The sequence below is a fragment of the Talpa occidentalis genome, unplaced genomic scaffold (genome assembly GCF_014898055.3).
Source record: "Talpa occidentalis isolate TD23 unplaced genomic scaffold, MPIMG_talOcc4v2.1 talOcc4.11, whole genome shotgun sequence".
In the NCBI taxonomy this organism is placed as follows: domain Eukaryota; kingdom Metazoa; phylum Chordata; class Mammalia; order Eulipotyphla; family Talpidae; genus Talpa; species Talpa occidentalis.
In genome coordinates this window covers 86,121,659-86,193,747 of record NW_023601104.1, presented here as the reverse complement: position 1 = coordinate 86,193,747, position 72,089 = coordinate 86,121,659, and positions in this window count along the sequence as shown.

Sequence of the window (72,089 nt, the reverse complement as noted above, 5' to 3'; positions counted from 1 at the left end):
GCGTCTGTTAAATCTCAAATTTCTTCAGTTTTAAAATAATCTTCAGGTCAAATGTGGGGTTTCAGTGACTCCATAATAGGAAGACAAAGCTTCCTTTTGTGGTTGCTTATTGCTTGTTGATATTTATTGAATTCTTTTTAGACAGTGTGTTTGGTTTTGAAGGTTAGTCTCTCGAGGATCAACTGAACTTCCAATGAATTGGGTTAATGGCTCCTCACTAGAGTTAGAGTGGACAAAGAGGAGTTCAACTGAGAGGAATTGGAGTCCCTTAAATAAGACAGAAGTGCAGCCTCAAGTGAAGAAGGCAATGATGAGGAAAATCATTGTGGAAGTGAAAATAGCTGAGGCATCCTGAGAATAGTGATGTCTGTTATTGACATCTATTATTTAGATTTAGATTGTTTACCAGACTGTGTTTGTGAAGAAGTGACATAATTTCCCCACTCTTACCTTTCCCAGTTGGTCTAAGTCTTTTGGATTATTTTTTGTATGTTACAGGACAACCCCAGGTAGAAATGGGGTCTAATATCCATACAATATTGACTTGGTAGGCTACTCAGAATGCACATTGTGAGATATTGAGAAAGAAAAGAGATATTTTCACTAAGACTCAGAATTTGTTGATATGAAAAGTTAATAAGCCTCTTAGGAGATGATTGCAAATTCTGTATTGGAAACTATGGCAGATTAAAAGATTTATAGAAAGACTTACTTGCATAGATTATTTTGAAAACACTGGATTAAAAAAAATAAAGCTTGTAGTCTTTAATGCATAGCAGAGTTTGAAGAAAAATAATAGAATTCTTCCCAAGTTTGAAAGTACATATGAATCCTTAGAGGTAAGGAGGCTTGGGAGCAAAAGTTGGTCTTGGGGTTCTGTTATCTATTATCTGTTAACAACCAATGGTTTAGATTTTATTCAGACCAAGACATGATAGTAGGTCATATCTGAATGTCATGTACAAAGCTCAGAACCTCAAGGGATAATGATCCCATTGAGTGAATTAGGGAAAACTTACCCCCAAAAGTGTGACTGATGGGACATTTATCTATATTGACTTAGACTGTGGCTATAGAAGAAAATCAAGAGGTCCTCCATGATGGTTGTGTACTATTGCCCACAATTGCACAGGTTTATTTCAGATTTCCTAAGAGCTAGGATCATCTGAAACTTGAGGCTGACAATGTAAAACTAATTAGACTCTCAATGTCCTGGAAAATGTATTGACAAACTCATACTAGAGGAATGCAGTGAAAAATTCTCCCTCAAATTTTTTGCACTATTTTATGACTTTACAACCCTAAAGATATGAGAAAATATGATTCAAAGATCAACAGAAACAAACTGTAAAGTCATATTACAAGAGCTAAAGATACTCTATGACCAAATACAGATTATAAACTTTATTCAATTAAATTTTAAATGAGAGGATAACATTGACTATTATGTTTTAAAAAGAGTGAACTACAACTTAAAAAATGAAGAAGTTAATAGTTGGCATTAGAATTAGTGGATGGTAGAAATAGTAGATTAGACACAAACAAAGGGAAGATTAGTGAACTGAAAGATGGAACTGAGAAATTGCATGCACTATAGCAAAGAGTTAGAAACCTTAAGAGATTTGAGAGACATGAAAATTGTTGTGGGAAGATCCAGTGTGAATCCAATCAGTACACAGGAGATCACAGAGGAAATAAGAAGAAGCACAAGTTAAAAATTTGATTGGGGTTTGCTTGAATATATGTTTGCTGTTTTCCAGAAATGGTGAAAGGTTCTAATTGTTTGATTCTAGAATAGCATTGAGTCCCAAGTATAATAAATAAAAAAGCTCCACATGTAGACAAATGGGGAATTTGGAGAACACTAAAGATAAAATGAGGTTATTGTAGAGCTCCAGAAGAGGTGGACTATGGGGTTACAATGGAGGTGAAAAGATATGAGTAGGTTTCAGGCATTGTTTCTGTGCCTTAATTGGTGCAATTTATTGTTGGGATAAGCTTAGGGATAAGGAGAAATGGGAGTCAGGCATGACTGCTGAGCTGTAATGGGTGGAGAAGTATGTAGTAAAGGAAAGATGTATTTTGCCCTTTTCTTTCCAAATTCTTGGCACCTGACACCCTCTCTGGAAATACAGGAGTGAGAAAAAAGTAGCTGGCCTTTCACATTGTTCCTCAAATCCAGCTGACCCACATCTGCCATCGAGTTCCAATGTCAGTCTGTTCATGTGAAAAGGACAGGAAACTCAGCTTCAGAGAGCTGTGTGGGGAGCTGTGTGGGTTTTTGTCAGGAAGCTCAGTCAATGTGACTTGGAGAGAGCCTGATGCCAATGCCTTGAGTGAAAAGGTGACATTTCTGCCCAGACTCTTTTCTTAGCAGGTAATTTTAGCAGAGTCCCACTTGGATTTTCCTGCCACTTTATCCTCCAGCACAATCTTAATCTTGCATTGTTTGAGCCAGTCAGTCACTGTCACTTCTCCTTGTTTCAACAAGATGTATTTTATCAGGGCTTTTTGGTTTTTCTCAAAATCTTTTCAAGGGCAGTGTTGCTATTATGACATGGCTGAAGGAAGTAAATGCTTGGGTATGAGGCCACAGCTTGTCTTTAGCTTTCTAAATGGGAAATACAGTTGTCTGAACATTTACATTGTTCCTTGCATGACACAATGAATAAAAAATGAGTCAGTCAATTTGAAAATTCCTATAAATAATGTTTTCTGCTTTCTAGTGATCATACCTTTCTAGCTGCTTCTTCATTCCTGAGTTAATTTTTGTGTCTGTCGAAGGATATGGAAATTGTTTTCTGTAATCTCTCCCAGGCCTAGTGCCTATTCCCCTCTGAAATTACTTTGCGTATCCTCAAATTTAGTCCCTTGACTTTGTACCTAATTTTTGAAATACATTTTTATTTTATAATTAAGTTATATTTATAGAAAAGTTGTAAAGACAGTATAGAGATAGTCTCTTTAATACATTACTCTTTCAAGGATCTGTTCTTGAAATAACTGCTCATGAAGAAATAGTAGGCAGAACACATATCATAAGAGATGGGGATAAGGAACCTCTAATTGACCAAGTACAGCTTGAGGTTCACAGGTGTTCATATTTTCTCAGTGGCCTCCTCTAATAGTTAGGTATTTTGTAGACTCTTCCTGAATTTGATTTTTTTCTCTTTGATATCAGATTAGGATAATAGGTCACTGGGAGGTGGTTCACAAAGATCAAGTGTCATTTTTATGTGTCATATCAAGGGCATATCTACCAAAGTGACATCACTGTTGATGTTGACCTTCATCACCTGATGAAGCAGTAGTTTGGTTTATTCCTCTGTTCAGTTACTACTTTTTCCCATTCTGTTTTCTCTTTTTTTTTTTTTTTTTTTTTTTTTTTTGGTGTAAGTCATTAGGTATATCCCCACTCACGGAAGCTCTACATCCTGCAAGGGAGAGGGTAAACTTATGCTCCCTTCCCCCCGTATGCCAGCATAACATACAAATGTTCTTGAGCTGAAGGTATTTGAGATTCAACAAATGCAAAAAGAAGACTTCCTATAGCTTCCCTTATAACTAAATGAAAGAAGAAACTTCTGAGACTTGAGGATTGCCATAAATTCCCTGCCTGGGGAAATTTTATGGCTATAAAGAAGAGAGGAAACTGGTGCAGAGATGGAACTACAGAATCAAGTCACCTTTAGTTTCCCCCATATATTTATCTTAATAAAGTTTGCCATCCTTGGGATACTCTCTTCCTTAATCTTGTCATTTTTTTTTTTGAAGTCATTATTCGTTACTAGGATGCTATTTAAGCACAGATCCTAATCACCCTTTTGAATTATTCAACACTGAATACCCCAGTATGTACACTTTCCGTACCTGTTAGTGAAAAGTATTCCTTTTATTAATCTGTCTTTTTTTTCAGTCTAATTTTTGCTTGGTGCCAATCAAATACAAGAGAATAGAGGGGAAAATGTTTTTCTCCCCCTGCAGTTTCTGCATACATTGTTTGGAATTCTTCTATAAGGAAGTTTTGCTTCTTTTACATTTATATTCATTTTTTAAATCCTACCAGCTGGACCTGATTTTCTTCTCTCTGTCCAGCCTTTCTTGTTAGCCTGGATATTTTTTCAGCTTACAGCTTGAGTCTCAAGACTGCTTTGGAAATTTCTTTTGTGAAGTCCTTATTTTCTCCAGATCTTACTTTGCTTGTTTTGGAGAAGGGGTGGAAAAAAGGAAAGGGAAGTATCATTGGGTTAAAAATTTGTGGAGAGAATATGGCTGTACTTTAGATAAGCAAAGTGATAGAAAGGAGAGCAGATGCAGGAAATTGTAGCAGGAGGTGACTGTAAGAATATACAATTCCAGAGAACTTGCAGAAAACATAAAGAAAGCACTGGAATAAACGTGATTCTGGGAGGATTTGAATGGATATCCCCATGTCAGAAATTCCCATTACATTTAAAGATGAGGATATAGGATCTTTGAGACCTTAGAGCCCAACCCATCAAGTACCCAAAGATGAAGAATCTGTGGACCTGAAAGCTTTTGTAGACTGCCTAAAGTCAAAGTTGTTCCCAGCAGAGCTAGAATTAGAAGTGTGGCTTTCTGATTCCCCATCTAATTCTTATTCCAGGATGCTGCAGCTGTTTCCTTGTAAGCTGATTTTGATAACTAATAGAGTGAGGTTTTCCATTCCCTTGGGAAGTTTGAGGCCATAGCTAGAAATAGCCTCAATGGGATAGAAACAACTCAGAGATGCCAAATTCCCTTTTTGGTGATTTAAATGTTAATATCTTGGTACTTCTCCAGGCAAATGTGAGATTAGAAAGCAGCTAAGGAACTGTGCCTATTCTAGAAACCCCAGTCCCTGTTGTTGGTTAAGTGACTCTTTACGGTCCTTAAGGACAGGATTAGAGATGTATGAGAGATTCCTCATGGAGCCCAAGTATCCTTTCATCTTATGTCCATGGTAGAATTTCTTCCCTTCTCACTAGACTAGTAGACACATTCAGTAAGTTACCACACTAGATGTGCTTATGTTAAAAATGCAAACCTTTCTGTGGGCACACTTAGTTGCCTTCACTCAGACGTAGTTCAGACAGGTGTTCAGTAAACTTGTGTCTGTGTGTTTCACTGCAAGAGCTTCCTGATCCATTTCTCAGAAATCTTAGCTGCCATTGTTGTTTTATCACCCAGCTACTTAAAGCCAAGGCTCCAAATGGAAACCAAAGTAAGCAGTTAAATGTTTGGTGATTACATTTAATTTCCAACAAACATCTAGGAATTCAGACTATTTGGACTGTTTGGTTTGAAACTTTCAGTTTTCATCTGGTTTGGTATAATGCATGCTAATAATGTCTTATTTACTTGGAAGCATTTGCCAAGTCCTGGTCTAGCTTCAAAATGTAATTGAAAGGAAGCCACCAATCAATCAAATGTGGAAATAACCTTGGATTTAGCTCATAACTTTTGTAAAATAACATTTGGAAATTAATGAAAAACATGAAGAAAGTGAAAATTGCCCATTTTTCTATTATCAAATATAATCACTGTTTTTACATTTTAGTGATATTTTCTTCTTGTCATTATTTTTTCTATACCTGGTCTTGTTAAAACATCATTCTTAAAAATGCATTCTTTGTTAATTTTCCATATTTGTTTTGTTATACAGTAAATCAGCATTTCCTAATAAGTAAAATACTTAAAATACCATTTTAATTACTGTTTTAATTATATAATTGCATCATAATCTACTTAATTGATTTTCAGCTACTCTTTATTATTTATATGGTTCTAATACCTTGCCATATAAATATTTAGCTTTTTACTTTAAAGTTTTCCTGAATTTGGAATTTTTGTATTTGGGTAACTACCCAGAATTGGAATTGGCTATGTCTTTTTGAAAGATTTTGATTGACCAGGTCTTCCAGATTTTTTCTCTGCACCCAAAATCAATACCTTAATTATGACAGTGATTCTCAAATCTTTGCCATATGGAATTCAAAAAATTACATATGTATTTCATCTTTTTAACTACTTTTATGTGCCCCAAGTTAAAATTATAATTTATTTGTTATCAAAAGCATATTTGATTAAGTATTTCTTTATCCTCTGTGTTCTCTAAAATGGCCATGACCATCAAGGTTTGGATGGATTAGCTTGAATTGCATATATTCTTTTTGCTAGTAGGTTGGAAGGAGATCCAAATAGGTTGGAAAATGGAGGTGGGATTTGAATTCTTTAGTTAACTTAGTACAGTTAGCTCTTTTGTGAGGGCAGGGAAAAGTGGTGGCTCTGAAATTTCTCTATAGAAAATGATTAAACCAAAAGGACATTTTATATTTAATTAAAAATTCAGAGACAGTGCAATTTCAAGATTATACAATGGATCAATGCAAAATTATCTCCTAGAACCTAGGAATTTGTCACCTAGGATCTAGGCTCTTTCTAATTTACTATACTACACCCAGTGTACTGGCTTTGCCTTTTCTGCTTGTCTACTCTTCATCACAAGATGTAATCATATCCTGTCAAGAGGAGTCCAAGTGGACTCCAAGTTTCCAAAGACATCCACAGTTACGAAGAAAGAATTTTTATCAAATGAGTGTCATAGGGAAATATATTTTCTGGAAGTCCCTAATGACTTGCTCTCAGATGCAAATGGATAGTGTTAAGTCTTATATATAGCTGAGCCAATTACTGGCATGGTGGGCTTAGATCAATCAGATTTCAATCCCAGAGACAATAGAATTTTTTATTTTCTGAGTACTTTGCTACCCATTATCTGGGCAAAAGCAGGGATCTTTCAGCAAAGATGAAAGGGTGGATTTGTAAGGCATATATAAACAACATCTGTTATATCAAGCATTCTGGCTTAAGGGGGAGACTGAGTGATTTTTTTAGTTTGTTACTGTATAAAAGAAAATTCTTTCTTAAAATTTGAACAACTTCTTTCTTGGAGTAACTTACATGTGTAGAAAGGAAAAAGGTGATTAAAATTAGGCAAAGCTAAAGATCTTTCAAAACTACCCCAAAGCTCCTCCACAGAAAGAAAGGAAATAAGCCCAACATTTAAATGTAGTTAAAATGATGCAGGAGATTAGATTTTGAAACAAAATAAAGACCTTTCACGTAATTTCTATGAATAATGTTTGGGATTACACAATTATCATAAGGACTATCTTATGAAGTATGATAGGTCAGATAGCTATAAAAGTTCAAGGTTTGGTGGCCAGTAAACAAGAAACATGAATGACAAAAATCAATTAAATTTCTATTAGATTGTTTGAAATATGGGAACTTGTTTATGGAACTAAGAATTTGGGATCCCATGATGTAAATCATGGAGACCATAGTTTTCCAGTTCTCTTGCTTGTTTCATGTCCCACTAAATTCACTAGGAAGACTTTGGCTCTCACATGACAGCTAAAGAAACGGTTTTTACTAAAGAGATACTTCTCTTTGTTTTATGGAGATTAGATATCATCTCCTCTGGCAAGCTTGACTTGATTTTTGAGGTGGTGATTGGTTTTCTTTTGATGGGACCCCTTAGCTCCCTGTGCTCACATCTGAGGTAGCAGTTATAGCCTGTGGTCTGAATAAAGGAACATGGTAGCTACTGTATGAATAATGGAGGTTGAATTAACAAGTGAATAAAATTAAATAAAGGGAAGAATGAATCAAATAAACAACCACTTGAAAAAAAGAAGTTCCCTTTGTTCTTTTTTGAAGTCAGAATGATCAAAGTAGATTTTAAAAAATAAAAGTATGAAAAATTTTCTTGAGCTTTGTTCTTTCATCTCTTGTAATCCAATTTAAAGAAATCCTTTATTTCTAATGCAGTAGAACTTCACCCAGCCTTGAAATTAACTAAGTATTCAAAAAATAAAAGGGACAGATTGTATTATCAGATCTGTGCCCTGAAACCAACCAACTCTTCAGTACATTTATAAAGACCTAAATATGTTTGCAAAAAGACTGTTTACTCAATCTGTATGCTAATAATGATGGAAGTCTGGAATTTGACCTTTCTTGTTTAAACACATTTTATTGGAATGTGTTTGGCTTTTTAATCTCTATAATGAATGAGATGATTTTTGACTCTGAATTGCTAAGGAAGAAAAGCTCCTAAAACCTCAAATCAGATTGCATTTGAGATAGTGGTAATGTTTTTATTAATAGTATTAATATGTAATTTATATCTTCATAGTATGCCATCTATGCATCAGATGTTTACAAAAGTTATGAATACAGCCAGTATTGCATGTTTGATTTTTGGTAAGTTTTGCATAAAATTTGTATTGTTAAGATCACATAGGTATTGTTATAATCACATAGAGAACCTTTTAATATAGGACATTTGTGTTGGCAAGAGCAGTTGTCTTGGAAAGAGGTCATAATAACCAGGATTGGATCCTGGTTCTATTTGTGATCATTCTTTTTCTCAAGAAACTAAAGGTAATGCTATAGATCTTACCTACCTCATTAGCAGTTTTGTGATGAAATGAGGTGATTTTTTTCAAAAGGCTTTGAAGTCTTTAAAAGTTGCAAAATTGCCTAGAATTGTAACTATAGATTAGTCCAAAGTAAACCAGTTGAAATGGGAAGACATCTATTCATTATCAAGAAAAAAAAGCAACCTACCTCGTCAGTGGAATCATGTTTTTTGTATAGGGACAGTGTTTATATTTTTGATAAGGAAAAACCACTAATAGAATATGGCGTGTTTGCCATCCTGTCTTGTCTTAGCTGCTATTTCCATTGCGACTGGATCAGGGAAGATGTGAAGTTGAATCTAGGAAGGAAGGCTCCAAAGTTTGCTATACATATAAGAAATAGTGAGGAAAATAAAACCTAGAGATATAAAAGAGAATGTGTAAGAATGGGGGAAAATATCTATTTCTTTTAAATAGTGTACATAATCTCTTTGAAGAGTGTGTATCTGGGGAAGGGAAGAGGAAGTCAAAGAAGGTAGAAATAAGAGCACGCTAGTGTTTGATCCTCAGGATGAAGTAGAGCTATTTAATCTCCAGATTACCCTCACACTGTGTGGATCCTTTGTGTTGTGGTTGAACTCTAAGAAGCAGTTCTGTTGTGCTTGTTAATTTCAGCACAGTGTGAATCCCCACTCCCTTCCTTACTTAAAGGGAATAGTTAGTTCAATTGATGCACATTTCACTGAATCCACAAATCAATAAACCACTTGGAAGGAAATAAAGTGTGAATCTTCCTGCATGGTCTCCTGATAGGAGAGACAAAGAATGGCAATAAGATCTGAAATCCCCAACTGGGAGTTAAGCCTGCTTTCACTTGTCAGGCTTAGCAAATGACGTCAATTGGCAATGGCTTATGAATGTTATCACTCTAACCCTCTTTCTGTGGGCCTCTCGCTCTTCCAGCTGGGTGTCTAAGGGCTGGCTTACAGTTTCATGTCATATCTTGAGAATCAGTGGAGCATGGTTTTTTACTTACAGTGGAACTGGGCAAAGGGACAGGAGCTGGTGGAACCCATCCAAATGCAGTCTCTGAAATATGAAGTAGTCTGCTGGGTAAGGTGAAAGATATGGAGTATGGCAATCTTTGGGTAAAGTCCAAACCACGGACAAAAAGCAGTCTGCATTTAGTCACAGGGCACAGAACTGGGCTGGGGTTAAGAGGCAGGGTTCCAGGAATGGGAGCCAAGGCAGTAGTAGTCCATTTTATCAGCCAGAGCCCTTGACTGAAAGCAGCAGAAACTTATGCTGGCTATCTAAAGCAAAAACAGGATTTATTATAAGGTGATTGGGGATTTGCAAAATTGATTGGAAGTTGGAGGACCTGGCTTAGAAAAAAAATAGGAACATCCACCAACTAGTCAGTTCCCAGTGTCTTAAAGACCTAAATGTGAAGGGTAAAACTATAAAACTCTTTAGAAGATAGGATAGAGAAATATCTTCATGAATTGAAAGTTGTGAGGGATTTTCTTTCAAGACACAAAAAATAATATCCATAAAGGAAAATATCACTTTTCTACTCCATTAGAATTAAGACACCATCCAAAGACACCTTAAAATGAGTGAAAAGATAAACTATGTAGCAGGCAATAATATATGTGACACTCAACTACTGAACTTGTAGATCCAAAATATATTAAGAGCTCTTATGAATATGAAACATGAGTAAGAAACAATAGTAATTTGTACACAGATCTGGAATGGGCATTTCACAAAAGAGGAAATTAAAAGGGCTAATAAGTATATGAAAAGGCACTCTGTCTCACTAGAAATAAGGAAAATGTAAAACAAAACCACATGATGTATCATTGCACGCACAACACATTGGCAGGCACTAAAAATAAGAATTTCAATATTTTTAAAAAATCAGACAGTACCAATATAGGTGAGGATGTGGAACAAGTGGATTTTCATCCACTGCAGGAGTATAAATTGGTGCAAACTTTATGAAAAACTCTTTACCATTATCTCCTCAAAACTGAGTGCCAGCACTCCTAATTATCCAGCAATTTAACTTCTAGATGTTCATTTGTAATAGAGTGGACCTTTTAAATAAATCCACAGTAACAAAAATGAATATACTATTATCAACACATGACAAACTAAATAAATCTCATTGATTAGATTAAATTCCAAAATCGGCAAAGAGGCAAACTAAACAATTATTTAGTAATGAATCTCTAGGTAGTAAATTAAAAAAAAAAAGAGTTATCAAAAAAAAGACAGGACAATAGTTATCTCTAGGAAAGTGGGAGAGGATTATGTTTGGGGATGGGTTCTTGGGTTGGGCTTGGGATAAGGGGGTGTTTGCATCATGCAAATGAGGACAAGTTCCGAGGCATGCCATATACCATCCCTGCTGGAGTGGGGTTCATAAGGGGACACTCACACAGGCAGTATCAGCGACTCAACATGTGGGTCCCTGGGTAGCATATAGATTTTATGTTCTAACAGGCTTTGGAAACGGATTGCACCCATTGGGCTGTGGGGCCCTTTTAACTGCAATGACAGAAGCTTGGCTCCAGCCCTACCCCACCTGCTTGGACTTTGTGTTGGAGGTAGCACCAGGCCTTCCAGCCCAAGGCTGGTGTCTAAGCCAGGTAGTTGTCGCTCTGTGACATAGCTGGTAAGTGATAGGACTGCCAAATCAACATTCCCCTTCTCCTGGGACAGTCCAAAGGCTGTGATCCAAGTCTTACAGTTGACCAAGATTGATTGCTTTAACACCAGACCCGTAGCCCTTTTCTGTGGAGCATTGCAGGAAACCAAATTTTTTCTCCGAGGCCAACTTACAGGAGAGTTAGTCTTGGTCAAATTTAACTCCTACATCTGGTTTTAATTTCCCTACCTGCTGGTGAAGTTGCATAGTTGTTTCTATTATAATTATTTGCCAAATTTTACACATACTTTATATACTTTCCTTATGGATGTCATCTTTCACAATAAAAGAGAAAGAAAAAATATATTGGAGTCAGGAGAACTCTAAGAGGCTACAGGGCAGACACTACAGACAAGTTTCCAACACAAGCACAGCCTGCAGCGCACCCTCGCATCACTCACTCTTGACTCAGGGTCCCCGAGGTGAGTTACCTTGAGCCAGTGATAGCTTCCAAATGACTCCCAGGGAGGCTATCCCAGGGGTCCTGGAACAGAAAGACTCAGACCAAAGTAAGCTACTCAAATGACATGATTTATTAAACCAAATTAAAATACACAGTGAGAAGCAAAGGAGAGAGGAAGGGTACATTAACCCATTTAGGTGCATGTGGAATGGAAGGGGCACTCAGTCTGAAGCTTAGGCTGTGCAATGCTCTATGTCTGGCCTTTCTGTGCCACATCAGTCTTCTCTACAGAGGTACAATTACAAGGAACAAAACTGAGGTTTGAGCAAATGAGGTTACAGATAGTTGTGCCTTGTACAATGCCCCGCCTTTGCTCTATTGGACATATGTAGGGACAACTAGCCAGCAGCTGGAACCTGCCAATTAACTTGAAGAACAGCCTTGGGTTTTATTTGTTTTTCTTGGGCAGAGGACCTGTGAAGCCAGAATGGGTGTCACCAATGAGTATGGAATGAAAGTCTTATAAATTAAGTGCTAATAAATATGCCATTACTGTATTCTAAATATCTAGTGCCTCCTGTGTATTTCATTTTATATGTGTTCCTCTCTGTTTTGATGCACGGTGATAGACTTGCTATAATACCTTCTTATCTTAGCACATGATAGAAGTTATGTTCACATCCAACCATTTGCTTGCTATCTGCTTACCTATACTGAAAACACCTTAAAAAGTTCTATGTTTTATAAACTACACATACTTATACTGTAGAGTTGAATATTTTCCGAAGGAAATGCATGTAGTATATCTGTTTGACTGAGACTAAGTCATGTACCCATGTCACTGGTTATGCTTTGGGTTATGAGGTAGAAGGTGGACAGTGCTCCCCACCAAGAATACTCACAAGAAAGAGTTTTCCCATAGAGGAGATCTGGATACAAGTAGAAAGGTGGAAACTGAATAGTAGCTGACCCTAATGAATAAAGGTGCGCCATATATTGCATAGCATATCCGATCATATCGCATATCATATATGTGATATGATATTTACAAGGGAGTGAGACTTGGAAATAAGCTCAGCTGTTGGAAATGAAACATCCTATCTGTGTTGGCTGAACTATAAAAATGGTTGAGTCTGAACCCAGACATAATAGACTGGAATATTTAAGAATCTCTTTCTTTAGGTCTGAAGAGCTGCATGGCTGGTACTCTGAAGGTTGGGCTGAGATGCTAAGTAGTGAGTAAATATCTCCAAGTATGGAAGTAGAAAGATGTAGAACGTATGATGATGAGCTTGAGAACATCCCTCAGATTTTCCAGAGTCCTGGTCTCCCTCCCCAAGCTTCCCTCTCCCCTCCTCTCTCCTCTCTCCTCCTTCCTCCTCTCTCCCTTCACCTGTCCCCCATATTGAGGTGCACACACCCAGGCACACATACACACACATATCCTTTCAAAAGGAAGCCATATAGCAGTATTTCTTGAAAGTAGGGTATTTGGTGGCTAGTAACCACCTTTAGATGATGTCTGAGGCTGTGGTCAATTTAAATAGTCTACAGGGTCTCTTTTGTCCTTCAGCAAGCTAATTTCTCAGCATTATTTTCTAAGCGCCATCTTGGAAAGCTGCTTGGGTTCCTACACCACACTTGAGAGTCACCCAAGATTTGCAAAATCTTTGAGGAAGTTGTTCATAGCCCTTTACTAATCTGGTTAAGCTACCTCCCTTCATTTATCCCACTCAGGGCACAGAGCAGTGATTTGGAGAGTGTCCTTTCCTCTCACTCCCCTCCAAAATTTTACTTTGTAAGCAGTTTCTGAACTCTGATATGTAGGCCTTGGCAACCATCTGACTTCCAGCTTCTCATTTTCCTTCCACAGAGAACAATGAACAGCTCTTTAGAAGGTAACGTGATGTCAATTATATAGACTTTTAAAATGAACATGCATAAATATTTTATTTTACTTTTCCACCCAATTTTATGTGCCAATTGTTTATACAACTGTATAATTTTGGGAATACAACTTTATGCCTTGATCTGTACACAGGGTTCACTCACCATCCACCAAAGCACTAGTGTCAATACCCAATCACTGCCTCTCCCCTTTGTTTGTTAATGGGCAGAAGGAGGGGCACCCAGACCCCCCAAACCTGAATGCTCTAAATAGGTTCTGCCATCTGTTGCGTAAAGACAAAGCATACTCTAGTGCGTAAGATCTTCAGTTAGAAAAGAACTTTCTTAGAAAGTCCAATAGAGAGAAGAGAAAAAGGATAATAGTTTACAGTAAATCACCCAAACTTACCCATTCCCTGATGGGTAAATGCCCAGCAAAACAGGATAGGCCCAAAGCCAGAACAATTAGGCCCAAAAGCTTGCCACAAGTCTAAAGCAGGGAACCATAGCAAAGGGACAGAAGGCACAAAACAAGACTGGAAGGAAAGGAGCAAAATCAAAGTACACGTCAAGATAAAAGCTGCTATTATAAGCCTCTCCCACCATGTCTTTGTCAAGTGTCTCCTTCCATGTCCCCACATCCCTGGTCCAAGGCAATGAAGCAAGGGTGGCTTCTTTACATGTCTCTGTGCTCCCGGTGCATCCTCCAAGTCTTCTCCCTCGTTCCTCTTTCAAGAATTTGTAACTTCACCTTGCTCTTCAGCTCACCCTTCCTTGAGTGGGGATGGAACCTGGAACCTCCCCTTTATGGGATTACACTGTTTCAATTTCTGCTCTCTTCTTCCTGCCCCTCTAGTAGTCATTATATATTTCACTGACTAAGAATTATTTTTGTTTTTTCCAGCTTGTTTACTTTATTATTTATATTTCAAAAAGGTGAAGCCATCCAGTAACTATCTTTCACTTTCTGACTTATTTCACCCAGCATAATTGCCTGGAGAGTCATCCATTTTGTCCCAAAAGACAGTATTTCATTTTTTTCTGTTAGTTGAGTAATATTCCATTGAGTATATATTCTACAATTTCTTTATTCATTCATCTGATGATGGGCATTTAGGATGGTTCTGTGACTTGGCTATCATGAATAATGATGTTATGAATATAGGAATACATAAATACTAGTGTTTTAATATTCTTTAAGTATTGCTGGATCACTTAGTAGGTCCAGTTTCATTTTTTTTTTTTTTGAGGAATCTCCCTACCAGTTTGCACAGGGACTGCAACAAGTTACATTCTCACCAACAGTGGGTGAGGGTTCCCTTTCCTCCAGGTCCACACCAACTTTTATTGTTTCCAGTATTTTTGCTATAGGTCATTTTCACAGGAGTGAGAAGATATCTCATGGTTTCGAGTTGTATTTCCCATATAGTAAGTGGTATTGAGTATTTTTTCATATGCCTGTAGGTCATCTGAATGTCTTTTATTTTTAAAGATTTATTTATGCATACAAGAACTGGGGTGCAGACCAGAGGTGTGGGGGGTGAGAAGACTCACCAGAGACAGAGTGGGGAGCAGAACAGGCAGACTGACTGAAATATGCTGCTGAGGGGAGCAGTGGGTGAGACAGGAGAGGTCTGCTGTGCCATGTGGGTTAGCTCCCTGGCCGGGGATTGAACTTGCAGTGGCTGGAGATAGCTTCATAGTGCTGAGACTTAACCCCTTGTGCCAGCAGGGAGGCCCCTGAATGTTTTCTTTGGAGAACTATCTATTTAGGTATTTTGCCTGTTTTTTGATTGGGATCTTTGCTTTTTCGTTGTTGAGTTACATGAGTTCTTTTTATATTTTGGAAATTAACCCCTTGTTGGATGTTGCTAATGCAAATATCTTCTCCTAGTCTGTAGGTTGTCTTTTTGTTTTTGTGGTGGCTTAATTTGCTGTACAAAAGCTTTGTAGTTTTATATAGTCCTATTTGTTCATTTTTATTTTTGTTTCCCTTGCTATTAGAGTTGCATCCCCAAATATCTCTCTGTGGTTGATGTCTAGAAATATATCATCTATGTTTTCTTTTAAGCATTTTATGGTTTTACGCTTTATCCAAGTCTTTAATCTGTTTTGAATTAATTTTTATATATGGAGTTATGCAGTGATCCAGTTTCATATTTTGCATGTGGCTGTCCTGTTTTACTTACATACAAGGTAAAGGGGGATCAGAATATGTGACTTAAAAATTTGCCACTTTGACATAGGGATTATTTTGAGCTGAAGACAACTGAGAATCAACAGAAACAGAAAGAGTTCTCTGTACCCCTTTAAGTAGAGCATACATGTCCTTTAGTGAAGGTTCCTTCTCCCCTCTACCCCAAGAAAAAATCACTGTTATACCCATCACTGGAGACTAAGAATCAACATTCGAGCAAATTTGCGCAACAGACCTTATTGGAGGGAGTCTTCATCTTCCATTAGTTATCTTGATGCTTCCTAGTAACTGCCCCTTGACTTATCCCCCCTTGAAGCCCAAATCTTTCTTTTGTTAAAAGGGTATATTTGTCCCTTAGTTTAACTGCTTCTTTGAATTTCACTTCTTTTCTTGAGCTTCAGTGCACTTAACTATTAATGAAAATCATGTGCCTTTTCTCCTGCTAATCTGTCTTTTGTGAGTTTCCACCTCAGTTTTCCAGGTACTGAACCTCAGTTTTCCAAGACAGTGGAGGGAAAAATAGAAAAACAAAACAAAACAAAACCACAGTCCAAGCAGATATTTTAACTGGTTCGGTTTATCTCATAAGCAAACGAATGTTGAAATGAATTGTCAGTGGGAGCAAAATCTACTTTTCCCCCTGGGGGTTAGGAGATTAGAGGAATCAGTTAAATTGACCAGACTGGACAGAATTTTCACATCTCTCAGTTACCTACAATGCAGTAGGCTTACAAAATGTTCAAAAACCAATAAAAGACGAGACTGATAACCTTGTATGTAGCCAATATGTAGTTTCCCAGTGAAACACATTTTTTTCTATAGTGTGCAAAGTAGCTAATACTTTTTGCAATTTCTCAACTATATTTTCTTGATTCAAGTCTTATTTTAAGAGACTCATGGTACAATAGGGTTTTATTCCTAGAGACTTAATATTCTCAAAGTTAATGTGCTGAATTTTTGAGGATTTTTGGAAGGACACTTCAAGAAGCCCTTAGGGTTGCTTGAGATTGGATTTTAGGTGCTTAGTTTTAGAGAACTGGGAAATCAATTATTATGCCAGCTTTCCTGGATATCAAGAATGGCCGCAGTGGCACACAATCTCTGCCAGGTAATGAAGCAGTCAACATTTTCCCCATTCACAAATCTTTCATCTGAACTGTCTAATTTGACATTCCCCATAAAGAATTCATGGTATTTGATATTTGTGCCTGCGGTCTTTAGAATTAAGACGTATTTATATTATGTATTTTGGCAATGCTAATCTTTTTGTGTTATCCCTAAGGTGTTGTTACTGCTTATGCTGTTTCTAAGGGAAATAAATATAGTCAATCCTCATTATACATAGAGTCCACATCTGCAAACTCATGTGCTAGTTAGAAATTATTTGTAACAGCCAAATCAATACTTGGGATACTTTCCTAGTAATGCACCAACATGCATGGGCAGGGTAGCGAAAGTTTTGAATAATCTGGCACACGTGATCCCAGCTGAGGTCAACCAAGGTGACACGCTACTTTCTTGTTTCAGCTCTCACACTGTAAACAACTGGTTTATTTTTTGCCATTTTTTTTAGGACTTTTTTACTTTTTGGTGATTTCTCTGTTTAAAATGACTCTCAAATATAAAGTTGAAGTGCCGTCTAGTTTTTCTGATTTCAGGAAGACTGTGATGTGCCTTGTGGAGAAAATGTGAATGCTGGGTAAGCTTTGTTGAAGTGTGAAATACTGCACTGTTGGCTGAGTTCAAGATTAGGGAATTGACAATATACATTAAATAATGTGTCTTTACATGAAACAAATACACATGAAACAAGGTTATTAGGTGACATAAATGCTTGTAGGATCCTAATCCTAGATTTCCCCTGGGAACAATAATTTAATATTTGCTAATTCAGTGTTTGTGGTGACTTTATAGGACATGAGTTGTGTAAATGACAAGAACTGACTATATCTATATCAGGGAACTTGACAGGTATCGAGTGTTCCTGGTGACCACTTGATCCAATTCTTAGTTTTCCTTCTACATGTGAATTTACATGATTTTATTTCTTTGAAGAGATTTAACTGTGTTCTCAAAGGTTGATTGAGGTAGGAAAGCAGTGTTCTTTGGGAAAGCTTTTTCTCCTCTTTTTGGAAGGAGTGAAAATAAAATCTAATAATTATAGCCCTGTCATTCCAGGTTATGCTGAATTACCAGTGAATTAATTGCCCAAACACTTTACTTCTGGCAGTTTGCAGAATGTCAAATGGAATCCTATTTATATGGTTTTCATTGCCCTTCTAAATTCTGACTAGCCTTTCCATTGATACCTTGGTCCTTTCTCTTCCTCGTGGATTTTGGAAAATTATGATTAATTCAGAAGTGCTTGGCATATCTCATTTATTTTATAATTTTGTGTACTTGCTTCTTTCAAGGAGAACCATATGCACCCATTCCACACCCACATATAAATAAGCACATCCATATCCACACACACACAAATCAGGGGCATTTTGGAACAAGGATCAAGACATGGAAGAAAGAAGAGATGAAAAAAGATAAACTCATGCAATTTGCAGCAACATGGATGGAGCTGGAAGGGAGCATGCTCAGTGAAATAAGCCAGAATGAAAAAGAAAAATACCAGATGGTCTCACTCATAGCAGGAATTTAGAAAACCTAAATAAGGGACCAGGAAAAAGACTAATTATACTAAAGTAAAAATCAAAATCAATAAGCAACTGTAAACCAGAGACAAACTACGGGGTTGAGGAGGGAGGGAGTTGGATCAAAACAAGAGGGGTGGGAATTTTTTTTTCTAAAGATTTATTTATGCATACAGAGCTGGGGTATAGGCCAGAGATGTGGCAGGGAGTGAGGATTCACCAGAGTGGGGAACAGAACAGGCAGATTTACTGAAATACACTGCTGAGGGGAGCAGTGGGGGAGACAGGAGAGGTCTGCTGCTCCATGTGAGTAGCTCCCCGACCAGCCAGGTATCGAATTTGTGCTACAGAGGCTGCAAATTGCTTCATAGTGTGGTGCTTAACCCCTTGCGCCACCAGGGAGGCCTAAAGGGGGTGGGAATTGTATGGGGACTATAACCAAGATTTTGAAAATGCATACATTGTGCAAAAATGAAAAATGATGTAAAAAATATATAAAATAATAAAAATGCTCAAAAAATATTCTAAGAGGAGACTTATAAATGCTACTTCATAGAACAGCTTTCCATATGACAATTGGGTCTGCCATTTTCAACCAGAACTTAGAAAATGACATAGGCTGATATGAAGTTACTGTTTTAAAAATATTTTATTTCCATTTTTGATAAAAGCAGGCAAAACAGATTAGAGGTGTAAGGGACAGTAAACCAGAGAGGTACATTGAGTTAGGTGTCTGCCTGTCCTTAGGCAACCTCAGTTTTGTTTGATGCCTACCTCCCTTTGAACCAACCCTCATTCCTTTTATTCATCTTTAGGAACAAAAACCTTTAGACTTAGTCTCTATTTTTTACTCAGTCATTAAAACTTCAGACAAACTTAACTCCTTATTTTTCTTCTCATGCATTTTTGCTTATTGCAGCCTGAAAGATTTATCCCTTCATAGAGAAATTTTGAGCATGAATGAGTACATCGAGGCAGGTAACTACCTGAAAATTAAAAAAGACTAATTCCAATAGATAGATGCACCTCCTTGTATATTGCAGCATTGTTTACAATAGTCAAGAATTGGAAATAACCTGAATGCCCATCAACTGATGATTGCATAAAAAAGATGTTTCGTGTGTTTGTATGTGTGTGTGTGTATGTATCTTTGTATGCAGTAGAATATTACTCAACTGTAGAAAAGAGATGAATGAAATCCTGCCACTTGCAGGATTTGGACACACTTGGAAGATAATTATGCTTGGTGAGACAGTCTAGACAGAGAAAGACAAACACTATATGTTTCACTCATATGTGGCACGTAAAGAAAAATAAAAACAAACAGACTTAAAAAAACACATTTTTATGCTATATTACCAAATAACTGATTACCAGAGGGAAGGAGAAAGATGGAATTGGTTAGTTGGATAAAAGAGGTCAATTGAATGGTGAAGATTAGAATTAGACTTTTAGTGGTGAACATAATGTAGTATATAAAGATACTGGTTTAAAATGGTGCACACCTGCAACCTATATAATGTTACCAACCAACATTACTTCAATAAAAATTAAAAAAAATATATAGTAAGTTAATTTGGGAAATTGTCCCTTCACTAGACAATTCATTTACATGTTTATTGTCAAGAGTCATTTTCATTGTATTGTAATTTTCTACAAAATTCTACAGAATTGAGGGGCCTCCCTGGTGGCACAAGGGGTTAAAATTCAGCACTGTGAAGCCATCTGCAGCCACTGCAGCACGAGTTCGATCCCCAGCCAAGGAGGTGACCCACATGGCTCAGCAGACCTCTCCTATCTTGCTGATGCTCCCCTCAGCAGTGTATTTCAGTAGATCTGCCTGTTCTATTCCCTATTCTGTCTCTCGTGAATCCTTTCACCACCACCCCGACTTATACCCCAGTTCTTCTTTGCAGAAATACATACATTTTAAAAACAATTCTATAGAATTGAAAAACATCTGGGAGGTAATGAAAAGCCACAGAATGGTATACTCTAAACAGTGCATGATTTCCTGCTGGAGAAATCCAGTTAGTTATTTGCTTATTTCAAGTTTATATGCTCAACTATTAGTTATTATTGTTATTGTTCAAATGTCAAGTAGGGCTATCCTGTCCTTTGAGACTGAAATGAAACTGGCTTAAATTTCCATTTATTTGTTCCAGGGGATCTGGGGACTAGTTCAGGTTTTCTTCAAATCGAGGTTGACTTGAAGTTCCTGATTTCACTATATGAGTTCAATACATGGGTTGTCTCAATGAAATGTATCATGGTGTTTAATTTTGGCACCATGTCACCATTTGTGAGATATATTCCAGTGACTTCATGCCCTTGAGATACCTCTAACCCGAGCTCTCTGAGTGTGATGAAACATACACATCCCAACAATGCAAGCAGTTTAAATTTACTATAATCAGTAGGGATTTCCTAGTGGCTGACATTTCTCTGTAGACCCAGCCAACCTGGTTTCTTGATTATTCATCTCCTTCCTTCCTCACAACTTTCCTTTCTCTATGTTCTTAAATTTTTATTCATTCTTTATGTTAAATAGCTTAACTCTTTATAGTCATTTCAGAAACTATGATTGATTGATAATCTTTACCTTTAACACCCAAAGTCATCTATTAACTTATTGGTTTAAAGGAAGAACCAAATGCATAGTAGAAAAATTCCTCTTTTCTTTCCTGGGCAGAAACTACTGTGATCAACTGTGGTTTTAGATTGATCTTTTTTGTGACTATCACTATTATTAGGAAGATTAAAGCAGGGTTCAAACGGGATTATGGTGAATAAGCAGTTATTTACATTGAAAAGTCAGATGACTTTCCATGTTTCTTACTCAGTTATTCTTTCTCTACTGCCCCATTTTTTAAACTTTCTTCCTACAGAAATTAAATCTATTTTAAAACTGTGAAATAACATCTTCTCAACTCAACAGGAAACAACAGGACACAGAGAGGCAATGTCAGGTCTCAGCAAGGGTGTTCAAGTGTTGGGTTATCTCCAAGGATTGCCAGGCATTCAGACTCCCAGAGGCCAGGGAGGCCTGCCTATGCTGGTACTTACATATTCAAAGAAAATAATCTGGAGACTGCCAGCTCTCTTTTCTTTTAGGAAATCAGATTTTTGTCATTCTGAAGAAGTTCACAGGTTAGAAGCCTAAGGTTAGAAGATAGACAAGTAGACCTAATAGGACTGGTATAAAGAACAATTTTGAATGATTTTTAAAATTTTAGTGGGTATCTTGACTAGGTCACCCCTCACTGCATTTGTTTTTGACTAGGTTATTAGATAATATAAGTTGTAGAAAACTGAAAATAGTGTAAATAAGTTCCATCCATATAAATGAAACTTGTATTTAAATATATGTGTAGGTATAAAGTAGACTGATGTTGAAGAAAAAATTATCCTGTAACTTATTAAAGTGGTAAAGCAGACTTAATTCAAGACTGTTGCACTGGAAGTGTTGTTGCAAGATTGGACTTAACTCCCAAAACAGCAAAGACAACTGGAAATTTATAACTGATGGACAGTAATTTTTAATGGATAAAAAAATCACTAAGAGGAGACATCAAGGGTAAGAGAATTTCTGCTCAGTTGACTTAACAGGAAACTTGCTAAAGGTGGAACAAGAACTTATATCTCAAGGCCAAGGATGAGTAACTTGATCAGATACCAAGGATGACAGGGGGACTTTTGCTACATTCACTTGGAATGAGCTAAATTATGCTTTAATAACAAACACCTTCTAAATCTTAGTGGCTTAACCAGACAAAAGTTTATTTCTCATTAAAGTTACATTTTCATTGTGGGTTTGTTAAGGCCAGAAGGTGGGGTGGGCATTCACTGATTAGTCACTTTTCTATCTAAGTGAGTAGAATGTCCAAGATCTTAAACATTGTCATTCATGTGGCAGAGGGAAAGAAAAACCAATACTTCTCTATCTGCTATGGAAGACCAATTTTTATTTATTTAGGTAGTTTTATAATCTGTCATGGATCAATGCTTTCTGAAATATGGTGAAGATATGTTTTGATGTTGCAGCCATGTTAAATTACTATAAAAGTTTCTAAGTGACTGTTTACATTTCTGCACTTACACTGTTATGAACTGACACTAGTTTGCAGCCTAAATTTGTAGTAGTTCTGATCTAAAGGCTCTCACTCTGGTTATTAAATACTCTGCTTAGAAATAACATTTATCACTTTTCTCTTAAACACATTGACCAGCACAAGTCTCATGCTTAACCTCCCCCTACCCCTTTGACTGCTCAACCCCATGAATGTCTTCATGATATAGGGAAGGGGCAATACCAGGAAATATTGAACAGTTCTAATGCCTACAATATAGATTGTGAGACCCTTTTCATAAAATATAGAATTCTAGGTATAAGATTGGGAGATTTTGATTCAGTAGGTGTAGGAGGGATAATTGGAATCAATACTTTTATAAACAATTTCCCAATTGATTCAGTTCTTTCTGGGAACTATTGTCTTAGGTGAAAAGCATAAAATCAGAAGGAAACTTGATGTCATCTTGTATTAGTTCAGGTCCTCTCAGATGCAGGAATCAGAACACTACTAAATGTGCAGGGATTTAACTAAAGGGATTAACTGTTTGAAAGGAAATAGAGATGGAATTTAAAGAAACTGGGAGATCTTTCAGGCTACAAGTAAGTATGAACTAAGTAAACGGGTGGGGGAAGTTTGGGCTGAAGCATCATAGACTGCTGTGCAGTGGGAGAAACATGTGCAAAGCCTTAGGGGAGACTGAGCCAAAATTGGATGACATACTTTTAATAAAGGAAATGCAAATCAAAACCACAATGAGCTATCATCTCACACCTGTGAGAATGGCATACAGCAAAAAAGACTCCTGAGAACAAATGCAGAGGATGTGGAGAAAGAGAGCTCTTATCTGCTCTTGGTGGGAATGCCATTTTGGAAAGCAGTCTGGATCTTTCTTTATGAAACTAAAAATAAGAATGCCATATGACCCAGCAACCCTACTCCTGGGGAACATGAAAACATCAACTCAAAAAATTATAAGCTCTACAGTGTTGTGGCATTATTTGCATTAGCTAAGATATGGAAGCGAGGACCCACTGATAGATGTTTGGATAAAAGGGAAGTGATACATTTCTATATATACACAATGGAATATAATTCAACTGTAAGGAAAGATAAAATTCTGCCATTTGCAGCAAAATAGAAGGACTTAAGGGGATTATGTAAAGTTAGCTAGAAATATACACACAAATACTAAATGATATCACATATATGGGGAATATAAGTCAACAAAGCAGATGAACTGACACAAGTTAAAAATAAACTAGTGAACATTCCTAACTAAACTTCAGTTACCAGAAGTGAAGAAGGTGGGATGCTGGAGAAAGGGTGAAGGGGGTTTACGTGATGAAGGTGTGAATTTTATTTTTTTCTTCAAATATAAAAAAAGAAAAACCCAAAAGACAAAGCTGGATGACAATAAAGCATTATACCTCCCAAGAAAGGGTCTGCCTTGGGCAATATCCTCCCCATCCCTGTCTCCATACTCCATCATAGTCTATAAGCAGCTTGAGATAAATCCAGGAATGGATTTCGAAGCACAGCAGCTGAGGACTTAGGTCAAATCCACTCCCCATGAGGGAGGCCTGCAGTGCACACACTCATGGCAGCCACAACCCACTGTAGTTTCCTGCCTTGAGGAATTTAAAATATTTATTCCCATTTAATGGATTAAGGTGCTGACACAAGGTCTCAGAACTATTAAATTTGGAAACAGAGAAAAGCACTGCTCATAACCTGCTGTCCCAAGCGATGTACCCATGGCTTCCTAATTGAAAATCCTTTTAGAAGATATTAAATTATTTTTAATTTTTAATCTGCCAAGCACTTCTCCTTTCTGCTTGAAGCAGCATTTCCTGTGTCAGCCAGGAAGTTTTTGCTGCTGCTGTCTTGTCTGTCTGACCTCAGCTGGTCTTGCAGGAATGCACGCCTACTCAAGTTGGGCCAATGATGTTCTTCCCTGGAACTTTCAAAACTGAAACACGCTCTGGGTCCTGGTAATGTAAGGCAGGGGAGCTGTTGGCAGTCACAAGCCACTTTGAGATAAGTTAGTCTCGAGAATAAAATCAAAATGGTCAAAGATCAAGATGAAAGTGCATACATTGTGCAAAAATGAAAAATGATGTAAAAATATATAAAATAAAATTTTAAAAAAGAATCACAAAATGAGGGAAGTGAGGGCCCTTCCAGATGTTGTTGAGGCTCCCATTTCTTCTGGTTCTTAGATACCCCATACCCTTTCAATAACTGCCCTATTTTGCCTAAACTCCATGTGAATTTTTTCATCTGCAAACAAGAGATCTTGACTAATACAGTTGCTCAGAAATGCAGATTTTGAGATCTCATTGTAGTCTGGCATGATGAATTGATTACTCCTGTTCTATTTTCTACTCTTTTCTGATTGAAAATAAATTCCCTTAATCAACTGCAGGGATAAGAAGCACCTAGATAGGTGGCTGACACTCAAGCTCTCAGTGGCAGCCGAGGAGGTCTAGTAGAACAATGACCCCTTAGAAACTCATTCCTCCTGTAAAAAGGGACTGATCCTTTTGTTAAAACCCTTGCCTAGCTTCACCATGAAGCCACATGCACTTAAACACTGATGGCATTGAGTGTTCACTGATACCAAGGTTTTATTTCTGAAGGGAAAAGGAAAAAGGAATATTGACAAGCCAGTTATATTGAATTTAAGTCAAAAACTCATAAAACAAGAAGCTTGTTTTTGTCAGTAAACATAGAACTGATATTTTGTATTGGCATGTCATTGGTACATGCAACATAGCATTTGTATGCTGAATAGATAAAGATCAATCTTTCCAGCATCCCAAAAGTAAGTAGAATATATTTTGAAGATGAGAATGGCCCAAGTTAGGAGGATTTGGGTACAAAATTGCATCTACTAATTAGGGTTCTTTGGGGCTCAGTTTCCACTATCTTTAAAATGGGGCTAGAACAATAAGTGATTTCTAAGGTCTCTGTAATTCTATTTTTTGGCCCATTTCACATATAGGATTTGGAGACTTGGGAACCAATTGATATAGGCGAAGTGGGACTGGGTTTTAATTCGAAAAAATAGAAAGTAATTTAGTTGGGTTTTCCCAAAGTGGATTGAATAGCTGTATGCACTGTCTTAACTTTCTGGGATTTCTTGGGTTACCTCCAAGCTACTCCTGGTTTTTGTAATAGGTCTTGATTTAATGGCAGGAAAAAGGTAAATTCAAAAGGATAACTTTTGAGGTAGCACAAAAAACAGCATCATTCCCATGAGAAATAGTGTAATAAATGACAATGCTATCCTATGTATGTATACTTTACATATTAGTATAAACTTCTTACTCATTTTTAAAAAGTTTATACAATCACTTTCCATTTAATTCTTATATGTTCTAGCGCCTATAAATTGAGATTTTTTTTAACTCTAAAAAAACTGCAGATTGTTTGAGTTGGTTGGCCATGGAAGAAGTCAGAATAAACTTGTTGAGAAATTTTTTTTTGAAATAATTTTTTTTGAAATAAATTCTTTAAGAAGAATTTTTTTTGAAAGCCCATCTAGAGTTATTTCCTTTATCAAGTATAGCCATATTCAAACCCAGGACATTTTCTATTTGGGATCCATTTAAACAAAAATAATCAAAATTAATCTATATAAGAATTTGTCAATTAGTTGTCAATTGGTTTTAGAAAGAACTGAAAGAGAAAATGGGGGAAAGGTTCTAAAGAGAAGGCCCCCAGCGGAGAGGGTGCTTGGGGCTTTGGAGATATATGGCTTTAGGTGAAATATTTCCTAAATATTTTAGGAAGTTTTAGTCTCAGTGTGATGGCTGGTGTCCATTCATAATAATGTTGGGTCCAGCACTGCTCTGTAATCTCCCTCCATTACCAAAATATTTAATAAAAATCTGCTCTGTAAAATACCTTGTCTAGGAGAATGAAGTGATAGGAGCTGTATCCTGGCTAATTGGGGAGGAAAGAGAACTCCACGTATAGGGAGTGGCGGGGTCACGCGAATCAGTGTAGTAGAGACTTGCAGTGATGCAGAACCTTGATAAGTGGGCTCTGTGGGAAGTCTCAGTAAGAGGTGAGGGTGTGTAGAGAGTAGACATCCCCCAGCCTGAGGAAACTTAGGGCACAGGAAATATCTGACTACTGGTTAGAAGATGTTACAGACAGGGCCTCCCCATTGGCACAGTGGTTGAGCTCTGGGTTGCAAAGCTGCCCTGCGGCCTCTGCAGTGTTGGTTTGATCCCCGGCTGCTGGCGAGGGTCCCAGATGGCTCCCCTGCCTTGCCCTCTGCTCCCCTCAGCAGTGTATTTCGTCAGTCTGCCTGTTCTGCTCTCCGCTCTGGCTCTGGTGAATTCTCTCACCCTCCTGCGCTTCAGACTGTACCCAGTGCTTGTATAAATAAATAAATCTTTAAAAAAAAAAAAAAAGAAGATGTTACAGACAAAGAAACTTTAGGAAAAAAGTCCAGCTTCAATAATTCCTTACTGGATGACAGCATGCAACAGATGACCTTGAGGCAATTAAGTTGCATTTCTGTGCAGATGGAAATTGTCATGTTTCACTTGATGGTGTTCTTTCTGGCATAGACACCTCTCCTTGTATCCATGCTCAGTATTATAGTACCTGTTCTGTGTTGGAGAAGTTAGACAGCGCTTGAGCCTGGAGTATATATTACTGCACTAAGCCAACTATCAGGGAAATTCTGATGTTATGGGCTTGTAGCTACTAGAGTTTAGGCAGGGGTGGCTTTAAGAAAAATATAATTATGTATAAAAATGAATATTTAGCTGGAAAAAACACAATCATGTACACATTTTTAAAAAGGTGGTAAATATCACAAATATAAAGAATACAGAATAGGAATTTTCACATGTTTTAGCAACTTGCCACTTGTCTTTCTTTTTCCTGCATGTTGTTTTGACAGCTTCCTCATATAATAGCATTTTATATTATTTTCTTTTGAGAGAATAAAAGATAACTCAATCTTTCCTCTGGAGAAGTTGATTGACACATTTCATATTTTTGATAATAATAAAAATTAAGATGTATGTCTCTGTTTGTAGAATGACTACAGATTTGCATCATTTAACTATACTAATTCTGTTCAATTCTTATTTTGCATGAGTCCCATCAAAAAAACCGGACATGTGTGATGTCTATAATTGTATCTTGTGTATTATTGACTCCATTCCTGATATTAGGGAACTTGTTTAGACTCTGCATCTTTGAGAAGTGAATTTCTTATAAGTTTACATGTCTGAGGTGTAAAATTATTCACAATATTGCACATTCTAGTTTCTGGCTCCATATCAGAGAATAGCCTTAACAATTTGTGACTAAAAATAACTTATTTTGGCAGATTTTATGCACACTTGCAGACCTTGTAAATATATCCTCAGAGTTCCACCCAAGTCCTGGAAGGATTTATGAGGAACCTGACACTTAAGCTTCATTATTAGCTTCCTGATAAATCCAGCTCAGCTAACTGATCAGCTGTGTATCAGACAAGGTCTAATTTGGGCTAGATTCATTGGGCAAAGTATGTATTTCAAAAACATGCTATTTCTTGTTTTCATTTTTTAAATTTCTCCCTACAAGAACTTCAGGTCTGGCCAGAATTTCTAGTGTGCAGTGAAGACTTTACTTACTTTTCTCCTTGGTGAGACTGTTAGGATTAGATGTGATAAATCCAATCATAACTAATACATTACTTCCACCAATTTCCCACAAAGCCCAAACTGTGTATAGGGTTTTATTGGCTGTAACTGTGTTTACTAATTCTTTGGGCTCATGACCTGTCCTCTTGGGATAACTTCCTGGCCTAGTCGTTTCTAGTCAGATCAACTACTAGATTTTCAATTGCTACAAAGAATCAACATTGAGAGGAGTTTTTCAGGCAAAATGAAGAGATTTGTTACTTCTCATCAAAGCGAGCCTTATTTATTGTATCCTAAGAATTTCCCCCCTATTTTTCCCCACTGTGTTTTCTTTAGTAGATCTTTTATTGCCTCTGAGGTGTGTTAAAAATAGGGTGAATTTACCAAGGTCTCAGTAAGTAGATGTCGGGTAATTGAGGTCAGCTTAGTAAAGGGTCTTTTGCATAGATGGAGGAACAGTTAAAGGGAACTAACATTGGATTGTATGCATAGTCCTATGGTAGCAATAACAAGCTATCAAGTGTCAAGTGCAGAGAGCCATTACTGAGACCTATAAGGACAACTATAGCTCCATGTCTTCTGGTAGGGAAATACTGCTTATCTGTAGCCAATGTTGAGCCAGAGAAGAAACACCTAGAACTTCTTCTTTCCCTTTGATTTTCTGCTGTTGATTCTCATTGCTTGAACCCAACAGCAAACCAAGGATAAGAAAGCCCATTGGTATAGTCAGTAATGGTTAGCTTCCTGGGGCACAGGTGATGATTGTGAGAGTGGAGAGTGCATTTAGAAGGGCAAGTAGAAAAATACCTCATACAGAGGGCTACTTAATTTGGAATCTTACAAGTCTGACTGGTACAAAAGGAAAAGATATGCACATCCCTGCCTTGAGAGTTAGGCTTGTATTTCTAACTAGCATCCCAAATTTCCACCTTTTTCAAGAGGGACTGGCAGCCCAGCTGGAGGAAGTGTGGTCATCAAGTCACCTCAAGGTATCAGCTCCATCAGTGGTTGTTTAAACTGCCAAGAACTGTCTTATCTCAGGTCAAGTTTTCCTTGAAAACCCTTCTTTTCACATATCTATGCCAAGTGAACCCTATCAAATGTTGTTTTAACTTTACCACTTTCATTACAGGAAAACTTGTTTCACGAATACACCAAACCTTTCTTTTTCAATATTTTTGCTGGAGCATCTTTCCTCATCCCAATACCTATAATAAAATGATTTTTCATATACTTGAGTCACCTTTATTCCTACTTCAGTCGTTGATTCTGTTCAAATTCCTTATACATTGGACATTACTTCTTTAGTTTCCTTGTGTTGCAAAAAAATAACTGGCATCTAGTGAACAAATTTCTGTATTTCCAGGATTGAAATGGACTGACATACTTTCCCACTCATTCTTTAATGCTTCATGTAACTTTTTTAGAGAAAATCCAACCTGATAATGGTTCAATTTGGTCATTGACTGTTTCATAGTATTTTTTTTAAAGGTTTATTTATTTATACAAGAGTTGGGATACAGGCCAGAGGTGTGGGAGGATCATAGGATTCACTGGAGACAGAGCGGGCAGCAGAACATGCAGACAGACTGAAAGCACTGCTGAGGGGAGAGCGGGCGAGTCAGGAGATGTCTGCTGTGCCATGTGGGTATCTCCTTGGCTGGCCAGGAAATGAACCCACACTGCAGAGGCTGCAGACAGCTTCACAGAGCTGCAGACAGCTTCATAGCACTGTGCTCAACCCGCTGCACCACCATGGAGGCCCTCTTAGTATTGTTTTATAGCCTGCAGTGGACACCATCATCTGTGGCATGGATCTATGAGGATTGCTTTCTATTTTGTATTCTATTAGCAGTTTTCAGCCACACTGATGTGTTTTTCATCTCCTTTAGGGAATTTGTGAAATTTCTTACTGATAACATTTAAAAATGTTTAATTTTTAATTTTTTTTACAATTTAGCATTAACGTAATTTTTAAATTATATATATATATATATATATATATATATTACATCATTGTTCATTTTTAAATAATGTTTGCTTTCCCCGCCCAGGTGTAGTCCCCATAGAATTTCCTTCCCTAATGCACTGTGCACCATCACCACAGTCCCCTGTGCTTCTCCCTCCCTCCCTCTGATCCCTCTCCCACCTCCTCCTCTGCAGGATGTCTCTGATTTATAATTGTCTGTTCTTGTTTTGTTTTGTTGTGTTTTTATTGTTATTTTTCCCCCTGATGTTTAATTTTTTAATGAAGATAATGTTGATTTACATTAGGGGTGTAGGTTCATATCTCTTCAGATGTATGTTACCACACCATATTTAACACCAAAGCACCCATAATACTCCACTGTAGTCTGTTGAACTGCTCCCCACTTTACTTCCCTGTCACTTCTCTGCTCCCAACCCCTCCCATAGCTGCAATCTACAGTCATATCTAGGGTTTGTTTTGATTTAATTTTGTCTCTTTCTTTGTTTTGTTTCTCCATATTTCTCATGAGTGAGATCATCTGGTATTTGTATTTCCCTGATAGTAAGTGATGATGAACATGTTTTTGCAGATGCTTTTTGGTCAACTGTATGTCTTCTTTGGATAAGTGTGGCCCCCTCTGCCCATTTGCTTAGGCTTTTCTGTTGAGTTGTATGAGATTTTATATGTTAAATGCCCCTTGTTGGATGTATGGTGTGCAACTGTCTTATCCCATTCAATAGTGTTTGTTTTCATTTTAATGATAGTTTCTCTCACTGAATAGAAGATTTTTAGCTTCATGTAGTCCTGTTTGTTTGTTTGTTTGCTTTTGTTCTCTTTTTTTTTTTTTTTGGAGTCAAGTCCCCAAAGAAATCTCTGAAGCCAATGTCTTGGAATATTTAGCCTATGTTTTATTCTATGTATTGATGACTTCAGGTCTTACATCAAAATCTGTACTTTATTTTGTCTAATTGATAACTTTTAAGTGAAATTTCTGAAAGTGTTAATGTCACATCTGTCTCCAGAGCCTGCCATAGACTGATAACAAATCTAAATTTCTTTCATGGGGTGTTTTACTTTTTTAAAATTCATTCGTTTACTTTCAGGTTTTTTCTAGGCTAGAAATTTGCTTAAGTATGTAGTTGGGAAATAAACACGGAACTACCTGAAAAGAGAATTACTCATAATATAAAGCAATATAATGTTTTGCTACAAAAGACATTTTGATACAATAGATAAAGCCTTTGTTAAATGAAATAAGAGAGAAAGTTAGTGAAAATATTTTAGTAAAAAGAATATTTTTTATAATATTAAAATATTATTAAAAAAGCAAGCACCTAATACCACTTATACAAGTTTTTCCAAATACAGTGTTCTATGTTGTTTAGTATACATACAAACATACATGTATACAATGAACACTTGTAGTAAATGTATAAAGACAAACATGGATATGATAATAGTTTCTTTTAGGCTAGAGAGAATATTAAATTATGAATGTAGTAGAATTACTACACCATTCAGTTTTATTTTCATCTGTCAGGTTTCCATCTATTTTGTTCTTATGTATCTTCTAGTTTATGAATCCTTCCTTTAGCTGTATCTAATTTGCTGCTGAGCCTTTTTTATTATGTTCTCATTTTCAGTTAGTGTATTTCCAGATCTATGATTTCCATTTTGTAATAGTTTTCATCTTTTTACTGAAATTCTAAATGATTTCTGTCAAGAACTGTGATGTGGCTGAGACTTTATCTGATTTGTAAACTAATCAGGTAGCATATCACAGTTTTATGAATTTTGACAAAAGACACAGACTCCTGTGTTAGAGAAATATGACTCTTTTTACCCTCACCATAGCAAGATGTATGGGCTTCATGGGTGGACTGGTTCCTCTTGCTCCTCAAGTCCAGGATATTACAGAGGTGATGAAGAGCAGTTTAGCTATATATCGCACATATAGTTGGTTTATGTCTTATTTAAGGATCTTCAACTTGGGAAATGGAAATCTTTTATAATGTATTGTAAGCAAATCATTCCCTTTTCCCTGTAAGAAGACATTATTATGTTATAAGATGCAAGACACACAGACACTCAAAAGACAGAGGGAATGCCAGCGATTTCTTAAATCACATATTTTAAAGTGATTTCAAATGCCTGAATTTTCTATGCCTATCTTTTTATTTTACTTATTTTTTATTTTATTTTTCAGTCTGTCACTAGTCTTTTGGGATCATAGCAGGTGATTAAGAAGTGAAATTTTTGATGTCCTTTGTTTCTGAGGTTTTAGGATTTAGCGTAGCATGGCTTATCCTGACTAACACAGAATATTATTATTGCTCCTGCTGTTATTATTAGCAGATGCTCAATGAGCTCTCCCAGAAACAAAATGGAAGTGTAGAGTCTTGAATTCAGATTGCAAAGTGTCTATACTGTAGCCACGAGCAATATTTCCATCCCTGTTTTCTAGCTTTTTACTTACTCCTCCAGGGAAAGAGGCATATTTGATTGGTGATATCAGGTAAAATTTATAAACTTTCATCCTACGCCCATATTCTCAGAGCATACTGATTTTAGGAAACATGTGTTTTCTGTCTCTTAAAAATGCTATTGGTGCCTGATGCTCTGCTATGACAGGGTATTGTGACTAGGTGTGTTTTATTCTAGAAGGAAACCAATGGGAAGCCTAAATATGTCAACAAGCCAAATTGTATTCTTTAATCCAGCTTATTGGCAACCAGAGGTATTTTGATATTTCACCTACTTGTGCCATCTGTTGTTTAATTAGTGAGCCATGGTGCTTAGGTGGTGCAGTTGTCCAGTCTCAGTACCAACATATAGATCCATGAAAGCCCAGGCTGTGAATCCATCATTTATTGATAGTTCTTCCCCATGTCAGGAAGGGGGCATTTTGCATATTGCTTCATGGAAGCTAATGCAAACAGACCAGGATAGAATTGTGCAGCCACACTGAGGAGTGGTGACTGAGTTCAGTGATTAACTGACTCATGTCTGTGATCTCTCTGCACCCAGTTGTGTCTATACTACCAGGTTTCAGCAAGATAACAACCACATGGCAAAGACCTACAGAAGTTGCCCATGAATGATCAACAACACAAAAGTTGAATCCACAAATGCCAAGCATCAACTGTGTGCATGTACTGGGGTACTGGGGTACTGGGGTACTGTTGTGTGTTAGGTGAATGTAGAAGTAACAGGAACATTGTAATCTCCTGAACCTGTTAATTGAAAGAAAAATTAGGCACAAAAAGCCTTTTTTTCCCCCCTCTTTGCCAGTGGGCCTTTCTCTTCAGAGATTTTCTTTCTCAAGAACCACAGACATTTATTTCATTGCCACTCGATTCTGCTGCAGTTTTTCCCTGGGCTACTAAATTTCCCTGAATTACTAACATTGCTTGTTCCATACTCTGAAAATCGCTGTCAGGTGTGAATTAAATGTTTTATTTGAAGATTTGAGCTCCTTCTCATCAGTCACAAAGGGAATTTTTGTGGAATAATACTCGTTGGCACTAATATAATTCTTTTCATCTTAGACTCTCTAAGTGCTTTGTAAACGTTCTCTCTCTGCTATCTACATTTCAATAACTGCTATCACCCCTCCATCTAGGATCATTGACTGAGCTTTATACTAACTCCCTCAACTCTTCCAGAGCAGCTTTCAGTTCATTGTAAGTGGCAAACATTTCAATAATTGCTTCTAGGTCCCCAGAGAAAGGAATAAGGCAACTTTGATGATCTTCTGGCATGTTGTGAATTCAGAATTTAGTAGGGCTTCTATGGGTAAAATGTGTCTCCTTGAACTGACAAGCTGGAGAGAAAAAACAATGTTAATAGCCAGTTAAAAACAAGCAAGCAGTTCCCCTCCGCCATTTCTTCCCCTACTCCAACCCACCAATTTTTTTTTAATCTTAAAATAATTATAATTTGGCAGTTTAAATGATTCCACATTTTCATTTGGGTGTTTAAGTCATAACTGTTTTCTAATACTTATAGTCATAACATGTTTGTGTTGGAAGGAATGGTAAACACCATTAATAATCATCAGTAATCTAGTCAAATCATTCCATAAATAAAGCACTGAGGTTTATCTATTGACTCATTCCAGATTAAACATAAAGCTGGGTCACTGAGTGTTTCACTGCTCTTTATTCCCACAGTCTCCTGCTGATGCCTATATTCTCTGCTCCTTTTCCCTTCTTCCTTCCCTTCTTCCCTCCCCTTACTAATTAAAATGTAGCCAATAACCAGAAGCAAAATAGATTGGACTCTTTCCTGTCATTGAGAAACCTCTGTATATACTGTCATTAAAATATTATCTCATGGTAGCTTATTTCCCTAATTCAAGATTCTGCAAAGGATAGTTGGTCGCATGAAGGTAAATAAAACCTGGAATGGGCCGTATCTTGAAATAAGAATCTAGGAAAATTGATTTCAGCGTGTGATGTAAAAGAACCACAGAGACCACATTCTTCATTCATCAGTAAGTGGTTATCCTCAATTTTTATTCATCAGCTGTTTTTACCTTCTTAGCTTCAAGCCATCCTCTTAGAATTTGGATCACTTAAAAATATTTTTAGTTTTAAGATCCTGTGGAAAAAGTCATATTTGTTGTTGATAGCTATGAAGACAGTATGCCAAGGAAATAAACCTACTGGCTAACATTTGGAAGGAGATCTGAGATACATGCTTTTAACTGCCTTCCTTAGTGGTCCCTTCTCACTCCTGTTGATATATGTAGCCCTTAATTACTGGGTAGCACCTGTACAACAGACTCTTACATTATTAGTGGGGGCAAAGGACTAAGATCAAAAGGCCTTCATTTCATTGATGATATTCTCAAAGGTGAAGTGACATACCCATGATCGCCCTATAATTCTTTTCTTCAATTTTATTTATTTTGGACATCAAGGTAGATTGTTTTTCACCTTCTGGAAAGATGCAATTTCAATATTAAGGACATCTTTATGGCAATTTGGCCCTGGAGAATTTAAATGGAGTAGGAAATTCTAAGTTATGATTCCCATAACAGTTTTAACTTGGCCATAGCTAGTATGCTCATTAGGTAGAGTCTCTGGGATTACACATTAGTGTGCTTTCTTTTTCAGCTTTAATTTTTTTTTTTGAATTTTAGGTCATGTGTATGCTTATTTGGGGAAGAAATTTGGGGAAGAAATTTTCTGCCAACCAAACACACTGCCTTAGGAGAAAAAATAAAAAAGAGGAAATATAACTGCAGAGAGTAGGGACTGTTTAAACAAAGGAACATGTTTGGATGAGGGAAGCACAGAGCTGAGTCTAGGCAGAGTGCCACTGAGCTGCTCTTCCAAGCTTGTTAAATTCTCTCTTGCCTGCCACAATTACCAGAAAGTTATCAAGTTGTTTTGCAGTCCTCATCTCTCTTGGATATCTGTCTGTCTGTCTGTCTGTCTGTCTACCTCCCTCCCTCCCTATCTACCTATCTACCTGTCTACCTATCTTTCTTTCTAACTCTGTGTGTGTGTCTGTGTGTATAGTAATGATCCTGATTTAATAAAAGATGGGAACAATGAATGTCACTTAAGTTATCAATTAAAAGTTAACTTTCTCATGAAGACATCAGTAAATAGACATGCAAGGGGAAAGGATGCATAAAAGGCTAACTGCCAAGAGACCAAGCCCAAATTAAAATTAACAGGTGGCCCAGATAACACATCTCTGACAATTATAAATGCTGGAGCCAAAGTAAACCAATCTGAGATGCTTTGGACTCCATGTCTGTGAGGTCTATGAACACTTCTCCAGATTTGGCATCTTCTGGAATCTCTTTCCTGGAGAAGCATCAGACTTTTCCCCAAGGAGCTGACTTCAAAAGGGGGAATTTCCTGCCCAAATGCAATTACTCACAGTTGTTCCCTGAAGGTAGTTTTAGTATCTCTTCCTCTTTATATGGCCAATTGTGTGCTTCTATTGTTGCAGTGTGATTTCCTCCCAATAAAATCATGTTGTGATTATATGTGATTGGCTTAGATTATATGTGACATCTTTCTGAGAATTAGCATTTTGAGATCAGAACCTCACATTACAGTATCAGAGTTTTAGGATTCTTCCTCTCCTTAAGGGACAGTCTTACCTGTTATGCTATATTTTGGCTTTCTTTTGATCGCTGTGTATCCCTTCTCAGAAATTACTGTAAATAGTTCTAGAAGGAGTTAACGTTTAAAGAGTCTTTGCAAAATCAACTTGAATATAGTTAAGTAAATGTATACTGCATTCTACAACAAAATAAAAGTTTAGATTTTTTACTTACCTTTCCTAAAGTTAAGTTCTCTTAGCAATGGTTTCTTCCCACCCCCACAATTTATGCAAGTAGAAACAGAGGTGTGGAGGTAGCAGAAGCCTTGGGCAAGATGAAAAGTGGCAGAGGAGAAACTAGCAGATGAATAGCTAACATCTAGCATAGTACTTGAAAGTAAAATAGATTGGTTGAAAAATGAATGCTCATTGTGCTGTGGTTACTTGCCTGCCAGGCCTCTCACCCATTCCCTTATCTTCTCATTTTCAGATGACCTAGTGAAACTGACTCTGGCTGACTTGCATATAAGTGGGGACATTGAAGTCCTCATTCACCACGTCAGTCCCCCGCTCTGTCTCTTTCCCAGTGGTTTGAACAGGCACTTCAATCAGTGTGTTAACTTGGGATTGCTGAGAGCACAATTCCCTATCCACTTGTTTCTTTTAACATGGACATTTTTAATCAGGTGCCTAATTTGGTCCTGGGGGACCTCACTCTGCTTTAATAATACATGTGACAAAATTTACCTCTTTGCTTTCAAAGTTGTTAATTATGGAGCGCATTTCAAATGAGCTGTCCTGGCCAAGAAAGCATCCCTTTTGGATGCTTACATACTTTAATGCTGGGAAGAAGTAATATGCAATGAAGTGTTATGAAACACCTCTCCATATGGACAGGTTATTTTTTCCCCCATGAGTGGGGAACCAAACAGGATAATCATGAAGACTCTTTGGTGTTGGGCACCTATGGAGTGATATTTCAGGTTATGCTACAGACTGCACGAAGCAGATGGCTTAACCTGCTTTCACAGCAGATTCAAGAAGAGTGGTGTTAGTGAGGGCCTTCAGACAGATCAGTGGGCTAGGTCATAGAGCTCTTTAAGGAGGTAGAATCAGTTGGTTTAGGGGAAAGTAGGGTTTTTTAATGCCTTCCAGAATGACACTAGCCAACTGCATTTTCCCCCTGGCTTTCAGTGATCTCTGTTGTATGCTCAGACTCACAAGTATTTTTTTATGGTCACTGGAGCTATTACTTCTTACTTAATAAATTAGCAGTAGTTTCTGTGAGATTTGTTATAGGTCCTCTGGTCTTCAGTCACACAAATTTAGTTTAAATACTGATGTAGTTAAAAAGATTTAAACAATCAGCTAAATTATTAAAAGCAGCAGAACCCAGCCAACCCATTTACACATCTTGGCCTCAAAAGATGGCTTTTAGTGGCTTGGCTCCAGAGCGTCCTCCATTATTTTCCCATTACCTGCAATGATTACTAGGCTTTGCAAATGACTTTGGGTGCCATATAAAATATCTAATTTAACCCTCTGTGGGAAAGTGCTAGAAAATTTGATTGCTCAGGAATTGAGATATAGAATAGATTTTCCTGCGGTGGATGTTTTATGTCATCTACTCAAAGACATGCTTAGTTTTACACAGGAGCAAGATAGAAGACAGAGATAAGAAAAAATTCCCACTTTATTTTATGAGAAAAAACTTTAATAAACAACAGATTGAGCTCAGAGTTATTAGACATTACAAAGGCCTTTGGGATACAGACTAGGTGGACCATTGGGATGTGATGGTATCTTTACACACATTGGCAACCAAAAAAGTAGGTTAACTTTTTGAACACATGGTTTATGTTCATTTTCCTTCTGGGAACAGACCTAATAAGAAAAATGTTGCCAGCGTAAACTAGATACTTTGCAGAGAACTAAAAAGGTGATAGAAAAGGGGTGAAGTGTATTATGATTGGGCTTGATAAAGACGATAAAGGATCACTTTTGTGCCATTTAAGGCGAAACTGTGATGACTGTAAATGACTCCATGTAGGTGATTCACTTCACATCTTTGTCACCAGTTTCCTGCTGATCAAGTGAGAAGTTTGGAGAAGATGAAAACAAAGGTCTGCTCCTCTTTGAATACTTTTCTGGTGCAGATGGTAGAAACAGAATACGGAGACACCTCTGCTCAGGTCTCGGGGGCCTGTGGTAGTTGCAGTTCTGCCAGTAAGTCATTGCCATTACTTTTTTTTTTTTTTTTTTTTAAATGCTCGCCATCTCTTTTTTTTCCTTTAATATTTATTTATTTATTTATACAAGCACCGGGTACAGTCAGAAGTGCGGGAGGGTGAGAGAATTCACCAGAGCCAGAGCGGGGAGCAGAGCAGGCAGAAGGACCGAAGTACACTGCTGAGGGGAGCAGCGGGCGGCAGGAGAGGTCTGCGCGCCATGTGGGACCCTCCTCTGGTGGCCGGGGAGCAGCCAGGGATCGAATTGGCACTGCAGAGGCTGCGGGCAGCTTCGGAACCCAGCGCTCAACCGCTGCGCCACCGGGGAGGCCCATTGCCATTACTTTTGGACCAAGTTTTTCACATGCTATCCTGAGTATTCTTGGACATCAGTCTTTTTCTTTGGAATAAATACCCAAAGCTAGATCAAAGGTAGTCATTTATAAGACTTTTGTTAGATTATCAGAGTAAAATCACCAAATTAAGGTCTTACCAAATATGTATTTTGCCCATACATCAAATAGGTATTATAGGAAAAAGAAATAAAAATCAATGAGTTTTTTAAAAAAATTATTTTGAGGTAATACTGTCTTACAGTACTATATGTGATTCTGAGTACAAAATCACACCTTTTCAAATGTATGTCACCTGCCACTCCCACCACCAAGGCACCCACAGTCCTCCATCATAGTGTATTAACTCCCCTCCACATGTTTCTCTCCTCCATTCCTCAAGCCCTCCTGGACCCTTAATTTTACTGCCAGATTTCTAGGGTTTGTTATTGGTTTGTACTTTACTAACCCTTTGTTTTGTTTCTCTTTATTCCACATATAACCATGTGATATTTATACTCTATGATATTTATACCATATGGTACTAAATGGTACTTATACCATGTGATATTTATATTTGTCTTTTTCCTTCTGACTTACTTTGCTTAGTGTGATGCCCTCCAGTTCTATTCATATTGTCACAAATGATAAGAGTTCCATCTTTTTATTTTATTTTTTTTAAATCACTGAGTGCTATTGTGTATATATGCCACATCTTCAAAATCTACTCAACTATCCTTGGGCACTTATCCTTGGGCCATTCTCACAGGTATGAGATGGTATCTCATTGTGACTTTGATTTGCATTTCCCTCATGATAAGCAATGGTAATCACTTTTTTATGTGTCTATTGACCACCTGTATGTCTTCTTTGGAGAAGTATCTATTCAGTTTTTCTGCCCATTTTTGATTGAGCTATTTATTTTACATTTTGTTGAGTTGTATGAGTCCTTTATAGCATTTGGATGTCAGCCCCTTACCAGATATATGAAGTGCAAATATTTTGCCCCATTCAGGGGGTGTCTTTTTGTTTTAATTATAGTTTCTTTCCTGTGCACACTTATTCATTTATTCATCTTTTGTTTCTCTTACTGTTGGTGATGAGTAACAAAGACATCACTGAAATCTATAGCATGGAGTGTTTTCCCCCTGTTTTCTTCTTTTTATTTTACTGTTTCAGGTCTGACATCTAATTCTTTCATTCATTTGATTTAATTTTTGTGTGAGTATGAGATGGTGGTCTAGCGTCATTATATTGAATGCTGAACAGTTGTTCAGTTTTCCCCATACCATTTGTTGAGTACTATTTTAAATATTATACTATTTTAATTACCATAACTTTGAACTATAGTTTGAAGAATGGGCGTGTGACACCAACATTCTTTTTTTTACCAGAATTGATTAGTCTATTGGGGTCTTTTGTGGTTCCACATGAATTTCAGTAATGCTTCTATTTCTTTGAAACATATCATTGAATCCTTGATAATAAGATTGCATTGAATTTATATATTGCTTTGGGAAATATGGCCATTTTAGCAATGTTAATTCTTCCAGTCCTTGAGGACAGAATATTTTTCCACATCTTTATGTCTTCCGTTTCCTTTAACAATGTCATAGTTTTCATTGTACAGGTCCTCCATCTCCTTCATTAAGTTTGTGTCTAGGTATTTAATTTTTTTGATGTGATTATAAATGGGGTTGTTGTCTTTATTTCTTTCTCTTCTAGTTCATTGTTTGCATATAGTTTGATTTTTGTAAATTGTTTTGTTACCTGGTACTCTACTGTACTGATTTATTATCTCAATTATTGAATAGATTTTTAGTGGAGTCTCTGTGGTTTTCTATGTATATTGTTACGTCATCTGCCTTCTTAGCACAGTGAGTAATGTTGAGTCTCATACAACATGAAAGTATTGGAGAATTAAGAATGAACAAAAAATATATGAACCTGTGTATGTGTACACATGGAATTTCTCTTTTTCTCTGTATCTGACACTCTTATCCCTGGCTTAATTTAAATCATTTCACCCTATTTTCAAGAGCTTTGAGCTTTTGGTAGTTCCTTTGGAACACATTGATGACAGATTTTTGTTTGATTTGAGAACAACTGTTATCCTGTTCCCAAGATTCTGACATCCTGGTGAAACTGCCTAGGGCAAAGCATATCCCTAGTAATGTCTAGGCTGTCTGAGTCATCTTTTATATCAATATATTAACCTTAACTTCATTTGTATAAGTATTCCCAAATCCCTATCTAATCTTTCTATTGCTAGTATGTATGTAGGAGGCATCTTGAAAGTCATACATGCCAAGTCTCCTATTATTTCTGAAAATGGAGAGGTCTAGTGACTTGCCCACGATTGAAAAGTACTTTCTAAATAAATGTGGAGAGCTCTGGATTGAGATTTGTTTGTGAAATGTTTTTAGAGTAGCAAATAAAAGGTACTGTATATGTGGCAGACAAGGAACAAAATAATGAATGTTTTTAAAATTGTTTTTAAATACACTTTAGACTTAGAATAAGTAGCTGGCCTATCGTGTATGAGGCTCATGTTCTATAGATAGTCTTTTTCCTGAGTACTTAGATTCTTAACCAACTTTAAGGTCATTGAAGGGAAGAAATCTTCAATGATGAGTATTCTTTCCTCTACTCTATCTAATATCCCTAAATATATGTAACATTTGTCTGTTGGTAGTAAAAGAAATACAAATATCTCCAGGAGAGCAATTACCTCCTTTTCTTATTGTCAGAATTTTTGTTAAATGTATACCTGTTTATTGATTTGATTTTATTCAGGTGTCTTCTGAAGACCACTGCAGTGTCCTAGGAGATGTCTTTTATTCCTTTGCTCTCTTGTGCTTAATATATCAAGTGTGACAATCTGATGGGATGGGGGTAAAAGGCAATGTATAATTATTTGTTCCTAACACTAATAAAAGTATGTTCACTGATTTTATTATTAGTTCATGAAGGCTCATACTTAGGAAAGTAAATCTATTACCTTAGTGAAGCCATTCAAAGTCAGAGAACGAAAGCTTTCTTCCTTTTTTTTAGTCAACTATTTTTCCTCTCTCAACATAGATAATCCATTAGGTACTTGAGGACAAGGTAATTCTTTTTTTTAATATTTTATTTTATATAATTCTTATATCATTTTTCATCTTTGCACAATGTATGCATTTTCATTTTGGTTATATTCCCCATACAATTGCATCTCCAGCCCCTTATTTTGACTCTAGTTCTTACTAGTGTGTCTCTGGTTTATAGTTGCTTGTTGATTTTGATTATTACTTTGTATTGATTAGTCTTTTTCCTGGTCTCTAATTTAGGTTTTTTAAATTCCTGCTATGAGTGAGACCATCTGGTATTTTTCTTTTTCTTTCTGACTTATTTCGCTGAGCATGATCCCGTCTAGCTCCATCCATGTTGCTGCAAACTGCATGTGTTTATCTTTTTGATTGCTGAGTAATATTCCATTGTGAATATGTACCACATCTTCTTGATCCAGTCATCTATTTTTGGGCATTTGGGTTGTTTCCATATCTTAGCTATTGAAAATAGTGCTGCTATAAACATAGGCGTGCAGGTGCCCTTTGGAATTACTGTTTCTGTGTCATTTGGGTAAATACCTAGGAGTGGAATTGCTGGATCATATGGAAGCTCTATGTTTAGTAGGTCAAGAAATCTCCACACAGCTCTCCATAGTGGTTGGACCAGTTTGCACTCCCACCAGCAGTGCAGGAGAGTTCCTTTTTTTCTCCACAACCTCGCCAACATTTGTTGTTGCTAGTTTTTTTAATATGTGCCATTCTCACTGGTGTAAGATGGTATCTCATTGTAGTTTTGATTTGCATTTCCCAGGACAAGGTGGCACAAGAAAGAAATACAATATATTTGTTGTGAATGTATGGATTAGTGAATTAATGAAACAAGAAGTAAAGGTAGAGTTCACTGTACTTATTACTTCATTTGTATCTGCGTATAATAGAATCTCCCTTGACTCAGTTACTAGGTTCCCTGGATTAAGGACTCTGCTTTTTTTACTCCAGTAAACATTGTAGATATTAGGTATCAGTTCTTTCTATTGTAGGATTATGAAGTTGCACTTTTGACATGATCTGATATCCTTTTTCATACTATGACTTTGGATTTGGATGCATGACTTACTTTCATCAATGAGTTGATAATGGATCTGATATGAAAAGATGCTTGAAATGTGTTTGCATGTGTTAGCTTGGCCATTTTCCTTCTTATGTCACCTTAAAAAGAAAAAATCCTAAGAAGTTACTGCCCTGTCAGTCTGGGATCCAGAGTGAGATACATAGACCAATGCCTTATCTTAACCTGCAGCCTGAAGCCTATTTCAGCTTAACCTCAAAGGACAAGAAATTTTTGAACAAAAAATATGAATAATTATTGTTGGAAGACACTATGGTAATGTTTTAATTTGTTATTGAAGCATTATTATGGCAACAATTAATAGATAATGAGCATATGTTTGATACCCCAGTCCTGAAAATTCTTAATAGTCCTGAAAGCTGAACCCACCAGTTATTCCCACCAGTTGAGATGTGTCCTTAACAAGAGTCATTTGTCTTTGCTTCCATACTTGTGTGTCAGTTATGCCTTTTATTCTAATCAGTGTGCTTTATGTTAGACAGTGCATCAGATATTAAAGAGCAAACTTGTTTCTGTAAAACTAAGGTGAATGCTTTTTAAAGACACAATAAAGGTAAATTGTTCAAAAATTGAGGTAAAATTAAGTGTTGCTGAGAGCTTTTAAAAAGGCTGGAGAAAAGGTAAAGATTTAGAAGGATCTTGTATTTAGATTGCCGTTTAGTTGCTTAATTTATTTTATCTTTAAAATATTTAGAACTGGGAAGTTTGAGTGATGCAATACATGTAGTTTTATGCAAGGAAGGTTAGAGCTAAAATTCAGTTTTGGGGACAGTCTCAAAGAAAAGATCTTGAAGAAAACATTGCTGAGTGAATGTGTGCGTAAGATACCGGTATCTATGTTAATTTGTGAATACCTTTTATAAATAATTTTTCTGAATTAAAAAATCTTACCTTTTTATTAAGAATGTTATAAATTTGATACCACATTGAAATTTTTCCCTCCCTCCCTCCTATTTTCCTTCATAAATATTCTAAAGTTGTTAGTATAAATACAAACAACAGTGCTAGACTAGCCCTTTCTTCATGATGACTATATAATGGGTCAACTTTCATTTTCAGCTGGTGTTCTGTTATTATTTAGATCCTATTCCAATTTATAGAGTTGCAGTTTGATTTATAACTTTTTTCAACAGTAAGATGCTGGTTAGTTCATATTACAGCTTCTCAGTTTTGTCTTTTTGCAATTGACTGAGTTTTAAGAATACTGGGTGCTGTTGGCTATTTGAGTATTTTTTTTTCTTCCTATAATATCACACCCCAACATCATCTGGATTTGAACAAATTTGAGTGTGGAAAAAAAACATCAACCTTGTTTTTACCTGGCTCTTTGTTTGCCACCAAATGAAGCCATCATAGTCCTTACTTGCTTGAAGATCTGTATCTTTGCAAAGTGTGCATGCAACACAGCTAATTATGAAGGGAAATCACTAACATTTTCCATGAATCTGGACTTGGCTTGAGGTTTGGGAGAACTTGGATTCATTTCAGAGTTTTAAAGAAAACATTGCCTATATTGATTGATGAGACATGCTGCTAGTAGTGGTTTTTGAAATGCTGATGTTGACCTCCATGGAACAATTCTGAGATGAATGCTTTGTGACATTTTAGGATCAAAAATCAATCTATAGGTGATGACATTCAATCACCACTGACTAAGGTTGGAATTGAAAAGAGAACTCCAATTGGAAAAGCAAGCTTCACACCACATTACCTCTAAGTCAATTGCTGGGAGTGTAGGGACTAACTACATGAAGAAATCCAAGACACACTCAGCACCAGCTCACCAACAGTTTTGGACACATGTGAGTAATTTTTAAAGAAAGGGAGTCCTGGCTCAGACATATGGGCTAGTCCAGTTTCAAGAGTGTCAGTTCTCACCTGGACAGAAAAGGTAGACAAGAGGGGCTTGGTTTTAATAAAGTATATAGGCCCTAGACAGTTTTTAATACAATAAGATTATCATAGACCCATAAACCAACATATTCAAAGACACTGGGTCATGGTTAAAGAAAATCAGGCAGTGCCTTTCAAGGAAATTGAATATATTCTTTCACTTCAGGATATTATTTTTTCATTAGGGTTTCTTCAGATTTTGAGAATGCGGGACTTGAACTAATTTATTCCAGACAGGTATGAAGAAGTTCTTGACTTGATGCTATGAAAAAATGACATGAAAACAAGTGACTAGTGGTACAATGTTTTGGCATTGATAAGCATTCAAAAGCCAACTGTGAAGCAGCAGACTGATAAAGAACCTTTAAGACCTAGAGTTGTTCTCATTTACTTAATAAACAGGTACCAGAAACCATATCACAGAGATTGTTTTAAGTTATTGATATAAACTATGTCAACATAGGGGAGGAAAATCTTTCTTGTACTCTCTCTGTCTTAGGTTTAATAACTACAACCATGGAAATCAGACTGACAAAAGGCAGATTAACCGGAGAATAACGGCTTATGCATATGTGCAGTGTGTATGACTTGGGAGAAATAAGTAACTCAAGGACATGGTTAGAACTTGGGTTTATACAGCATCTTAACAAAGAACAATGAATTTAACAGACTTGACCAGGCAAAGGAGCAGGATGTTAGACTTCCAAGGGAAACACAATGTGGAAAGTGAACTTGTAGAGGATACCAAGGGAAGGTAAGGGCTGTTAGTGAAGTTCATTTTACAGATTCCTCTGGTGCCTTCTCTGTGATAAGCGTCTTCAGTAATTTAATTCTATCCTTCCTGGGAGTGAGAGTAGAGAGAGCTTTTCTTCTAACCGCTTCTTCAGTTGCTTAAGTTCAAAATGATCCTTAGTTAAAGTGTCATATTTTGGGATGACATATTCTGTCACCACTCATTCGTCATAGTTATGTTTAAAGACATCCATGTAAACACAATAAATAAATAAAATAATAAATAAATAAATAACAGCTAAAATGAGGAAGCTATGATAAAGAGGAACAGTAAAAGAATGAAAAGATCCACATTTGAATCCAGCATATCACTTCCAGGTCTTAAGACCTTTAAGGAAATTCTTAGAAATCCCATTGTGTTATCTGAAAACTGCCATTGTGACTGTCACTGCAAAAGTGTCAATGCACTGTCAATCTAGCACTCACTGTGTTGTTGAGAAGATATTATAATATAATGCATGAAAGTGCTCTGAACCCTAATACCACCTTACATTTGACTAGCAAGTCACCTTTAATCAAATGAAACAAATAATGACTTATTGGGATATTTCTTTAGCACTTAGACACTTCATGTTTCCAGTTGTTTGGTGGAAGCATTTGCCTTTAATCAAAGGGGTTATTAATGATTATATATAAGGGTAATAAAAATTCATAATTAAATTACACATTATGTAACAATATATAAATTACACATTATATAACAATATATACAACAATATATAACAATGTTATTTCAATAAGAAACAAATGAACAAAGATGACCGGGGTTTTTGGTGTCTCATGGACAACACTGGCAGCTGACACTGGTATTTTCAGAGAGTGAGACAGTAAAGGAATTCCGCCAGGCTCTGGCCAAACTGACTCTGCACCGGATTTGGTGGCCAGCGGCCCCTCCAGCTGATCAGCATTCTTGGGAAGGAATGACTCTATTAAGTGCTGTGTTCACAGGTTGCCCTTATGATCTGAACAGATGGCAGTCACTGGTCTCTTTGCTTCTTCCCTCCCACAAGCCCAACTGTCTTTATGCCTAGAGAAATCAAAGTGAATAATATATAGCTACTGGTGAGGGAAAAACATAAACTCCAGCCTTTTTCTATTTTAATTGGACCCTCAAGCAGGGAAACAGGAAGAGAATGGCAGTTCCAGCACTCAGTTTCTGATGCTTGATGCTTTGTCTTCTGCACATGGAAACAAAAAGGCCTTTTATTCTGTTCTCAGCATGGTTATTTTTCACACAGGCAGGGGTGGGCGTAGTTGATACCGAGAAACTTCATCCTTGTCTGATTTCATTCCCTCACATCTCCCTTATTCTTTTTCTTTCACATTCCCTCCTTGGTATTTGTATCTTAGAAATATTTGTGGATTCTTTCTGTAGCTACACCCTCTTAGGCTGATAATAAGCCCAAAGCTACATGTTTAGTTATTTTTGTTTTCCCCCTTTCATCACATTTAGCTCAGTGGTTAAGCAAATGGACTTTGGAATCAGACCTGATTACAGTTTTCCAAATTTATTTTGGGACATACTACTTAACATTGGGACATACCTCCCAAGACTCTCAATTAAGAAAATGGAAAGGATAGGACCCTTCTCAAGACTCATGGGTTCATTAAATGAGACACTCACATGATGACTCAGCCCCACGTAATATGCTCACATGCTTAATACAGGTTTTATGAAAACATTTCAATTCTTATAATTGAATCATTTAAAACTTCCCAATTTGAGGCAAATTATAGCTTCAGTATATAGGAGTATTAGGAGATAGTATATAGCAGTATATAGGAGACATTCACATGAATGCTGGTTGATTTCATCAAAGTGGATGGTCACTCTCTATGGAAGAGGTCAAGAAGGTAGCTTTCAGTTATTTGCTTTTTATAGGGAAAATAAAAACTTCTAAGTATAAGACCTCACTACCATATAAAAGAAAAGAATTAAATATATGTGGAATCTGCTTTTAAAGTCATCTTAGGAAAACATGCAGTCAGCAAACTTTCTAGCTCTTCATTAATTCTACAGCTTTAGAAAGTTATGTTAATGTGCACTAGACAATGGTAATGTTTTTAGATAATCTATCTGCTAAAACATTCCTGTCATCCATTAAACTTATTACTCAGTGGGATATCTATACAGTTGATGAGAGAACCAGCAATCTTGCTGATTTTCATTTGAAGTGAAATACATTTTCTTGGTATATTTCAGCATTAAGGCTTTATTTTGTAAAGTTGGATTGAAGCAGAGATGGGAAAGGTTAGTGTAAAACACAAAGTCAAAACAAGTGGTACTATTTTGTGCTCACCATGCGTGCTTTCTGTGACTAAGGTACATTTCTAACATGGAGAATGTTTCCCTTTGTCCTGCTACCTCCTTTTTTTTTGGGTCCCCCTGCCAGGATGAATCTGGCAGGACCCCTGTGGTTATACGAGACTGATCTGTAGTCATTTCTGAGTTTTCCACATTTCAGATCCTACAAACCAAATTGTTAACATAATCTGGTGGCAGAATACCTGGTAGGCCTCAGAGCTGCTTGCTAGTAGGAGACTGAGTGGATTGGAGGCATATTTGGTTCGCCTTTGTTTAATTCAAAGACCAGCATGACTTTTGAAGTTAGTCCATTTTGTCAGTTACACAGCCCTGATTGAGGGTAGTTGAGGAAGTAGCTGGTGGTGGTGGGGCATTTCACTGTTCCTTCCTCTTTCATTTGGCTTGGACCTTCATACATGGTGGAGGAACGGAGCATTTTTTTGATGTACTGTAATTAAAACAAAAAATGATGGCCATCTGAGCAGTTTTATAAGCTAAGGCTATGAAAGCTATAATTTGAAAAACAATGTGGGTGGCACTGTTGTTTAAGAGGGAAAAGATAATTATGGAAAAAAAAAAAAAAACCTCAGACACGCAAATCAGGAGATGCTAATTACATAAGGTGGCTAATTTAGGAAATATAGTTGAATGAGAGTCAGGCTTATATGGCTCAGCTCTTAACCACAAAATAACCACCAGCCCTTGGACAGTCTGACATATGTTTGGGAGTGATAAAAGCAATCATATCAGAAATAAATATTTATTGAGTGTTTACTTCATCCTAGGTATTGTACTTTTAAAATGTTTTTAACTACATATTCCTTAAAGCAAGCCTTTAAGATAAGAATGATCATTTTTTTCCCCATTTGTTAGATAACTAAGGCGTGACGTGGTTACATTATCAAAGAGGCAGGACTGGAACTCACATCTTTTTGACTACAAAGCTTCTACTTACCAAGAGCGCCTTCTCAGAATGTATTACTGTATTTCTGCAAGTTAGAGAGCTCACTCAGGGGGACCTTTCCAAGATCCTGGATTCAAAAAAATAAGGCAGCTGAAAGGAACCGGAACTCCTGTTTTGCCTTGATATAACTGCCTTACTTTGTTCTTGCTATTCTGGGACTTGTTAGTACCCTTAACCAACCTACAAACATCTAAAGGTATTCTTTAAAGCATTATTTAAAAGGCAATATGGATTTTATTTATTCACATTGAATGCATTACTTTGTATGGCTAGACTAAATCAAAATCGAATCTATCTTTGAGATGCCTGATTTAAAGAGGTGCTCAAATCAGTGATACGTTTTTTTCTGGGGAGAGAGCAAAGACATTAATGTCCCTCTGAAATTCTTACCTCATTCCCATTTCTTATTTTTCCTCCTCTGCCTCCTCCACAGAAGTTTGGAATCACAATAAGAGACTGGGAAGCGCTCATGGCTCTATTGTGTCTCTCCTCATGTTAAGGCTCCCCCAGTGCTTGTGGATCTTCCAAATTGTATTCACTGGTTTCAGCACATGACTTCAGTTTTTTTAGCATCTCAAATATTTATACCAATTTGTCAGCAGCAAGGATTAGCGACAAGCGGAGATAAAGTATTATGTATGCTGAGATACCCAATTTTTACTTGTTTCCGTTCTTGAAAGAAGATACTTTGGAAAACAGTCCAACATATATCATTGTTTGGGTGATTACAGAAGGTGGGGCTTGCTCTCCTTGTTGTGGCTCTCCTGTCTGTGGACCAGTTGGTTCTCATGGCAGAGCCTCCCCAACCTCTTCAATCCCAACCCGACCCCCCTACCCCAGGGCTCAGAGCCTCACAGAGGAGGGACATTTGCCAACCATTTAAAAAATATATTTATTTTCTTTTTTTAAATATATTCATTTTCTTACAGTGTTGTTAATTTTTGGACAGTATTTGATTTCTCCTCTCAGGTGCAGTCCTCATAGTTCTCCCACCACTGTAGCCCATGGGATCCATCACTATAGTCCCTTGTGCTCTTTCCTCCCCTGTTTTGACCTCTTTCCACGCCCCACCTCCCCCCGCAGTTTGCTTCAGATCTATGGTCAGCTTGCATGTTTTGTCTTTTTCCTGACCCTTTGCTTGGTGTCTGTATATTCCACCTATAAGTGAAATCACTGATACTTATCCTTTTCCTTCTGATTTATTTTGCTTAGGATAATCCCTTCCAGCTCCATCCATGTTGTTGCAAATGACATGAGATTATCTTTTTGCGTCACTGAGTAGTATTCCATTGTGTGTATATACCACATCTTCTTGATCCACTCATCTGATTGTAGCCATTTAGGTTGTTTCCATATCTTAGCTATTGTACATACATATCCAATTCTTGATTCAGCATTTGAAGGACTATTTTATCATTGAAATTATCCTTTTGCCAAGTTTAATTTTATTAAGCGTTGTAATCTAGGATTTTTCCTCTTCTAGTTTGCAACATGATGTAGTCATTGATAATTATCTTTTTAGGTTACTCTGTGTCATGTTTTGTAAGTCACATAATGTGAATTTTTTTCCCTGAAATTTGGAGCCTCAGAGAACATAATGTTGGTGGTAAAAAATCAGAGACATCGAGATATTCTTATGTGAACAACTGATCGCCATGAATGCACTGTGCCTTACTTATGTTAGTTTCTTTTGGAATATCTCCTTTTGGCCTAAAAATCCTGAGGAGGACTGAAAACACACCCAACTCTGAGTTTATTTAACCTCATTTTAATGAAATTTCTGTTTTAGTCCAGTGTATTAAAAATAACTTTGAAAAATTTCCGATGAGTGACACAGCAAGAGCCAAAGAGAGTTATTTTCCTCTTCTGAATCTTTGATCAATTACTCAATCATCAGTTTGAATTAGTACATATTATAAGTAGGTGTCATTGTGCTAAGTGCCAATGGATATTTAGGAAAGGAAGACCAAATTTTATACTTAAGGAGCTACACTAAGTCAGACTAAATCAATTTGAAAAATCCTGACTGGTGTATAAGTGAATGCTAACTCCTCTGGATCAAAGGTCTTGAGAAATTAAATCAAAGCTCTTGGTTGTAGGCAGGGATGCTGAGTCTAGTAGCTTAAGCAAAATAGAGTTTAAGTTTATCATGTAGCTCACAGAATTATTGGGAAAGTAGAATAGACTCTAGAATGAGCTTTCTGAACAAAACATGACTTAGAATATGTCTACTGAGGAAACTACGGCCCCTGCTCCAAATAGCAGATCTTAGGGTTGGCGTGATTGGTAATTATAAGCCAGACACTCAACCTCACATCCACTGCAACCATGCTGACATGAGCAAAGAGAAGCTCTTCATGGAATTCTCCCATGTATCACTAGATGTGGGGGTCAAAGTTGAGTTTGGGTGAGTCTCATTGGATGAGCTCCATCAATATTTGAATTCAAGGAGGAAGGGATGCTAGAAACAATCAGCTAGCATTTCTGTTTTCCACAGGTGGTCTTCACTGTCCACCCAAATTGGCCAGCTGTGAAATTCTCCAAACATTCAGATGCTTTTTTACACAAAATAAGTGATGAATTGTCATTGCAAGACTCAAAGTCAACATTTTACCCCCAGTCTTGTTCATTCATTTCCACATATGTTGGATATGGTGGAAGGATTTTAGATTTCATCTTATTGGCCTGTTTTTTATGAGGTTAGGTTTATTCACCCAACCATCCAATTTTTATCTTCCTACCTCATCCTCTTATAGGAAGCATTTTAAGATTATTTCAGATGTGTTTTCTCCTTTTTTAAATAAAGATTTATTTATTTATGCATACAAGAACTGGGGACAGTCCAGAGGTATTGGGGGGTAGTGAGAGAATTCACCAGTGGGGAGAAGAACAGGTGAATGGACTGAGATACACTGCTCAGGGGAGAGTGGGTGAGACAGAAGAGGTCTGCTATGCCATGTGGGTAGCTCCCTGGCCGGGCAGAGATCAAACGCATGCTGCAGAGGCTGCAGATAGCTTCACAGTGCTGTGCTTAATCCCTTGTGCTCCAGGGAGGCCCCTGTTTCCTCTTTTTTTAGATAGCAAATAAACTATTGGATGATGTGTCATCACTGGAAAAATAATGCATTTTTGAGGATTTGCATATGTATTATTGAATGCATTTTCACAGTTTATACAAAAGTTTTTTAAAAAACTCAAAGTATTGGGCCTCCCTGGTGGCGCAGGCAGTTGAGCGCAGTGCTGTGAAGCTGTTTGCAGCCTCTGCAGTGCCGTTTCGATCCCCGCTGGCCTCAGAGCAACCCACATGGCGAGCAGACCTCTCCTGTCTCACCCGCTGCTCCCCTCAGCAGTGTATTTCATCAGTCTGCCTGTTCTGCTCCCTGCTCTGTCTCTGGTGAATCCTCTCACCCTCCCACTCCTCTGGCCTGCACCCCGGTTCTTGTATAAATAAATAAATCTTTAAAAAAAAACCAAAAAAACCCTCAATGTATTTTAACTAAAATAGCATTAAAAATTCAACCTTTAGGATAATATTAAAAAGGAAAGATATCAGAAAACTTTGGTCAAATGGTATAATAGAACATGTAGAATTGGGAATACTTGTTGATCCCCAATGAAAGTAGATATATGGATTGTAATATATTCTAAAGCATCTATGTCATTCCTGTATTGAAAAATCTATGAAAATGAGCATCTAAGGTTAGGGTTGATCTTCCACAGATATAATAAAAAATAATTTTGATCATTGTAAACTAAAGGAATAAAATATATGAGAACCCATTTAACATACTATTGGCATTCTCAAAAAAGCTACTTTGTAAGTGCTAAAACTAAAATAATTCTTTGCAAAATGCCAAAGTATTTTCATTCTGCAGATACATCTCTTTGGATAGACATGTCTAAGATACCATCCACTTGAAGTTCAAAGTGGATATAGTTTGAAGAAGGCACTTTTCTTAACCTTGAAAAGTAGAAGACAATACTTGGCATAAGAAAGAATAATTGAGTAGGGACACAGTCTGGCATCCTAAGTCTTATATTATTGGCTGAATATTGGTCTAATCTACTTCTTTCCAGCAGGAACTTTCTTTTTTAAGGCCAATGAGTACTCAGACTTGTAGAATATGTCCCATTTATTGTATCACCTGTGCTGAACTAGATTGTTTCCTTCATTATGCCTTGTGTCAATGCTCAATGACCTTCCATATGTCTCATCTTCTGTGGTTATATGTTGGTCTCTGTTAGATGAACAGCAAATAACTAGACAAAGTACAAGAACTGGTAAAACAAACATATCAGATTCCTCAGGTGTTCACAACTGTAGTATATGTGTCATTTTTTTTTATCACTTTTCATCTAAGAATTTATTCCTGGCACCCTGAGCTGTCTGCCTGTCCAATCCATTCCCCAAAAAGTGTATGCTGGGAACATAAATGGCAAAATCAATGGTTTCCTCATTGTTTTTAGTTTTCTAGAGATCCCCTTGATTCACCTATGGTGCAGCCAAATCAATTCTGCTTTTATCCTGTACATTTGGAGACTTGTGTGTGAATTTATTTTATTTTTTTAAAATTCTTTTTTTAAAAGGAACCTTTGGAAAACACTAGCAAACAAAAAGAATCTACAGGACCTGCTTTTATATTTTTTTTGGTACAACTTTTCATTCCAAATGTTCTTTTCTGCTATAATAATAACTAACACATGGCACTTACTACATATCAGGCACTGTTCTAAGTGATTTGCATGTATTAAATTCATTTAGTCCCCAAAACAACTCCATACACGAGGAATTGTTTTTACGCCCACTTTACAGCAGAGGAGATTTGGGAACAGATAAATTCTGTGGCTTGTTCAAGTTCATGCATCTGGCACATGACAGAGCTGGGATTCAAATTCCAGCAGCTTAATTCAGAATCCGCCCTTTAATGTAATGTGTCATGTTGTATGCTTTTCTGTGTTATGCTGTCTATCTGCCCCCAAATGTGTATTTTTTTTTTTTGAGTAGTGATGTGGTGTTTGATTTAAATGAAGTGCTTAAGAGGTTGGGACTTGTTATGTATTTTGGACTAAATTTTATGAATTTCCAACATAGCCTCTCACACAATTGTTACACTTTTCAACAGATTCCAGAAAACATATATATATATATATATCAATTATATATATATATATATACAGTGAACATGTTGAAAGAAGATTTATAAGTATGTCATAATTATTTTCTAAATCCTCTTAATAGTGATGATGATAGGGCTAACTAAGTGCTTAAAAATAAATATCCTTTACTTACATATATCAACTACTGAGATTCCCTAGGAAGTGAGCCTTTTTCTATTTATATTTACCATTTTCCTCTCCCAAAATGACATTGTTTTCCCTGGGCCTTGCACCTTCTCAAATCACAAGTATATCTCTTAAAAAAATTCATGTGACTGAATGTAATGATCTGCAGATACTTATTTAAAATGTCAACTTATATTTGTTCTTTTGAACGTCACTGTGTTAGAGAATTCTCGTGCCAGCAAGCCCAGGGCAGTTTCACTCTGGATTTGGGCAGATGGATAGAGTCCTGGAGCCCTCAGTGGGTTTTTCAGACTTTAATGCTTTCAGGGAACCAGGTGCACAGGCACACTGGGCAGGGAGGCTGGCATGCAAGGGGGCAGGCCCGGGCCTGAGTTGGGCATGCCAGGAGGCAGGCAGGCAACCAAGCCTCCCAGCCCAGGCCCCCCATGAATCTCTGTGCTCTTTCTCTGGGCTCTCTCTGGTGTTCTCCCTCTTGCCTCAGTCTGTGGCCTCACCACTTCTGCAGTCACCCTGCTTGTCTGCCTCTCACTGCCACCACTGCCGCTGCTTTTATCCCACTAGGCTCAGGTGTGCACACCTGTACATGTGCGTGCACCATCACTCCAGTGTCCACAATCAGGCACGTGTGCCCCACGCCCCGTTTCCAGTCGCTTTCTGCATCAGCGCTATCAAGGCAGTAGGTAATAGCTACAGAGGCTAGTGGCAAAGAAAGCCCGATTCATTGATTCACCTTACAGAATCATTTCACATTTTTCAGATTGTGATAACTGGACTAGAATGGGGTACATGCTACTGATAACTGCACTAGAATGGGGTACATGCTCCTGTTCATCTAGACTAAATCAAAGCAGCAATTTCCTGACTGCTGCAGCTGTCTTTCTCTTTTGGTGTTGCCATCCACCCTTCTTTTCATGATCCCGGAGGCACAAAACTTGCATTTCTAATTTGTTAGACACTTAAGACCCAGGGAGAGCTTTCTTGGTATTTCTCCCATGCCAGTGCTACATATTTGCATTAATGGTTGTAGTGTGCAGGGAAGTAGCAATGGTGATGTTGCAGGGGTAGCAGCTGGCCTTTGTTTAGAGTTTTCATGCCATGTGTTTTGCAAGGAACTGCAAGTGCCATGTGTGGCACTTGCTCCCTATGCTAGGTCTCAGTAAGTGTCCACTGGTGCCTCCTTATTTCTCTCTTGTGTTAGGAAAATGTTTAAGGTTGTTAAGTAACTTGTCTGAATTCCCAGGCAGCTGGTAATTGTTAGGATTTTGTTCTGACAACAGCCCGTATGAGTAACCAAACTAAAATGGTTCTTTCTGAGTTTTAAGCTTCCAAGGAAAGAATAATTATTCAGACATATTGTGGTTAAAGAAATGAGGAGAGAGTGGCAGCTCTTCTTTTGGATTGAACCCCTACAGTATAGGAAAGGGTTGCTACTAAACATTCGTTAGTGGGTTATGTGTGGCTCCATGACTGGGTATAGAGATTTCTCTCCATAGGAACTTTCTCCCCCCTGAAATGAATGTTCCCCCATTCTCCAGCTTTCACTTCTCTCTATTCATTTGAGGAAATCCAGAAGCATGTATTGTTGTTCCATCTCTGACCAGTAGATGGAAGCAAACATCCACCTTAGACCTCTGGAAGTTTGCTTGTGTGCTCCTCCCTGGCTGTGAAGCTGGAAGCAACTTTTAAAAATATAATCATCCACGCTCCTTACCCAACACATTGGAGGGGCTGATTTTCCAGGTCACACATGTCTTATTCCTTTTGAAAATAATCATGTAGAAAGGCTTTTCATTGTGTTTGCTGCTACATTTCTGTGCAGTGGTGACTGTCAAGTCAAAATCGAACTAATAGCAGAAGGAAGGAAAAAAAAAAAAAAACATGACGAGGACCCACGAGAAGTGCAAATAATTTCCGTTAAGAGTGTTCCTCATGGGTTTTCAGAGAAGTTTTCATCACTCGATCTGATCAGCGAAGCAGTCTTGTTCATAAATTATGTATTAGTCTCTTTATCTTTTGCACCAACGAAACAAGCAAATCCAACTTTGGGTGAATTCTCTCTTAAGAATATCTAGAGACAAACATTTCTCACCACTCTTCAGTGTCAGAAACGAAGCACAACCATTATGTAAACCATATACAGCAAAGGGGTTGTTATTCTTTTAATTAGAATTTTTCTTTCTGGAGGATATTCCCTTGGAATTTAGCATTTTGTGCTAGTATTAATTTTCAGCCAGTTGTTGGTTCATTTTTTCTGGACAACTTGCAGATGAGTTTAAATTTGAATTAGAAACAGATTGGTTCCCTGACCTGGAAGCGAGGGGTCTTCACTAAGCAACAGTCTTGTTGCTGCTTGGAGCTTGGACAAGCCAATGCACATCCAAGTTTTGTTTCATTTTCTTTAAAATGAAGATGAAAGTATTTTGTAGGTTTGCTAGAGGAGTATATAAAACTAAATGATTTAATGTAATGAAACCCTTAGCTTAGTACATGTTATAAATTCACTGGAAACTGAAGGTGAGTTGAGAGAGGCTGGCAATAGCTAAAGTTCCTTTCAGTTTTGAGTGCTTATGACTCTGATTAGTTTCTTCCCATTCAGCTGCAACCCAGGAGTTATAGATATCCATTCTAAGAAGGAAAGAGGCACTTGAGAGCTGCTGAGATTAAAATGTTGCGGAGGATGAGAGGTTGATTCACCATCTAGAAGTGTGAACTTATTTTAACAACTAGTTCATCATCCAACAATGAGAACTAATGAAAAAAAAGAAGAATACCAAGAAGAAGAGGGGAAAGTGAAACACAAGGGCTTTGATGGAATAAAAAGGGTAGTGTCATCATTACCTGTCCTTGATCACCATGGAGAGTATTTACCAGGATCAGGAAATAAAGGAAGTGATGCTTTAAGAGCACTTCAAGAATTAGATCAAAATATAATATAGAGACTTTCATCCAACAGTCTCTAATGTTAATTTTGTCATTTATTTTTGAATTAAATCCTGCAGTAGAGGATATAATATCTCTCATGAATGTCCACTCGGTAACCCACCTTACCAGGATTGGTATTTTTGCCTGGCATTTTGGAACAATCCTTCCTTTTTATGCTGTAGCATTTCACAATCATTTCCACTTTTTAAAAAAGATTTATTTATTTATACATACAAGAACTGCAGTACAGGCCAGAGGTGCAGTGGGGTGAGAAGATTCACCAGAGACAGAGTGGGGAACAAAACAGGCAGACTGACTGAAATACACTGCTGAGGGGAGCAGCGGGCAAGTCAGGAGAGGTCTGCTGCACAATGTGGGTAGCTCCCTGGCTGCTAGGGGATTGAACTCATGCTGCAGAGACTGCAGACAGCTTCACAGTGCTGTGTTCAACCCCTTGCACTACCAGGGAGGCCCCCATTTCCACATTGTTAGCTTGCAAGTGGGCAGGTATTTTAAGTCCCATTTTGTTGGTGAGCAAACAGAAACTCAGTGAAATCAATTTGCCAAATCATTGCCTAACCCTGGAGTTAGGATTGGATACTAGAGAGAAATCTGTGAGTTTCTCTTATTACTGCTGATGCCATGGCTGCTAATAGGATTGAGAAAGTGTGGCGGGGCTTGAGGTCTTGAAGGTGAGTGTTACCTGTTTTCAGTCTCCATCACTGTTCCCAGCTGTGTGCCTGGCCCTGCACCTTGTCGGGAGTATGGACTTCACAGTCATCACGTCAAGGGTGGCCATGTTTTTACTACTTTGGGTGGTTCCAGTTCATCTCTGTCCATTCAATATTGAACATGCATAAAAAAAAAGGAGAATAGATGATACCTTGAAGGAGGAACAATCAGAATGGTTTTGGTAATTGACTACTAGGAAGGAAAGAGGAAGGCCACCATCATTGTTTCCTTCGCTTGGGAAGTACAGAGAAAATTGCCCAGGATCTGAACAAATAGGAAATCAAGATGGGCTCTGAGTCAAATCCTGGTTGAAATCCTGTCTTCTAATCAGTCATGTAACTCACCTACCTTTCAACACTGCCTCAGTTTAAAGTGGAGATGGGGCCAGAACATCCTTCGTAGAGTCTCTGTAAGTGTAAAATTAACGTGCATGGTGAAGCGTGTGCCTCAGTGTTGTTGCTGAGAAGATGCCATGATGGACATGTAATCGTCACCTCTCTGCACCCCTGGCCACCACTACTGCTCCACTTACTGTTTGAACTTTGTCTCTGAGAACATGTATTTCTGGCCAGTGACTGAGGACTACTTTAAACCTTGAATGCTGGGCTTGTTCATACTTACTGTAATCACTAGTAAAACTTCCAAATTTCAACAAGTACTTTTTTTTTTAAAAAAAAGAAAGTCATTTTACATAAAAGAATGAGAGATAAATAGATCAATAGAAATTATGGAAGCTTATTTTAGTGACTGGGTTTTTGCTATAAGAAATACTCATTGCTTTCACTTGTCCATAAAACACAAAAAAGTGATGATTATACCAGAAAAATATCCTTCTATAGCAAATATAGTGTTAGAGTTGTATGTTGGCATTATACTTGAACACATTCATTGGCTATCTATATTGTAGCTGCCTCGCTTTGCCAGTCGCTGGTTATGAATTGGACTTCCCGCCCTGGGAGCTGATCCTGCTGGTGAATATAAAACAAACAACTATCATGCAGGATTCTGACCCATTTTCTGAAAATGGATGCTGTATTTAAACCTGAAGATATATAATTATTGCTTTTAGTGTTGCATGTCATACTTTTGAGGAACCTTTGAAATGCTTGACTCAGTATTTCTTTATCTGAAGGATGTGGGGGCTGTTCTGGCTTCAGCTATCATTTTTTGAGTATTTGCACCTGCAAAGTCCTGTGATAAGTGTGTTACATACTGACAGCAAGCTTGGGAAGTACATGTTATTTCTGTGTTTTATGAAGGAGGACGTGGAGACTCAACATCTAAGCAGCCGTTCAAGGTCCGGTGGCAGCACATAGCACAGTCGTGACTGGTACCCAGATCTGTCTGTTATAAACACAAGCTACTCTATAGCTTGTGTTTATAACAACTGCACAAATGGAACATGACTATGAGGATCTTGTCCATATCCAGCATCCCGGGATTGCACTTAAAGTACCTTTTACTGTAGTAGGTAAAAGCGTTTTGACATATTGCCTTCGGCTTGAGGCAGAACAAGACAATTTAAGGAAAATAAACATAGTGGATCAGGTATAAATTTACACATTACCACTCAGGGGCACAGAACCATAACTTTTTAGTTTTCTATAACTCAACTCCATTTCATTCTCAAGTTCCCTCAAGCTGCCTCGAGCAGACAACTTATTTTATGGCATTCTGGTATATTCAGTCCAATCTAGTTGAATTTGCAGTCAAATTTAAGCATTATTATTTTAGCCACTGTCCAATTTGAAGCTCTCTCATTCCTGAGGGGAAACTTGGCATTTCAGATTTCTGTTACCTTGTTTTTCTCCTGTGTTTTTTCTCTTTGTGCTGCTGGGTGCTGGGGAAGCTTTGGCTTATCATGGAGTAGAGAAGCATCTCTGTTTAGTGCAGTAGCTTCTGATTTCTTGCTGGTCACTGTTGTTAATTAAACTACTCCTATTTGGCCTGTGACATATTCCTATAGCTACTACAGATGATCAGCTCTCATGAATTTCTGTATTTTCTATATTCTGACATGCAGTAGAATTGTAGACCTTACTACCTTACTGGGTTATGTGGAACTACTGAAGCTGCTGCAAGCTGCAAGCAGTAGCCAGTGGAGAAACAAAAGTCCTTTTCTCTGCCTTGTTGTGCCACGTTTTTCTTTCAGCTGCACTCAGGTAGGCATGCCTTCCTACTTGAGGCCAAAAACTATGAGGTTCAGAAGCAGCCCTTAACTCTTGTCTTGTTCCTTCTAAACTTCTCTCAGTTCTTCCAGCCGATAATCACCCCATCTCCCAGACTAGGAAGGTCTTTTCCTTTAATTATGGGAAGAAACTTTCTTTCAGTTAAATCCTATCTCTTTCCTGTTTGTATTCACTCTATAGTCACATCTTGACACTTTCATTTTTTATTATGGAACTCAGTTTTCAGGAAAATCTTGCTTTGGGGAATATTGTTTAATTATAGATTTAGAAATTCTAATTTTACCAAACAAAAATTAAGCAATGGCTTCCTTATTCTTGGCATGTCTGCCTATCCCTGGAAACAGTTGCAGATGATTTGGCTATAATTTGTTAAAGGCAGAGAGCCTTGGAAATAATTAGCAGTCCTAGGTGGGAAAGAAAATTCTAGATCTAGCACAAGCAGTGCAGAATTTTTACTGGAAACTGGAGGCTCAGCCTGTATCCATATTTCTTTCTCTTGCCTCTGTGAATAGTCACATACACTGGTTATAACTGATGAAATGGGATAGAAATTTTGAGTGGCCATTCTGTGTTGACATGGTGTATACGTGGGTGTGTGTTCTCTGTGCTGTCTCTTGTCCCCTGCCTACAGGCTGGATATTAACATCAATGGTGACTTTGGGAGCCCTGTGTTAATACTGGCTAATTCTCTGCCAGCTTGGGTTCCTGCATGACTCTGTGGAGTAGACAATCTGTGCCATTCTCCTGTTGGGTGAAAGGTAAACTTGTCTAGTGGGTAACTGCTTGATATTTTAAGGTTTATTTCTTATATCAGCTAGTGCTATGTCAGCTAATAGAGCAAGGATGAAAGGGTATTGGTGTAACATATTTAAAAATAATTATCTCTGATGCAACAGTTAAGTAAAATTTTTTTTTTAAGGAATCAAGGGGTCTTTAAAATGAAAGAAAAAAATACTTTCTCTCATGCTTTGTCTGAACTACACATACCTACTATGCACTGGTGTTGGCTCTATGTTGGGTTGGCAAACTCTGGCCCACGGTGCTTTTGTATGGCTTTTGGGTTAAACATGTCTTTTGCATTGGTTGATTATTGTTAAAACCCAAACCAGTAAACACATAAAGACTATGAGACAGAGAACATATGTCACCTTCAAAGTCTGAAATACTTACTATCTGGTTCTCCATAAAAAGTTTGCCTTCCCCTAGTATAAATAGTAGAGAAGCCAATGATCTTAAACTATGTTATATAGACTAAGACTACTCTGAGCATAACGTATTGAGTATTCTATCCTGGGTTGAACTGTGATCTTATGATTTAGGGCTTCTAAAATTGATTGGAATCCTGTGGAAAGTGTATACTTGACCTAACACTAGTGGAAAAGTTAAAAGATTTGCTCAATCTTTATTTCCTGTTTCTGCAAGACTAAAAGCAGTTTGGCTTGTTCACATAATTGACTGATTATTTTTGAAGCCGATAGTCAATTTGGTATTATACAGACAGAGCCGGAGAGGAGAAACTGTTCTTTTTTGTTTATTTTGGATGGTTGGCTCCATAAACCAAAGCCAACGACTCTTGGATTGATAGGGTGGATGAAACATTTTCAACACTTCAATAAGGAAAAGAAATTCTCTTGAGACCTGAGTATCTGAAACATGGTAATGTTCTTTTCTTTCTCCATTTACAGCCTCAGAAAAGTCAAGCACATTTGTCCAGAATAATCTAGATTAAACATCAGACTCTAAATTTATTATAAACATACAATTTTCAGTAGGTTTGCAGCCAAACCTACCCATTTTATCCCCTGGGCCATTGATAATAATTAAGAGACTGTGCTTGTGGTTTCCAAGGGGGAGTAAAATCAAGACTGTATTATGATTAAGCCTCTGCTTGTGATATGTGCCAATGAACAAGATTTGTTTAAGTTGGCAGATTTTAATGCATGTGTGAAATATTTTTTATTTTCCTGCCACTAATTATGTTATGATTAAGTTACATCCACTGGAGTGTAATTATCTATTGCATAATACTTTTTATATGTGGGTCCCTAGAAACTTGCCACTTCAATAGTGCTGACGAAGGGTTTGTTGCACCTTCTTAATGATAAAACTTTCTTTCTCACAGTTCAGTTTATCTTCTTCTCCCTAGGAACTCCTTAATAATCATTTTCTGAAGAATAAAGTCCTTTTCGAGGTTGTTTATCTTGCTGATAGTTTTTTTTCATCTTGCCCTTGTGAGTTCTGAGGAATCGTGATTGTAGTGAGTCCCAATCGTGATTGAGTGAGAAACGATCTCCTCAACTATGGGAGTGGGAAGCTTCTCCAAGAGATGGCACAGAGAGTCCATTTTTATTTTAGGTTCCATTTTGATGGCTTTGTGTTTCTACAAGTCACAGAGCAATGGGACTCTGATAGACACCTGCTTTGTTATTTAACACCACCTACTCTCTTCATTTTTGAAATTTATATTTTTCTTATGTCTTCGAAAACTGTGTAACTTTATTGCCTCCGAGTTGCTAGCACTTTGCTGGTAGGGAGAATAATGTTTCCCTGAAGCCAACCTAATCTTGGTTCCTTCTCTCCCTGTCCCCCCACATTTCAGCTTGAGTGTCATTATCACAAAGGTTATGTCTGTCTTTCCTATCATTTGGTTCCCAAGAACCCAGTAGTGTGTGGCACCTAACAATTACTTTCTGAAAGAATGAATGAATGATAGCTGCTACCTGGTAGCTTCTAAGAGTGTTGTCAAAAATGAAGTTTTATACTTCTGGAAATTAGGACGATAGATTAGATCAACTTCTAGTCCTTTTGATGTTCTATGATTCTATGGTTTTAAGTATGTACTTAAGATAGGTTGATTTTACTTACCAATCATTCCACAACTATTTATGCACCGAATGTGTGCTAAGCATGTTCAAAGTACAGTGATGATCAAAGTTAAAAAAGTTTCTGATCACATGGAGTTTCCTTTTATTGTGTCAGGCAGGAAACTGAATAAATCACAGAGCCATGACTTAGGGATGTGTGTGCTGAAGAGAATGAGAGCGGAGTGCCGCTACGCGGGTCACTGCTGACTTCAGACGACGGGTTTGTAGAGGGTTTCTCAAAGAACATAGCACAGGCCAGTTCTGCAGGGAGGAGCTGGAAGAGCATCCTCAATAGGAGGATGCTGTTGGGAAGGTAAACGCCTCCTGGCAAGGAATTCACATATGCAAACACTGATGGGCCTGAACAGAGCACCATACGAAAAGTTGAAGATTTGAATAGGCCTTGGAGGTGGGTGGGTGGGTAGGTGGGTGGATGTCATAGTGAGGTTGGGACAGCTTAAAGATAACTTTAGTTGTGATTCAACATGAAAACAGTAAGGGTGGTAATTGGAAAGCATTCTTGAAATGAAGGGCAAAAACTGAAAATCAGCCTTTGATCTTCGTCCATCTGCTGCATTAACACTCTTGAAAGTTGGACAAACCTTGCGCCTAAGCCTAGGGTATTGCCCAAAATAATCCTTAAAGAAGAGCCAAAAGTTAAAAAAAAAAAGAAAAAGAAAAAACTCTACGATGTAATCCAAAATGGATTCACAGGGGACAGTCTTTCTTCTTGAAAGCAATTATACTTTACAACGTGTTCTTTTCCCTGGTGTTTCAGCTTCCCATGATGCCTGGCTTCATTAAAGCAGGCAGGAAACAGAATTTTCTGTGATGTGCTGGTAGAATTATATCTTCTGAGCTGCAACTAATTGTTTTGAAGAAAACAAAACAAAACAAAACAAAACCACAATATAACACTGTATGAGAAGATCAATGCTTGCACACGAGGCAAACTCATAAAGAAAGAAAGCAAAGGGAAAAATAACAAAAACAGCATATTGTTTTATCTGTCACATTTTGTTTACATAAAACACTGAACTAGGAAAAAGCCTGGCTCAATGACAGATCAGAGGGCCATTTGAGAAAAACCTCATTGTGACTTTGGCTGTACACCTCTCTCCATTTTCTCAAACACTTTTTTTTTTTTTTTTTTTTTTTTTTTGCTTATTTGGTTAGTCTTGATTTCCCCAGTTTTTAAAATGGAGATAAGGATTTGATTTATTTTTATTAAAGTAGCGTTGGTTTACAACACCATATATGATTTAGAGGATTGGGATCTCTCCCTTCAGGTGTTGTTACCACCACGACACCCATAGTCCTCTACCATAGTCCATTGTGCTCACCATTTTACTCCATCTTTTAAAGAATGCTGCCAAGATATATAGTTGCAGTAAAAAAAAAAATGAAATAGCTAAAATCACTGACATTGCATCCGCTCTAGTTTTTAGTAATAGTGATAAGCATATATATGCAGGGTAAACCAAGCACTTCCTTGTAGCTGTGAAGAGAACTGAGCTCTAGTTTTAGCTCCACCTCCAACAAGACTCCTTTTCACCCTAAGACCCACCCGGACTTTTGGAATTCTATGAAGTTGACCTTGGTGGCCTTCCCTGCTCTCAGACAAGTGATTTAAATATGTATGAATGCTTAATATTTTGATTAAATAACCACAAGGACCCAGATTTATCTCCCAAATAATTTTCTGATAATTATAACCAAATGAGGATAGGAATCATCATAATAGAGAGATGTTATTTGGAATCTGTTTTCAGAGTACAAAAAGCCTTCATATCTACCAAATCCTTCCCATTTCTTGTCACTGTAAAAAGGTAACAAAACCATCACTGGAACTAGAGGGTTGGTTGGTCTGTTTAGGATCTTTACTCCTTGAGCGTGGTTGGAGGAATAACAGCATCCGTGCCACTTGGGAGCTTGTTAGAAGTACAGAAGCTCAGGCTCACCCTGCACTATGGGGTCAGGATCTTCACTGGAACCAGAGTCCTAGGTGAATCATCTGCACATTAAAATTTATGAAGCTCCACTTGAGGTGAGTGGTCAGGAATGGGATTATTCAGCAAATTAGCCAATCTAACCTCAAAGTAAACTGCTATTGTTGCCACAGACCCAACGGCAGGAACCTGCTTGCTCTTGACCCAATGTTGTCTTCCAAATCACTTACAAAATATTGTGCTATCCAAAAAGTGGCAGTCTCCCTTCAACTTTGAACTGAATCAGCGACCCGTTTTGCTGTTAGGGGTTGTCTTCAATCTTTCAAAGTGTGACTCACATGGCATGCTGAGGTGAGCATATTTTGAAGAAATTCAAAATGTTGAAAAAATAACATTCACTTTATATCCTTACCTAAAAGATATAGAATTGGTAAGCAGTCTCTGTAGACACTTGTTTTTAAGTAATAGTCAAAGTCATTTTTCTTTCTCTGTGGAAATACAGACAGAGAGTGCAGAAGTGTGGTGTGGGGAGTGTGTGTGTGTGCATGCGTGCATGCACACTCACGCACACATGCATGCACATATGCCCACAGGAAAAGAGGCAGGTAGATATCAGCCTCTGTTAACTGAAATATGCTTACTCTTTGTCTGTGGTAGGGTCATAGTGTGGTAGCCTCAATAATGATTGTCTTGGATAGATATTTTTTCCCCAATCATTAGGGCTTGAAATTGAATAGGTGATTTTTGTATTACAGAGGTGGTGACTTCACCATAGAAGGTAAAATTGAGCCTCCTGGAATGCTGCTCTGTTGCTCATTTCAGCCGAGGTCTGCTATGTGGCTCTGGGAGATTAGTTGCACTTTCAACATATCAGTTGGATGCTGCTTTCTTAGAGAAAAATGACTAGAGTATCAAAAGAATCAAAAGAATGAATGCAAGCTGTGCCCTTGACTTAAACAGGAGCAGACCAGAGACCACACAGTGCAGAAGAGAATATTATTGGCAAGAATTGGGAAATCTTCTGAAGTCATCAGGGCAATATTTGAATTGGATGACAGCAGAAGTCAATAGATCTCAGGTTTCGACTTTAAGAACTGAGTGTGTCTTAACTGACACCAAGCACACTGTGAGCATGGAGAGCTCATTTATAATTCCTCAAGCTGTTCTTCTCAGTCTATAGGGGAAGGAGACCCTTCAAGAAAAAGGAAAGCACATTGATAAATATTTGGAGTTCAAGGTTTCAACAAAATCCCCAAACATGCAGATGTTTCTCTCTGAGTAGATGACTCTGTGGGGCAGAAGAAGGGAGGAGAAGGCCAGAATAATTGTTTAATTATGTGCATAGGGGCATGGGCTTGGCCTGTGTTAGAGTTTTATAGCATTCTTGACTTTTTGGAGAAATTATAGAGACATGCTAGTTAATATCTTTATATTATAGGTTTGTGAGCTAAGTCTCAATTAGCTGGAATCATTTGCCAAGTCACTACAGTTTGGTAGCAGAGTTGGGACTAGAACTCAAGATTCTTGAATTGTAGGGCAGGAAAATGTAGGAGAATGTTGTAGGAAACTGTAGGATATGGGAGATGGTCCAAACCATGAAAATTTAAAGCACATCCCCAAACTGCAAGAACTTGGGTACAGTTGTCCCAGACTACAGATGGCCATATGCCTAGCTATCACTGCCAGGCCATGCAGGCACTGAACTGTGTAAGCCTGGTGTATGTGTGTGTAAAAGCCAAGATCAGAGGCATTGAAGAAATCCATGAATACTTAGTAGTGTGATAAAAGTTCATGAATGGATTCTGGAAGCACAGAGTAAGAGCATGTGATAGAAATGGGGATGAGGGTCAAGGGAATAAGTTTTAAGTTCAGTCATGAAGAATAGTGATAAATTAAGCAAGAAATACCCTTAAAGCTAATGATGGCCCTAAATGTTTCTGGACCTTTTTCATAGGCCATAGAGTGTCATTGAGAATATGCATAGATGAAGGTAGACTTATTTACCTAGCTTGAAGTAATCGCTTCTTACTAGGACCTTGGGAGCTGCATGAGCAATTACTTCTTTTGATTTCTTTGGCTAGGAGGAGAAGAATTTTGGCCTTTTCCCCAGAAGACTGTTTTCTTTATGTATCACTTTGGGTGACAGCTTAGCCAAGTGATTAGCAGGTATTGACTTCAGCCCGGGACATCCTGCTGGTTGTAACTGGACTATGGGGTTTATTGTTTGGGGTTATTTGCATTCAGATAATCGAGATGGCGGATGATTTATTTTTGTTCTTTTTCTCAAAATGCTTTGTCTGAGACTTTACAAATCAGAGGCAGACTTTCAAGTCCTGTTAAATTTTCTGAAGCATTTGTAGGTGCTAAATGGAGAAATTTAACTCAGGAGCTTATTTACAGATGAGCGAACTGAGGTTCAGAGAAGTGAAGAGAAATTACCCAAGACGAGATGATGAGTCGGTGACCTCACAGCTGCACCCAGGGTTTCTGTTTCTTGCACCCAGTCTAGACTCTGCTTTGCTGAGACTGTATCCAGACTCTGTCATTTCCTAAGCATTCTACCTGCCATCCCTATTTCTGGAAGCTTAGATGTGATATAATTCTAGGGGTAGGTATTTAATGTGATTGTCTTAAAACAAAAACCACATTGATAGTAGGAACTGGACTTTTTTCTTCTTTGTATCTTGAACACTCAGAACCTCCTTGACATGTAGTAGAATTTTAATATATATATTTATTTAATTGAAAAAAATCACTGATGTGATTTTGGTCAATAGAGTTTGAAATCTTGTCACATCCATGTGAGTGTCTAGCTTTGTGACATTTACTGTTTTATACTTCTGTTTCCTTAGCAGAAAAATGACAGCATCTATCCATTTGTTCATTCAACAGTGTTCACTGATCACTTACTACGTTTAAAATGTGCTGGAGAGTCTGTGGAGGGTGATGAAAAATTAACCTCTACTCATTATCCCTCTTATCCCTAGGGATTAAAGGCAATTTAAAGATTCATGTAATAGAAGTCTATTCATCTGTCATGATGGGGACCCATACTTATGAGCTTAATTTTTTTTAAAAAAAGATTTATTTTTATGTATTCATGCATACAAGAACTGGGGTGTAGACCAGAGGTACTGGGGGTAAGAGGATTCACCAGAGACAGAGTGGGGAGCAGAACAGGTGGATCTATTGAAATACACTACTGAGGGGAACAACAGGCGAGACAGGAGGGTTCTGCCACGCCATGTGGGTTAGCTCCCTGGCTGAGGATCAAACTCATGTCACAGTCACTGGAGATAGCTTGATAGCACTGAGACTTTAACCCCTGGCCACCAGCGAGGCCCGTTACTAGCATAATTTTAAAAGAAAATTAGTTAAAGTGAGGAATTAAAAAAATGTTACCTACATGCCTTTAACACAGTATAGCATAAAATTTATCATTTAAATCATTTAAAACCGTACAGTGGGGTGGTATTAAGTATATTCATATTGCTGCAGCTCACCACCATTCCTTTCTAGAATTCCTTCACTTTCTCAAACTATATCTCTGTACTTATTAGATTAATATCTCTCCATTACTCTCTCTTTTCAGTCCCTAGGAAATATTCTACTTTGTGTCTCTATGTATTTGACTAAATATGTATTTATTTATACACACACACACACACACACACACACACACACACCATATTTTGTTTTCTCAGTTCATCCATGATGAACATTTAGATTGATTCTAACATGGTATTTTAATGTAGACACTTTACGAGAAATACTGATTGAAATTTTCTGTCATTGTTCTCACGCATCTGTAATGTTACATCTACCGTGTCTGCTGCTGGTTTCTTTAGTGTGTAGAGAGAACCTCAGCATTGTGAAGCCATTCAGTATAGGATGCTAATGATCTCCCCCAGCCTTTTAAATTAGTCTTGATCATGCTTAATTTGAAGTGTACAATGATATAGGATAGAAAAAGCATCAGGACATTTTGTATATTCTCTTTATGGTAGTAAAAGTTGTATTCCTTAGTTTTAAAGGGGCTTAGTATGTGCCAGATACATGGGGACACCTGATAAATGAAATCAATATGATTGCTATCCTCATGAAGGTTACCATTTAGACAGGAAGACAGATGTTTTCAAATACAATAATAAATATGACACTGTGACATGTGTCAGAAAGAAGAAATAGAAGGTGCAACTTATAGCCAGTATTAGCACAGGCAACAGGATATAGATATTGAACATGGTTCATAAAAGGACTTAGGCACAAAATGGAAAAGGTTGCAAGTGAATATTCGAAGGAAAAACATTCCAGAAAGAAGAAACATATACAAAGGCCAGTGTAGCAGGAGGCACTAGGATAAGAGCCAAGAATGAGGAGTCAAGCAAGTACAGACAAGGTTCATATTGAAAGATTATAAAATTGGGGCAGAATGATTTCTGAGATGCCCTCCTCCTGTCATTGTCCACATATCATCTGCCAATCAGCATATTCCTTCCTGCCTTCCCTCATCCTGCAATTATATTTTATTTCAGCCTCTTAGAGAGCCAATGAATGCACGTAAACTGCTAAACGGTAGGGCAACTCTAATGTTCTGTGAGATTCTAGTGAGTTGTCAAAGAAAATGAAACTCTTCTGACATGGGATAAATGAAATATTTTTAGGAGTGTTCTCTGTAGCTTCACCTTACTCAGCTGAAGCACAACAAGATATTCAATACAGTTTCTGAGTCCAGATTAGATCATTTCCACTGTCTGCTAAGCACAGCTGACTCCTAATCAGCGGGGTTAGTTCATATGTAAGATAGTCACAGCCGAAAGCGTCTTACGTCAACTGCCTCCTTATTTCCTTGTATGTACCTTGCGTATCACATGTGATTAACTGATGCAACTGAGATGATGACCTACCTCCAGTTTCCTGGTCTAATTTCTCTGGTAGAATAGGTAGGATTTGCTTACAAAAATTCTTTCACTTAAATGTATCCTTCATTTCCAATACTTCCCCTCTTGTTATAAAAACAAAGAGCAAACAAACATTCAAATGCCCACCCAATGTGGTCAAACTTTAGGATTTTGTTTCCTTTTTTTTCCTTTAAAGCATTATTTTATTTATGCGTACAAAAACTGGAGTCTAGGCCAGAGGTGCGAGGGTGAGAGGATTCACCAGAGACAGAGTGGGGAGCAGAACAGGTGGATCTACTGAAAGACACTGCTGAGGGTAGCAGCAGGCGAGACGGGAGAGGTCTGCTGCACCATGTGGTTAGCTCTCTGGCATGGGATCAAACTCCTGCCACAGTGGCTAGCAATAAACAGCTTGATAGCACTTGAAACTTAACCCCAGTGCCACCAGGGAGGCCCTAGATTTTGTTTCTTTTTAAAGACAAAGTACATAACCAATTCTAAATGTTTATTTACTTTGTGTACTCATCAAAGAGCCAAAAGGATGGGCTTGAGTGGTCTCATTATTTTTCAATATTGTTTGACAATGTCACTACAGAAAAATCCATAGTGGCAATGAAAGCAGAAAAAAAATTGGCTTGTTCCAAAGATCAAATTATTTTCCTTAATTTTGTATGTGAAATGTATTTTAAAACTTCTGATCCTTCCTAAGAGTTTACTGCTTAATTTATGGATTTAATTGTGAAGTGGTATTTCCTTGTTTATCTCTGTACATTATTCACTTGGTCACATTTGAACCTTCTAGTTGAATTTCAGAGTGTGACAGGTGTTTGATGTAAATCACAGTATGCTAATGTTCAAATAATAATACGTTCTTTGCTTTCTTTAGCCATGTGAATCCACTTCCACTTCCCAAACATGACAGGACATTTCCGGGCCTCTAGTTTGGTACCTCCTCTCTTCCCTCCTCTCCTGGTAATGCCCCCTCTTCCTCCCTGTTTCCCACCGACTCATCCTTGAAGATTGCACTCAGGCGTCATTTCTCCCTGGAACACTCTACACTCTCCTTGTCATAGGTGTGTGTCCCTCTTTCCTGTTCTCTTAGGATTACACACATACATGCTCATTGCAATTATCAAAGTTATTCATCCCATGGATTTCGCACTGTATTTGCTATATGAGGCATTGGGGTACTCCAAATTGCTTCAAAAAATTTATTCCCTAGGGCCTCCCTAGTGTTGCAAGGGGTTAAGCACCACACTATGAAGCAATCTGCAGCCCCCCTGCAGTACAAGTTTGATCCCTGGCCAGCCAGAGAGAAATCCTCACGGCACAGCAGACCTCTCCTGTCTTGCTTGCTGCTCCTCTCAGCAGTGTATTTCAGTCAGTCTGACTGTTCTGTTCCCCACTCTGTCTCTGGTGAATCCTCTCACCCCCTGCATCTCTGACCTGTGCCCCAGCTCTTGTATGCATGAATAAATAAATCTTTAAAAAAAATTATCCCATAGTCTATGAACTCCTCAAGGGAAGAAGTTCTTTGTTGGCACTGAGTAGGAACTCAGTGTTTCTTCAACATACTGAATTGTGATAAGTGTTTCTTCAATGTACTGAATTGTGATAACAAGTGTAGCTAATGTATATTGAATAATTGTTTTCATCTAGGCAAGCTTCCTTACTTTCATCAATTTAATGTTCACAAATTTTTTTTTGAGGTGGGTACCATTTTACCCGTTTTATCTCTAAAATATCTCAGACATACCAAGGTTAGTTTGTCCAAGGTCATACAGCTATCAAGAGGGAAGCTAAAATTTGACCCTCACCCCAGTCCTGGATTATTGCAAAGTCCATATTATCTGCCTCCCACTGAAATGATTTATGTTAAAATCATAGAAGCAGTTGGATAGAAAAAACTATAACAGTGATTAATAATAACACATCTGAATAGCACTTTACCATTCATATAGCATTTTACTATGCATTCTGTCATCCAATTCTACATACACAATACTTTTCCAAGTCAGAGGAAGTACAAATACATATGAGAACAAAGGAAACATTCTCCACATTTCCTCATCCAGAGACAAATTTCTCCAATATTTTGTTATATCATTTCTCTGTCTATTTCTCCCTTGAGGTGTGTGTGAGTGTGTGTGTGTGTGTGTGTGTGAGAGAGAGAGAGAGAGAGAGAGAGAGAGAGAGAGAGAGCTAGCTCATCCCATCCCATCCCTTTTTACTATCCTCAGCAAGGACAACTAGGTTTTGTAGCCCCCATTTTGTGTAGAAATCTCATTATTTAAACATCTAAGTCCATCACTTGGAAGTTCTGCTTTTTGCATAGCTTCCACATATAATACTGCTCAACTTTATTACTGCACAAAAAGACTACACCTTTCTGCATTTTCCAATAGCATGTTGTTTATGATCTTCTCAGCCCCTCACCAGTAGTATCTTCCAAGTCCAAACTGACTCCCCCAAAGCATTATGGTGGTATAATTGACA